We start from the raw sequence: 71,942 nt of genomic DNA, 5'->3' as shown, positions 1-71,942 counted from the left end.
TTTCTTTCAGTTCAATGGCCCTGAACAGGAAGGTCTGGGCTGATTATTTTGGATCTTGTGATACGTTAAGCAGCCGATGCAGCAGATCTGTGGTGTCCACTTTAAAGTGACCTCTGAGGATGATCCTAAGTGCGGGAAGTGTCAGTCCTCTCTTTATTTCGAGCATCTCTCTCAGATGCAGGCCTTGACTTACTGCACGGGTGACTGCCTCAATAATCTCTGCTTCACAATGTTGTTTCCGCTGCCCAGCATCTATCTGGTTGATAAGACTTGTATAGGACAGTTTGTCCTTCTGACCTGCCTCTCCAATCTGTCCATGGATCCGAAACTCTCGCCTCAGGGTCACTTCTGGCGGTTTGGTTAGTATTGGGGTGGTGGACGTGACATCTGCTGACAGTGTTTTTGTTTTGAGTCTTTCCTCCAACAGCCCAATTTCCCCCTCCAACTGTTGTCGGGTGTCATTCTGTTCCTGTTGTAGTGTCTTATACTTGGCTTTCAGGGTGTCTATTTCACTTGGCTCCTGATGTATCATATCTGATGTACTTGGGCTTGACTGCTTTAGGGAACCCACGAAAGGACAGAAGGTTCTGCAGAAACTGCTGAAACGACTCCAAGTCTTCGTCATCCTCGACTTCATCCAAGGTAGTCTCAGCCAATCTGATAAGGGCACGGCGAGCTGTGCCGTCAAACCCTCGAGATGGCTCACTACACTTTAGGTGTTCGCACACAGCGATGAGCTCCAACTTCTCCAACGTCAGTAGTGTTCTGCTTACTTCGTCCTGCAACTGTTCCATGGTTCCCTTCTCCTACTGTTGATCCAGGTTCGTCTCAGTCAGGTGGACCACAGGCTGGATCACCCTCCTGTCTAGCTCGCCAAAATATGTAGCGTGGCACAGAATGCAAACCCAAAGGCTCAGTCTGGTGCTACACATTTATTAGTTGGGTTTCTGCAAAATGCAAGAAAATGAACTTGTCAGTGACAATGACTAGACAGTACTTCAGTTGTACTCATCTGCAGGGAATCTCATTGTCTGACGTAATCAAAATAACAAAAATAAAAATGCATAAAAATAAATCCATAACATTATACACTGTAAAAAAATTCTGTGAAATAAACAGTAAAAACCTGTGAAATCATGACATAAAAAAACTGTAAATAGTAAAACAATAAAGCTGTGTTTACAAAACTGTTAATATTAAAGTAAAAATATGTTCAAATAATAATATTTACTTGTAAAATTAACTGATTACTGTAGTTTAAACACAAAAAAACAGAAATACATATAGCAATACAATTTTGTCAAATTTACAACATGTAACTGTAAAAATAATGACTTTTGCCAGTTTTTTCTTAAACAGCAGAAAACCATAGGCGTTGTCAAATTTACGGATAAAAACAGTAAAACAATGTTAATAGGAATTGTCTAAAAAATTACGGGTTATTTTTCTAGATGATATTTGGTATGGCTCTTCTAGACCGGGATGCATATTCCCAGACATGTGACTTGCTTCGTATCCTGAGGAAGAGCCACTGGGTGTGGGTAGCCTACTGAATTTTTTTAAATAAAAAAATAGAACACATCAAAATGAAACCGGTGCCTACTGCATTGCAGTTCTGGGCTTTGGTGTGTAACACTGCTAAAATTGGACGACAGCATCTGTCAATCAAATCCCCTGAGCAAATTGGATGCAGTCAGCAGTCACCAGGCATATACCCCCTTTCCCCAGGTGAACTAAATCACCTAATCAAGGAGTCAGTCAAAAGGCAGCAAGACAGTCATTTTAAAAAACCATTCAAGAACTTTTGAGGGAGGAACATCTGTTTTCAACCCTGGACACAAAACCATACCTTTCCTGAGACTTCAAGCCCCCTATCACTATCATGACATTGGTGAACACACACACACACGCACGCACGCACGCACACACACACACACACACACACACACACACACACACACACACACACACAGTCTCACTCCGAGAACGTCAAATACCGACTGTTGGCAAGGGCACGTTAGCGTCGGTCGCTGACGGGAAAGGTACCCTTTGGCGTCGTCTGCAGACGGAAAGGGATTCAAATCACTACAATGTAATGCCATCTCCGGCGTTGTTTGACGTTCAGAGCGGGTGCTCCAGTAGCCCATTCACTCCTGTATTAACCTGACAACGTCTCTAATAGACGCTGTGAGCATCTTTCCTATTGGATAGTTTAGGATATTTTTCTGTGAAAATGGCGGGCAAACTTTTTATTCTGGGTGAAAAATATGATATTTTAGTACAGTTACGCCATTAAAAGTGTTTATGTAAACATTTTTAGCGAGAAATGCGCATGTTACTTCCATAATCTTCGCTCAGTGAATGTGAAGGATGTTTGGTTTGATAGTTATGACGAACAATAGTTCAGGTCTCGACAGAAATATAATAACATGGTCGCTATGATGGTTGCTATGGAAGCTGAAACCAGCAGCTTGCGTGCCGTTTAAATCATGGCTATAAAACCATTGTCTTTGCTGATTATGCTATTTTATGTAACCGTGTAATGATGTTATTTTATTTAACAACTTTAAAAAAAACTTTTAGCCCTGATGGAAAAGGTAATTCACCGCGGGAAGTCGGGAAGGCCCATGCAAGTGAACGGAGCGTTCCACAGCATTGGGAAGAGCCGTGTAATAAATCAATAAATGTATTTATTGATTTATTATATACGGAGACCACCAGACTTCCTTGAAGCAACGAGAATGGTCTATTAAATTCAAGATGGGAGTATAGGCATATAGTGCCATACGTCAATATGAATGACGTATGGCCATTTCAATGGACTGATACAGATCTTGTTATAACGATAATTGAGTAAAAGCTATGGTCTACTAATAATATAACTAAATAATTGTATATTTATATATAATATATATATTAATATTTAATTAAATACAATAACGGCTTTAAATATGTGACATGCACGTGACTCTCATGGTTGCTATGGTGGTTGCCAGCCCCCTCTGCGCCTTACATGGTTTCAAACCACTTGGGCGGCAACGGTGCTGCCGTAAATTGTGTTATTTTTGTCGTAAACGTTAGCTTTTACCCGCTGGTAAGGAAATAGACAGATATTTCAAGGTTTCCTTCAAAAGGCACCTTGAAATATGTTTCCATTTTCCGCAGTTTACACTTGTAATTAATAAGTTACTTTTTAAATGAACTTGACTCGTTTTTTTAATCGCTGTCTGTTGGCTTATTACGTCACTCTGAGAGACGCGCATGGATCGATTTTATAGTGACACAGCAAGCTCATTGATTTAACGAGGCAGGGTTATTTGAAACAATTAATTAAATATGTGTGAGAATGATCTCTCAGTGAGAGGTGTTGCGTTCTTCTTCAAGGAAAGTAGTCTAATCAGGATCGCTTTGAACTCACTTTATTTACTTAAGTATTTCGGTATGGTAACTACGAAGCAGAAGGAGGGGAATTGTATTACGCACGTGCGGAGCGACAAACAGCAATCCTCTCTACCTATCTCTCTCTCTATGGCTTGCCGGATGTTTCACACCTTCCTCGGGCTTCAATTCTTGCTTTTATACTGTGTATGCATGGCCTATAAAACGCACCGGTTTCGCTATTCTCACCTTTCTAAAGGTGCTGCCCTCTATGGCTGAAATAGTTATTGCAGCTTATGTGTCCTGCCCCTTGTGGCTATGTATAGTAATTACAGCTTATGTGTTCTGCCCCCTGTGTCTATGTATAGTAATTACAGCTTATGTGTTTAAAATACGTAACAGAGGTCATTCCTCCTCCTGAGTGTGCTTCCTATGTCTAGTGTACACCCCTACTGTCCACAAGCACCCCCCCCCCCCCCCCCCCCCATCCCAAGATTTTGGCCTGAAGTTCTCCCCAGACCTACGCCCTAGCCATCCAATATGCAGAATGAGAATCAGGCCTCACTTTAATAATGACAAAAAGTTATGTTAGAAATGCACATTAACTTTTTGTTATCTCAAAAAGCGGCGTGTTGCCGGCTCCTTTTGACCCCAGAATTCAAAAACTTGTCCACAGGCCAGCTGTGTCTACACACCTTAAGCCACACATGTACACCCACAAAAAATGGGGACTAGAAACTAACCTATGTCTTATGTACATTTACTCTACTGTTGAAGGTTACGCCTCTTTTCCCACCTTTTCGAGATAGCTAGAGATGCCAAAAGGTATACGCACATTTCCCGGGGTCCCGAGAACGACATCTCCGAGATTTAGATTTCTAGCCCTTAGAGAAAAAAAGTTTTCCCAAATGGACTGTTATTTGGAAAAAGCCTCTCAGAAGTGTTGCCTGCAAGACCTAGTGGTTCAGAATGTGGTGGAAAGACCGTTTTTGAGATAGGAAGGTCCTACTGGCCTGAAACTTGAATACCTTATTCTAGGGCATAACTGGGACCCCCATACCGAAACTTGGCCCCATCGGACCCCGAGGACAGGGAGGGGGGGGGGGGTCTGAGGTTTCAGGTTAGGGTTTGGGCCGGCTTTTTCCCAGAGACCCACAATTTTCACAGAGTAATCCCAAGATGCACCCTGGTTGAAGGTCTAATGGACAAATTTCTATCGCTTGTCAACTAATTTAGATTAATTTCTAGCAACGGCTTGTTTCCAATGCATTTCAATGGAGCATTTGCTGATGCTGTGTGAGCCTTTCCTGTAGGGCTGGAGACCCCAGCTTGTGGACAGTAGGGGTGTACACTAGACACAGGAAGCACACTCCGGAGGAGTTATTAACCGATGTAAGTCGCTTTGGATAAAAGCGTCTGCTAAATGCCCTAAATGTAAATGTAAATGAATGACCTCTCACACTTATTTAATTTTTGTTTCAAATAACCCTGCCTCGTTGTACCGATTTAGGTCCGAAGTAGATCAGGTAAAGGTGTTTACATGCATTTTAAAAGTCTGGTTGAGGTCTTATTCGATTCTTTATCCGATAATGACTGCATGTAAACACACTACAAAGAGAGCCTACATATTATTCTCTATTATAAAGTTAAATTAAACGTAGAAATGTGGGAATATAGGGCTGTAGGAGTGGGAACAGAGATGTTGGAACATATGGATGACCCTTAGGCTATAGAAAATAGGCTATAGATAAAATAATCAGTAAGGAATAGTAGCCAAAAGAAAAATATTAAAATATAACCATTTAACGTTCCCGCACAAAAAACGGCTGTGTTTGAATTTAAACTTTTTGAAATCTTCCTCAACAACTCACAGTGCACTAGACTGGTTTTCTGCACTTTCATTGGATTACAAATTATCGCGCGAGCAGCCGTTTTGACAAGTTCACGTCTCGATCCCCGCGCACCAAGCTTCTTGTGAACACGTCTCAGGTCCATGACACAGCTTCTCGGAGAACTACCCTCTGAATCGCTGGTAACAATTCATTTTCTTAAAACTTGAAAACATGAAAGTTGGTTAACAGAAAGATACTAGCTTCTGTATTTAGTCAAGGATATACAAAACTCAGAGTAATAACTCAGACGGACGGAGGGTTAACTAGTCCACGGTGTGTTCATGCCGTCTGCTGCTGAACTCATTTAGCTCACTTGTTTTTTATTGTTGTTCAGTAAAGGCGTTTTTTTTCACAATCATCCGAGCCAAGCAAACCAGGCGCTAATGTTTATTAGTTAAAAATGATTGTCTGCCCGTTTTGTAGTCAAACACTGGAGACATTGAGAGGGTTTGTGTTGCATTGTAGAGTTCACAGAAATGAACCGCGTTGTTTTTCAAATGTGTTGGCGCTGACTGCAAGCGGGCATTTTCGACCTACGCAGCATTTAAAGCTCACTTCTATCGGGCTCACAATTTGCCTGTACCCTCTGTTACTGCTACGGCCACTGTAGCAAATTTAAAATGTGCAATTTCTCTGTGTGAGCGCCAATTTCACACAGTGAACGAACTTATATCCCACCTAAAAGAGCATTTACTGGAGGGGCGACATGTGGCATGTCCAGTAACTGGGTGTGAAAACAGGTTCACTGTGAAGTCGTCATTTACTGCTCATATGTCCAGGAAACATAGAGCATTTTCTGTGGATAGTGTAAGAGATATGTACAGAGAAACTATATCCCAGGCTTCTGCTGTCAGTGCATGTGAGGATGCCCCTCAGAACACATATGCGGAAACAAATGAAAGCATTGAATATCCACAGAATTTCAATGACACTTACCTAAGGAATGTATGTTTATTCTACCTAAAGTTGCAAGGACGGCTCCTCCTTCCAAACTCAACAATCCAGACAATTGTTGAAGAAATGCAAAATGTGCATACATTAGGACAGGAGTACACTTTAAGTAAACTTCATTCACATTTGAAAAAGGACATGCGTCTTCCAGATGATGCTATTGCTAGCATATGTGGTTTTGTGAAGGATTCAGATCTGTTCTCTCTGTCATCAGGGACCACTGAGAACAACATACGCAAGAGCTCAAACATTCAAGAAGATGTTTAAATACATAGAGCCAAAAAGACTAACATTAGGAAATGATGAAAATATGACAGAAAAGTGTGCCTATTACATACCTGTGAAACAAACAGTAAATTGTTTGTTGGAATCTGAATTTTGGAAGAATTCAGTGTCCCAGCAGTCTCAGTCGTGAAACAGACTCTGAAACTTTTGGTGACTTAAGTGATGGACAGAACTTTAAATCCAACCAGTTCTTCATTGACAATCCAGGATGCCTGAAGCTAATTCTGTACCCGGATGCCTTTGAAATTGTCAATCCCCTAGGCTCTGCCAGGAAAAAACACAAAGTACTTGCAGTCTACCTTTCTGTGGCAAACTTACCTGCTCATGTGCGGTCCATACTGATCACGTCCCTCATCTTACTGTGTTTTGAGTCTGACCTAAAACAATTTGGAAATGCGAAAGTTTTCTCAGAGATGCTAATGGATTTGAAAGATTTGGAGGAAAATGGAATTACTGTACAGGGTGAAACAGTCAAAGGGGCTCTGTATTGTATTGCTGGTGATAATTTGGGATCACACAGCATCGGTGGGTTTACTGAAAACTTTAGTCGTTCTGAGTACTTTTGCAGGAACTGTGAAATTACACGCAGTGAGTTTCAGAGTGACAATCCAAATGTATGTGCTCCGCAGCGCAGCCCTGAAAGCTACGATTCTGCTGTTGGTGACCTTCAAGCTGGAGACAGTCAACACATCAAAGGGATAAAGTTAAACTCTGTTTTCTATGATCTGAAATCTTTTCATGTTTGCAATCCCGGTCTCCCTCCTTGCTTAGGATATGACATATTTGAGGGTGTCTTATCCTATGATGTTGCACTGTACTTGAAGTACTTCATAAAGAAAAAGAAATGGCTTACATATCCACTTTTGAACCGACGCATCAAACAGTTCCAGTACAAAGGATCTGATGCTCTCACAAAGCCGTGTGCTGTCAACTCGGAAGTGTCCAAGCTTTCGGGTCAAGCTATTCAGAACTGGAATTTGTTAAGGTTGCTCTCTGTATTGATTGGTGACAAAGTGCAAAATCCAGAAGACGATGTATGGCAGTTAACTCTTCAGCTTAAAGATATTGTCGATATGATTTGTGCGCAAAAGATTTCGTTGTCCCAGGTAGCCTATCTTGACATTCTTATCCAAGAATATTTAGAGTCAAGAAAGTGTTTATTTCCTGAGACTACACTCAAACCAAAACACCACTTCATGCGGCACTATCCGGCACTAATCTTGAAATTTGGCCCTTTAATCAGAGTATGGACGATGCGTTTTGAAAGTAAACACAGCTACTTCAAAAGATGTGCCAGGCATTTGAAAAACTTCAAAAACATCTGTCTGACTTTAGCTGAAAGACATCAGCTGTTTCAGGCATATCTTGCAGTTGGGCCAGGATGCAGTCAGCTCCTGCAAGTCAAAGACAGCTGTATTTTTTACCCCAACCTCTACAGTGACGCAATTAAACATGCAGTCGGAGCTTTGAGCTTTGATGAAAACAATACTACTGTTTCCACCAACATACAGTATAAAGGCACATCATATAAAAAAGGGAATTTCCTTGTGTCAAAAAATGATGAGTTCATGGAGTTTGGAGAACTTGTCATCATTTTGATTAAAAGGGAAGCAGCTGTGTATTTTGTCATTGATGTACATGAAGCTGACTATCATTCTGAATACCATATGAACTCAGTGACAAAACAGAGTACAAGGATGCAATGTCTTAACATTAATGACTTGGTAGATTTCTACCCATTACCATCATACATTGTGAACAGGGCACAATTTCTTCCCCTAAAACACAGTGTGCTGTCGAAATAAACATGATCCTGGCCAGTGAGATTGAGAAACTATTCTAAAAATAGTATGCTTGGTAAAAATTCAAAAACACCATTTAAAAAGCTTATTAAAAGTGATCTTAGTTTTCCTTTTAAGATGCATAAATAAAATGTCTAAATCATCACTCGCATAACACTTTGCAATCAAGTAGAGTTTCAGCTTAAGTGTATGTGTTGAATAACTTGCTTATTTATTTCTCTTCAGTTGTCATTCTTCTTTGATTATAGATATGACTGACTTGGAGCAATTGTTTCTACGCTCCGCGATCACTGAGGTCTTGCCTGACCTTCCAGAGATGACAAAGGATGTTTTAGAAGAGCACTTACAATCCCTTGGGGTAGAGACCTATGATGATTTCCAGTTTATTGAGGCAGCTGACTTGCTGTCTGCACTGAGGCCAATTCAAGGACGAAAATTCATTGCTGTCTTGAAACAGAGATGGAAGTCAAGTATTACAACCAGCAGCTCATCTGTTGATGCTTCGCCAGGACCTCCTCCGTCCTTACAGTCTCTTTCACCAGGAAGTTAACCCCAACCTCTTCAAACAGCAGCCAAAGCCCTTATGTCGACTGGGTGGATACCTTTGTGATTCCGTGGGATAAGTTCCCAGAGGAACTGACACAGACTTTGGAGAGAGAAAAGTGAACAAGTCCACGAATGAGAAGGGAGATGGTCCGACTTGTGGTTCATGAGATGACACAAAAAAGTTCCTGCATAAGTAGAAGGAGCTCTATTGAAGTTGCAAAAAAGATGGTATCAAAATATCCCAAATCTTTGCAAGACGTCATAGAAGGAGACGTGATTGGGCAAGGGTATCACTCTCTTGTCAAGCAATTTCAAAACCGAATCGAGAATGTGAAGCGATCAACAACCCCAAAAATAAGAAAGCGAAGGTATCGCACTGATGATTCTGACACCTATGAAGTCCCCCCAGAAAAGAGAGCAGCGATCCAGGACACTTATGGGTGCATAACCTGGGATCCAAAATTCCTTCCTCTTGGAGAGACCCCAGAGAGCCAGAAGGAAAAGAGAGAAAAAATGAAGAGACCAGACGTTAATTCAGAGGAGCTCAAAAGCCTAATGAGGAACACTTTCTACTCCCAGCGTAAAGAAGTTAACCTGGGGAAAAACATCAAGCATCTCCTGCAACAGTGGCCCTTTTTCTTTGAGGAACTTGGCATGGCAGTCCACTTCAGGGAACTCACCGGAATTGGGCTTCAAGAAACGTTCTCGAGGAATCTGGATATGAAAGGGAAACGACTCCTGAACTACCTGAACACTGTTGCTGTCCACAAGAACAAAAGGTTCCTACAGGCTTTAACAAAGTTAAAAGCGATGAGAGGAGAGCTGTGTGGTCTCTCTGAAGACGTCAAAGAGATGGTGCTTCTTCTGCTGTCATACTTCAATGAAAAAGAAGAAGCGATGTTCTGTTATGTGGAGGACACGTGTCTGGCCGAGGAAATACAGATGGAAAAAGTCCACTTGACCCCTACCATTGTTGTGTGTGGTAAGTATATTTTTTCAGTAATTTAGTCAAATTTGCCTTAAAAGGCTCTACATTTCACTCTCAACCTGTATACAACACACTGTATCTATGTTAAGCAATTTAACTGACCTTTGAAACTGTTGAAAAGAAAAGTGCTTACTTTTTTTGTTAAATGTTTCAGGAAGACACGCCTTTTAATGTTTTTATGTTTTTTTCCTCTTTAGGACAATCCTGCTTTTCTTCAAGGCGCACCATGCTGAGTGTGGATTGAAATATCATTAACGACCACATCCCCTCATTCATTTCTGCCCTGTGCTTGATGTTTGGGAGCTTCTATTGTTTCAACATTCATTACCCGTCAGAGCTGGCATCAACGCTGGAGTTTCTGCAAAGGTGTGTCTTTTGTGCTTGGCTTTTACCAACATTGTCGCTATTGATCTGAAACTAATCTAAAGTAGCTGCTTTTTCCGGATAGGAGACATTTTAATTTTATAGGTGCCATTTCGACATAATAGCTTGAAAATAAATTATGAGTGTTTCACAGTAGATGACGCATTTTTATTGATACAGTCTTCTGTTGTTCTTTTTCTCTCTCTGAGGTGTTTTTTCTCCATCAATCCAGAGAAGGGCACTAAAGTGGAGAAGACCAACACATCCCGTCTTCACGTGAACCCAAGGGTCCTCAACTTGATCCAGGATCTTTCGGATCATAAATGGTGTGAGGTCTGAACATGGACTTAGTAAGACTCAGTAAGATGTATGGCATGCCACTCACAGCTTGAAGGTTTATATCAGCCCATTATGTTCTTTGTATTTCAGGCTTAAACAGTGAGTAAAAGTTTCAGACAAATTGTTACAGAATTTGTATGCAATTGTGAAGTTTTGTTTGCTTTCTGTTTCCTCATTTAGATGTCTGTACCATAATAGCTTGTTTTAAGAAAGTGGCCATTTTGTATATAATTTCTAATTGTAGCTATTCTAAAAATGCACAATTAGTAAAAATACCAGTTGAAAAGGTGAACGTGACCTTAATTTTTCTTTTTTTTTTTTTTTACACTCAAAGTTCATCTTATCTTTATATATACATAGTGTTACTTGAATAACTGGCTAATGTATTTCATGATGACCACAAGCCAATAGTAATATGTGCTGCCTTCCTGGCAGGCACATAATAAGGAGATTAAGTAGTCATTAAAGGTGGAGTCAGCAATTCTGAAGAAGACTGGATGTCGACATCATATTTTTTTTTTCCAAGTGAGTGAATATCTCCACTTGATTTGCTTCCTGTTTTCACTGTGTGCATGTAAAATAATCCAGTGGCAATACAGTCTAGGCTCTGTAATCTGGCATGTTGCTAGCTACAGTGGGCCCCCCTTTTTTTTCTTACATACCCTTTATCTACATACAAATTTACAGAGCCTAGGCTTTGTATTAACACCAGATTTATTTTTCGGTGCACACACAGTACGGACAGATAGCAGATCGTGAGGAGATATTCAATGATTTCGACAAACAGTATTCTCCAGAATTGCTGACTCCATCTTTGAAGGGTGTTAAGAATTCTACTTGTCGGAAAGTCTGTCTTTATCGTTCCTCTTTCAGTACCAACAAGATGGCAACTAATTGTTCAAAGTCATTTATTTTGCTTGTGAAGCACATATTATGAGTATGTTTGGAAATGTTACCTTCTGTGAGATTAATAAATTCCTGGAAAGGCAAGTTATTTGATTAATTTGCTATTTAAGTGCACTAACTTAGACATTTTGAATGCCTAATCTGTTAACACTGTTTTCCAAATTCTTTGTAAAGGGCAAACATTTACAAAAGATGGCACTGCAGTTTAAAAGAAAATTGTCTGAAATATTATTCAATCCGCCTGTAATGTATAGAAAAGTTAGTATTCTGCTGAGATCTTATCCTAGCAAGTGGTGAAAAATATTTTTTAGGCAGTTTTACTGTGAGATTAATACTCGGTTGGAGTTATAAAACTAGTTTTTACGCCCTTTGTAATAAATACATTTGCAGTATTTAGGTGTTCATTTTACTGTAAAACGTTGTCATTAATACTACATAAGACACTATTAAAAATGTCAATGAAATTTGGTTAAAACAACTGCTTTATAATGAGACTTTTACAGTCAAAAAGTGTTATTAGGTTGATATTTTTTAGTCTAATTGAATGGGCATAAACGTACAATATGCAACAATTGCATGTAAATATCAGAGAAATAATTTGTTTTAACAGCAGCTTTGGCATGTTAATTCAGCAGAAAAGAGCTGTTGTATATGCAACAATTGCATGTAAATATCAAAAATATTTTGTTTTAACAGCAGCTTCGGCATGTTAATTCAGCAGAAAAGAGCTGTTATATTTACGGGTGTAATGTAAATTACTACAGTTTTAAACTGTAAAATGTACAGCTTGTTCTGTAAAGTTGTTAACATTTGCACTGTATTTTCTACAAAATTATTCTGGCAACCACAGCTGCCAAGTTTTTTTTGTAAAAACAATGGGATTTTTTTTACAGTGTACTATTGCCCACAAAATCAATACTGTAGCGTCACAGGGTTTGGGAGAAAGGGGCGGGCCTTCTGAGTGGGGGGTCCCGGGGGTTTCCTTCCGTGTGGGTGTGTCCGGTTGTTTTAGTGTTCCGGTTGAGCTGCGCCTGTCTGCCCCTTTCGAGGAATCTAATAAAGCTCCTATGGACTTACTTCGCTCACTACCTCGCCTGTGGTCATTACATTGGTGTCAGAAGTGAACAAACGAGGGGAGTGGGTGGAGAGTTGTGCGTCCAAGCGGAGGGCTACTTTGGATTTACGTCGCGGTCGGGCAACAGCGTTAGTTTCAGTGTGTCGGTTAGTTCGCGTCGGTCATGTCTTTTCCGAAAGTGAAAGAGGAGGAGGTGGAGCAGGAGACTGGTGCGTTCGGATGGACAGAGGACGCGTATGGGGAGTTTCGCAGAGCTTCCCAAGAGGCCAGAGAGGGGTTGAGAGAAGCTGCAAGGAAGCTGGCGGCCGACGCAGGGTTGTCTTCTCTTCCCGCGCGCCCGGAGCGGGAGCCCGCGGCTCGGGAGGTAAACAGACATGGCGGCGCCCATGTTCCAGTTGCCGCACCCCATGTCCCAGTTGCCGCCGTTTTGGTTAAGACGCCTAAGTACTCCGGTAGGTCTGACTGGGAGGCGTTTCATGCTCAATTTGAACTGCTGGCTGATGCTGGGGGATGGACAGTAGAGGCTAAAGCATTGCAGCTGGCTTTGTGCCTCACAGATGACGCGTTGTCGTGCCTGCTGCTGCTTTCGACGGGGGAGAGACGGGATTACGGAGCTTTAGTGGGGGCCTTGCAGAGGCGGTTTGGACAATGTGTGAAGCCGGAGCTCCTTCGTAATGAGCTTGGTAACCGCTGCAGGTAGCCGGGGGAGTCGCTGAGGGTGTTGGCTAATGACATTGAGAGCCTGGCACGTAGGGCATATGCACACATGCCCCCCAGAGTGCAGAGCGAGTTGGCACGGGACCAGTTCATCAGAGCCCTCCTTCCTCTGGAGCTGCGGGTTCAAGTGCAATTACAGCACCCAATTTCTCTTCAGTCGGCTTTGGAGATGGCCGTGGAGAGAGAAATCGTGTGGGGCGCGGTCACTGAGGGGGGCCCGAGAGGGAGTTATCCGGCAGGGGGGGCAGCCCGGGGCCCGGTGGCGGAGGAAAAGCCGGCGTGGGCGACAGAAATTACGGAACTGATAAGGGCCGTATCACTGCAGCCGTCACGCATTCGACAGCGTCCCGACCAAAGAGCCTGTTGGGGGTGTTGCCAACCCGGACATTTGGTCAGAGATTGCCCCACACGCGCGGGTCCGGGAAACGCCACAGGGCCCGCACAGGGGGGGATGTGCGGACCTTAAACAGTTCTTCCCCCGCTCCCCCCGCCCCAGCTGTTCCAGAAATGGAGGGGCCACGTCAGCACAGGCGGGGGAGCCAAGACCCACTTCCCCCAGAAGCAGACGTCATCGAAGCTTCAAGGACGGCGATGGTGGTGGGTCGACTCGGTGACGGGGATTCATGCTATGTTCCTGTGGCCGTGGAGGGGGTGCCGTGTTCGGCCCTGGTGGATACCGGTTCATCAGTGACGGTGCTCAGACCAGACGTGTGCCCGGAGTGGATTCGGTTGGAGCCCACTGACGTGCAGCTGTGCACGGCCACAGGGGGGCTGGCCCCGATGAAAGGTACGGGGCTACTTACATTGACTGTGGGGGGAAAGGACGTATGTCACCCAGTGTGGGTAGCAGCGGTGCAGGACCCATGTATTCTGGGCTGTGACTTTTTGAAGGCCACAGGTTGCCGACTCGATCTGGACGGGGGCACGGTGAGCTTCCGAGGGGGGCCTGTGATCGCTTTGTTGCCCACTGGCTCAGGTTCGGGGCCGCCCGTGGGGTCCATCTCGCCGGCAGTGTGTGCAGTAGAGCCCGAAGTCAGCGATCCCCTGCCCGTGGCGTCATTAACCTTTCCCAGGACTTATGTGCCCCAAGCAGCCCAGGCCCAGTCATGACGACTGAAGGGGGGGGCGTCGCCGCCGACCGTGAGGGAGATATGGCTAAAGAACCGGGAGGGGCTGGACGACCAGCAGCAGGAGTGGTTGTGGCAGTTGCTGCTGGAGTTCCAGGACAGTTTTGCTATGGGGGAGGATGACGTGGGCCGGACTCCCTTGGTGCTTCACGAGATCGACACTGGGGAGGCCAGGCCTATCAAGTGTCGGCCGCGTCGTCTCCCTTTGGCACGTCAGGAGGCGTGTGACCAAGCGGTGGAGGACATGCTGCAGGCAGGCGTAATTGAGCCTTGTGACAGTCCTTGGGCTTCCGCTGTCGTCATGGTCCCCAAAAAGAACGGCACCTGGCGGCTCTGCCCGGACTACAGGCCGGTGAATGGGGTGACCAAAAAAGATTCGTACCCGCTACCGCGCATCGACGAGTCCCTGGACTTAGTCTCGGGATCGTCCTGGTTCTCTGCCTTGGACCTCCGCAGTGGGTACTACCAGGTGCCCCTCTCCCCAGAAGCAAGACCCAAGACAGCGTTCTGCACAGGCCAGGGTTTGTGGCAGTTCCAAGTCCTTAGTTTTGGACTGTGTAACGCTCCAGCCACCTTCGCCCGCCTGATGGACCGGGTTTTGTCAGGCATCCCCCGCCAACAGTGCCTGGTATACCTGGACGATATCTTGGCGCATGGCAGTGCCTTTGACACCGCCCTCGAGTCCCTGCGCCGGGTGCTGGAACGGATCCGTGCAGCGGGCCTGAAGCTGCATCCAGATATGTGTCACTTCATGCGCAGAGAGTTACAGTTCTTGTGGCACACAGTGGGGGGGAGGGTATCCGCACAATGGAAGCGAAAGCGCAGGCGGTTGCAGACTGGCCCACCCCGGCTAATCAGAGGCAGCTCAAGAGCTTCCTGGGCCTGGCTTCCTATTACCGGAAGCTTGTGCGGGGTTTTTCATGCTTGGCTGCTCCTCTTTACAGGCTGCTACAAAAGGACAGTGTTTTCCTGTGGACTGAGCAGTGCCAGGGGGCATTCACCAGCCTTCAGCGTGCCCTGAGCGAGTCCCCCGTGCTGGCCCCAGCTGACCCCTCGCTGCCGTTCATGCTGGACACCGATGCTAGTGGCGTCGGGGTGGGAGGGGTGCTCTCCCAAGTGGGGCCCGATGGAGAGAGTGGTGGCGTACTTTAGCCGGGCCTTTAACAAGGCGGAGCGGTGTTACTGCGTTACCCGCAGAGAGCTCTTGGCCGTAGTGCTCTCCATCCGTCACTTCAGGTACTACCTCTGCGGCCTGCCTTTTACAGTGAGGAATGACCACTCTGCTCTCCAGTGGCTAATGACCTTTAAAGAGCCGGAAGGGCAGGTGGCCAGGTGGTTGGAGGAACTCCAGGCCTACGTCTTCCGAGTGGAACACCGGGCTGGAGCCCGACACACCAACGCCAACGCACTCTCTCGGCGGCCCTGCGCTGCCGAGGGGTGTCGCTGCTGCGAGAGGAAGGAGGCCCGCGAGAGAGAGCTGCGGGCAGAGGAGGAGGGATGCGCCGCGGTGCAGCAGTTGGAGGTCATCTGCCGAGGGTTGGAGACCATAGATGGAGGCGATTGGAGAAAGCAGCAGGAGCAGGATACCGACCTTCAGCCGATGTTGCAGTGGGTGGAGGTGCAGCGAAAACCACCGTGGGAGGAGGTGGCCGCCCTCTCCAGAGATGTCAAGGGACTGTGGACCAAGTTCGGGGCTCTGCGCCTCTGCCGGGGCGTGCTGCAGCAGGCCTGGAAGGAGCCGGCCACGGGCGAAGAGAGGTGGCAGGTTGTGGTTCCAAAGGGCCTACAGGGGGCTGTGCTCGAGGCCATGCATGGAGCCGCAGGGTCGGGGCACTTTGGGGTTGCTAAGACACTCCGACGCCTACGCCAGGGTTTTTACTGGGGCCGGTCCCGGAGGGATGTCGTGGACTTTTTCCGTCGGTGTGACCCCTGCACCGCACGGAAGGGCCCCACCGGGCGCTCACATGCTCCCCTTCAGCAGTTTCTGGTGGGCGCGCCTATGGAGAGGGTGGCGGTGGATGTGGTGGGGCCGCTGCCCCGCTCAGACCGTGGCAACCGCTTCGTTCTCACTGCCGTCGACTACTTCTCCAAGTGGCCCGAAGCCTATGCCATCCCCGATCAGGAAGCTGAGACCGTGGCCGACGCCCTGTTGGAAGGTATGTTCAGCCGTTTTGGGGTGCCAGAGACATTGCATAGCGACCAGGGGAGAAATTTTGAGTCCCGGGTGTTCTCCGCTATGTGTGAGCGCCTGGGCATCCATAAGACCCGCACCACTCCCCAGAGGCCGCAGAGTGATGGACTGGTGGAGCGCTTCCACCGCACCATGGGCCAACAGCTGGCCATCCTCACCTCCCAGCACCAGAGAGACTGGGATAACCACCTTCCCCTGGTTCTCATGGCTTGCCGCACCGCCGTGCAGGAGTCTACGTCATGCACGCCTTCCCTTCTCATGCTGGGAAGGGAGCTTCGTACCCCGGCGGAGTTGGCATTCGGTCGTCCACCGGATGCCCCAGACTGTTCCCCTGGCCCTGAGTATGCCAGGAGACTCCAAGATCGCCTGGAGTCGGCCCACCTATTTGCCCAGGAGCAACAGCAGAGGGCAGGGGTGAGGCAGAAAAGGAATTACGACCTAAAAAGCAAAGGCCGGCATTTCCAGGCGGGAGAGCTAGTTTGGGTGTTCAATCCCCAAAGGAAGAAGGGGAGATGCCCTAAACTGGACAGTCCTTGGGTGGGCCCCTGTCGAGTTCTGGAGAGGCTGGCTGAGGAGGTGTACCGGTTGCACCTACCACCTAAAGGAAGAAGGGTGGCACTGCACAGAGACAGACTGGCTCCGTACAAAGGGGGTGCCTCCCCACTGGCCCAGGGGGGTCCCGTTACCCCTCGCTGCCGCCCTGCCGCCTCAAAGCCCACCCCCCCGGCGACACCAGCGGGGCCTCGGTCGGACACCTTTACCCCAGCTGGCGGGGATAACCGGCCCTCCCCTGGATCCGATACCCTTTGCCCCCCGCCCCCCCGCCCCCTCCCAGGTGCTGAAGACCCCGTTCCCTTTGTACCGGAGGCCCGGGGAGGGGGTTCTCGACGGCCCAGGGGGCCACCAGGGCACTTAAAGGACTTTGTTTGCTATCGGTAGGATGAGTTTAGTAATTTTGTTCAGCGTTGTGCCTGTGGTTATGTGGGGGGGCACGTCATGTTAAAGAGAAGCTACGTTTATTCTGGGGGCTGTTTTTTTCTGTGATTCCTCGGGGCGAGGAACTTTGGGAAGGGGGGGTAATGTAGCGTCACAGGGTTTGGGAGGAAGGGGCTTCCTCCCAAACCTTCTGAGTGGGGGGTCCCGGGGGTTTCCTTCCGTGTGGGTGTGTCCGGTTGTTTTAGTGTTCCGGTTGAGCTGCGCCTGTCTGCCCCTTTTGAGGAATCTAATAAAGCTCCTATGGACTTACTTCGCTCACTACCTCGCCTGTGGTCATTACAATACAATAGGACACAATGGTGAAATGCAGTTTAGACCCCTTCGTATTTACAGACAGATATTATAACAGTAAAACACCAGTTTCTTAATGAACCTTCATAAACGGCCATAACAGTTCCCAGAATCATAACATGAGCAGCGGGCTCCCTCGTAAGGGCTCATTGTCAAGGCATCCGCCACGTGCCCGTACTACCATCCTAACATGGCGGCCGCAACACCACATTAGCTGCTTACTGGCTAATCAAGACGGTGGTGCGGTGAGCCACTCATAAACACCTTATAACATAACAGTATTATCATCATACAGTGCAACCATTCTCTCCACTCCCCGTTCTAGCCTAATATCACCATCTTACCTGCAAAATGCAAGAAAATGAACTTGTCAGAGACAATGACTAGACAGTACTTCAGTTGTACTCATCTGCAGGGAATCTCATTGTCTGACGTAATCACGCGAGATTTTCACCCTGTTACTTTCCAGCAACTGCTGCTACTGTAGCGCATTTGCCACCTACTGGCGATTTATGGGTAGTACACCTTCACAATTACACTAACAAATATGAATACTGTACACTGTATTTGAACTCAAAATAATGACTCTCTATCCGTAAACACATATGAACATGTGGACAATTTATACACACATTGAATTAAAGAGATACTCATTTAATGAGCGTCAACAGACTTATTGCGCCACATTAACACTGTTTGAAGGCTTTCCTATAGGGTCACCTGTTTTTATGAGAGAAGGACCTCAAACTCCCAATAAACAGACTCATCCCCCTGGACTCACTCTTTCCACAATGTTTGCACTATTGCACACTTTAATTGATCGCTAATTTATCTGTTTATAGAATATACTGTCGTTTTTGTAATATCGTTTACTTTTTATAGTATGAGAGAGAGAGAGAGAGAGAGAGAGAGAGAGAGAGAGAGAGAGAGAGAGAGAGAGAGAGAGAGAGAGAGATATGCTTTCATTCACCGCGTCTCTCTCCTCTGATCGCTAAAACGGGTCTTTGGGCTCACTTGATATTACGGTAATCTCCGGCCTCCACCCTGGAACGAGCATTTTTTTTTAAAGTGGAATCAAAATTTAAGAGAAACCGGATCTGCGAATGTGGGGCTGCAATGCATGTGGGGCTAACTTCAGCGTCGTGTTGTAAAAGGACTCTAACTTCTGGGCTACAGCCCGGAATGTTTTAAATAGCTAGCGACGCACCTGGTTAGCGACTTCGATTAAATGCCCCCCTTGTGTATCATGTTAGTAGGATGAATTCCGCTGATCCATGCTCCACACGGCAGCTCTTCCTCCGCCACGTCTTAGCTCTCTCCAGGGTACAGGGCGGGGCTTCGTGGCTGTACCAACGCTAATTGGTGGATAACTTCAATGAAATTCCACCCATAAGCCCGCCCACCATGTTTTCCTGAGCCCCTCTATGGCGGATTGTCCCGTCACTCAGGCCGTGGTTACCAGGGAGTTCAGCCTGGCCTGCTGGTTTCTAAGAGAGAACGACGTGTATATCGGGATAGATTCAGAACCGATCTGTGCGCCTAATCGAGGAGAACATTATCTCCACTTCCACCGTGAAGCTACGCGGTTAGCCTCAGCAGTTAGCCTAAACAGATACCCTCAATATTAGCCCCATTGGTCCAAGACGGTTGTCGCGCATCTGCAGACGCATCGGGAAGCTACGAACAAATGGCCCAGAAAAAGAACCCCAAAACCCGGGCCAAAAAGGGTGAGTGCCCTCACTGGCTGCTAGCCTGTCTAACGTCCACCGTAGGGGGTTATGTACCCTACACACACACACACACACACACACACACACACACACACACACACACACACACGTGTGTGTGTGTGTGTCCACTAAGTCAAGCTGCGGCTGAGTCCTGCTGCTGGGTTGATGCCTTGGGGCTGGGCTGAGCCCTGATGCTGGGTTGATGACCTGCTGAGCCGTGATCCTGGGCTGATGCTCTGATAGTGGGCCTCTACTGAACCGGAGGAGCAGTGTTCAGCTACAGCAGGAGTAGACCCTAGCTAACGGGGGCCTAACGTGTTGTAACTAGGCTGTCTCATAGGACCGAGATGTTAGACAAGTCCTCCTGATTCCCTTTGCTCCGTGATCTCCGAAGTGGAGGTGTGTGTGTGTGTGTGTGTGTCGCCAGACTAGGTCGATGTGACCTAATGCATGTCAAAGTTTATTTATGTATTGTATATCTCCGAGGAAAGCAGTACAAAGTGTAAAGGAAAAATAGTCCCAGTAGTTCAAAACAGAGTAATTGGTGTACTCGCATGCTTTTGTCGAGTCTTACTGTATGTTTCAACCTTGAAATGTTGGAAAGTAAAGCTGTCGCCCTCGCTCTCTTTTCAACACCCCACTCACTCGGCCGATCTGTTGTCCATAGTTTTGTCAGCTCTAAGAATAGACAGGATCGGGTTCTGGCTGACCTAACAATGTACGCCCACAGAGGAGGGCTGTGTCTGCTCCGGTCTCTCAGTGTCACGGGCCATTCTCATCTGCTCGGTCATTGTTACATGCTTCTGGTTATTACTATTTCAACATTGGCTCCACTGTCTCTTTCTTTCAGTTGATTGGCTCATCTCTCTCGTTCTGAACGGCAAGGACCAAGTGTCAGCCTAGGGTCGGTTTAGCCATCCAGCCAACCGGTTCCACAGGGGGCGGGCTTTGGTGAAGAACCATTTGAGCGGGACCAGGGTTCTTGCTCTCAGCTGCTTTCGGTCAGGTTGGATTGGATTACTTCCGGTTCTGTTCTGAACACGTTGGGTTCAGAGGCCAGTTGGGGTTTCTGATGGAGACATGCAGACCCCCAGACTCCTCCTCCACTGCTTCTGGAAAGGAGGTGTACATGGAGGAGGAGGAGGAGGAGGAGGAGGAGGTGATGTATGAGGAGGATCTGTGTGATGATGATGAGGAGGAGGTGGCATCCGCTGTACAGGACATAGGTAGGACTGGTGTTCTAAACAAGTGTTTCTCCTGGTGCGCTGTGTGTCTGTTTGTGGTAACTCTCGGCTTGATTCCCATTGGCTCCCTGTTAGGTGGTCTTAACGAGGCAGAGAAGCCGCTGGTTCGAGCAGAGGTTTGTCCCTACCTACGGGACTCAGGTAGGACTGGACCGGCATCCCCTGGTGTCTTGGTTTGACTGACTCTAGCTGTTGGAAAGCTGCATGCTGTGCTCCAATGTTAGAATGATCCCACAACAAGCCCCGGTGATGATGACTGCTGGTTTGCCCTACTATGTAGGTTGGTAGTGCAAATGGAGGTCTCCTAGATGTCTGGTTAGGTCTTGGCTGCTGCATGGCATGGTTTGATGTGGTTGGTCCTGACATGAGTGTTTGTATGACACAGTGTCTCTGCTTTGATGCTAATGCCTAACTGAACCCCTATGTTTAAATAGCAGTATGGGGATACAGGGTTTGGTTTTGTGGTGCTATGACTTGATGTGGCACGTGTTGTTGTTCTTTGAGATCGTATTGAATATTGGTTGTTGGTAACATATGGACAGACGTGAAGCATTGGGGTTCTGTGGTTTGGTAGCACCATGCTCTGGTGAACTTCAACATAGTCTCTAAGCGTTGTTGTGCAATCCAGCCTTCGCCCTCTAAGCAGAGGTTAAAGGTGCGGTTCGTAACGTTCTTGAAGCCCAGTGCGCGCACTCAGTTTGCAGAGATAAAGTTGTGTGACACTGGCCAAAGGGCCATCTGAACCGTAGGACCATGGTCTGCCCTGACCAAGTGCACTTTATTAGGCATTCAAACATATTGTTTGAAGGTCAGTTATCAATTATTGTCAGGCGTATGGATCTAATAGGTACTATGTAGGGGTAGGTATAGGTTGCATTTGAGAGGACAGTTTGTGTTTGAGCAGCAATCACGAATGGTTGTTTTAAGAATAGCCTGGCATGCAAAAGTGTATGGTGTCACCGTAGTTCCAGCCACCTGTTAGCCATTCATTTACCCCTGCTAGGAGTAGGCGCTAGCTCCTATTAACTACATTACATCTATTGGCTGCAGGCTACTGTGAAGAGAGTTTGAAAGCACCGATGTTTGTTGTTGTAAATAGTCAACCCTCCATCAGTAGTGGAGGAGCGGAGCCTATGTGTTATGGATGTATTGGCTGGTACAACTTTAGGTCACTGATGGCGTCCTTTTGAAGGTATTGATCGATATACTATCCATTTCCATTCCAAATTGGAATATTTTAGGGTCAAATATGTGGATACACCTCTAACTTGGATCTATTGTGTAAAACATAAAGAAAATCAATTCACAACATCATACATTTTCAGATGTTCAGTTCTGTCTAATCACTATTTTTCGTTGTTTGTTCCGTGTCTTTATAAATCTTTATTATTTCCCTCCCGCGAGTCCATGCGAAGCGCCCTCCATCCCGCGAGTCCACGCGAAGCGCCCTCCAGCGAGTCCACGCGGACCGCTCGCCCACGCAAAGCGCCCTCCATCCCGCGAGTCCACACCAACCGCCTGGCCACTCTAAAGAACCAACCAACCCATCACGCGAAACACCCACCCTTCCGCCGACCCACGCGAACCGCCTGCCCGAGCCACCCACGCCAACCGCCTGCCCACCCGTCCGTCCGACCGACTCACCCACGGAAACCGACGCCCGCCCCCCAGAACCGCCCGCCCACACCGCCCGCCAACGCGAACCACCCATGCATATTGTCCGTCCTGCCAACGCCCTCCCGTCCTCGTGAACGGCCCTACCTTAAGGCTTATGCCATCACTTATCAAACCTCTCCCAATTGTGACCCTGTAAAATTATCTTCCTCCATCAGATGGAAAGCCAACGGCGGACAGCAAAAATGGGCTCAAGTCAGACGGAGGGGCAGCAGCAGCAGCAGCAACAGCAGCAGGAGCAGCAGCAGCAGCAGGAGGAGGAGTAGGGCCCAAGACCACCATGTTTACTTGGTTCGTGGTCCTGGCTCTCCTGGGGGTCTGGAGCTCTGTGGCGGTGGTCTACTTCGACGTTGTTGACTATGACAGTGTCATCGGTGAGTAGCGCCCGGCAGCAACAAGCAACCTTTCGTGGTATTTCATGGTAACTGCCAGGGCAAAGGTCAAGGCCAAATTCTTGCTATGACCATTTTGGTTGGCCAAAAAAAGGATCCGCACGCATAAGTCCCCTTGTGTTTTTAATATGCTTTACTTGCACTCTGCATGGTGAGTTGTGTTCAAGAAACTGCCCGGCTTGAGTGTAAAAAAGCGTTGATGATACTGATATAGGTTGTGTGTGTGTGTGTGTGTTTGTCCCTCCCTACCGATGTATTCAGATTTAATAATATTAAAATGTTACCAATATTAATATTTGACCTTTCAGGAAGAGAAGCGTTTCTCATTACAGTGCAGTTGACCTTGAGCTTCATTCAAGGTGTGTTCTTTTTAAAGTTGCTCAGTGTTGTAGACCTACCGAAGCGCTGGAGAGTGCTGTATATCCAACGAGGAGAATGCTTCTCACTGTGCGTTCACACCAAACGCGACAAATCGTTCGCGTTGTCGCCGAAGTTTTTTCGGGCCACAAATCCTGCAAAGGGAACGTAGAGACGCGAATCGGGCGAGAGAGAGATTATTTGCTAGAGAAAATCGGCGACAAGTTTTGATTTGTCGCGCCACACTTTCGCCTTGCACAGGCGAGCGCGTTTACGAGGATTTGTAGCGCGACAAATTCACTGGAGTTGAAATATTTCAACTTTGCCGCGACATTCGCGTGATGACAGCCAATCAGCGTTCAACAGCGTGGCCACTGAGTGACATCTGTAACGTAACAGCCAATCAGCGTTCAACCGGCCAACTGTTCCCTGCAGTGCAGTCCGGGGTGAACCGCAGCATGGAGGAGAAAATGATTGTTGCCGTTTTTCGACTCCCGGAGCTCTATATATAATGGTATATAATATAATATAATTGTATATATAATATCACGGCCAAAAGCTCTGTGTGCCTCCGGATGGCAGGAGGATGGCTGTAGGCAGCTCTCGTAGGGATTGGGCTTTGCAGGGTTTGTTTACCGGCGTTGCTATGGTTACCGGTTTTGTGTTCTAAGGGTTTATTAGGTAGGCCTATCTAATACTGCTGTCTAATCAATACATACAATTCATTCACTGCCTCATCCGTGGTCATTACAATATTATGAATCCGACGTCTCTCCCTCTTCCACAAAAGGTAAAGACATGCAATGGTTATCTGGTAATGGTTATCTCGGCCGTGGTTGAGAATGAATTGGCATGAAGCACCGTTGGCGGGCAAAAGATGTGGCGCTACAAATTCGCCTGACAAAACTTGCACAGCGACAGATTATGATTTGTCGCGCGACAACGCAAACGGGCGACAATTGACGCGTTTGGTGTGAACGCACGTTAACAGCTTAATCATGACAATTCGTATGACTTAAAGATGACAGAATCACTGTGGAACACAGGATCTCTGAATCGCTGAATCATCTGGATTGAATCTGAACAGGATTCTATAGCATTCTATAACTAATATAAAAACCTGATTTGTTTCATTTTTAAATGATCAACAAATTGATTAATTCCTAACACAACATTTGTATTTATATTAAATTATTGGTCTACTTTATTATTTCATTCCAAACAGATATAGAACCAAGCTGTGTGCCCTGTGACTGCATGTCTTCCCACACAGCTTGTCTAATATGTGTCTAACATGCGTCTAACACAGACACACATTATGCTTCGAAACACAATGGCCCAAGCATCATCATTTGCAGCAAGTGATGTCATTGATGGCCAAAAAGGGTGTGTGTGTGTGTGCGTGCGCAACATTCTGGATGATATCAACTATATTAATGCATCATCTAATCTCTAGTCTCAATATGTTCTGAGCAGTTCTTGTTTACCCTGAGGCAGACCAGATTAATACTGTATAATATCCAGAATCCCTTGCTGTGGCTCCTCTCTGCTCCCACGTCTAATGCTTTCTGCTGATCTCCTCTCCCCCTGCCCTCTCTCTTCCCTCCTCACTTTTTGTGCTCCATCTCCCCTTGCACTCTCTCTTGACCTCTCCCTTTCTTTACTATACTTTCTCACTTCCTTGCTCTCTATTTCCCTCTCCCTACCCCTATCGCTCTCTTTCCCTCCTTTGTGTTTGTCTATCCCTTTCTTTCTCTTCGTCTCTCTGTTTCTCTTTGTCTGTCTCTTTCGCGCTCTGTCTCTTCTCTCTTTTTCTCTCTTTCTCTGTCTCTTCGTCTGTCTCTAAGTCTCTTTGTCTCTTTCTCTCTTTCTGTCTCTGTTTCTCTTCATTTCGGTCTGTATCTGTTTCTCTCTTTTCTTTGTCTCTTGCTTTCTCTATCTCACTTTCTCTTTGTCTCCGTCTTTCTGTATGACCCTTCTCTTCGTCTCTCTCTGTTTCTTTTCTGTCTCTCTCTCTCTCTGTCTCTGTGTCTCTCTCTGTCTCTGTGTCTCTCTCTGTGTCTGTCTGTGTGTGTCTCTGTTTATCTGTGTTTAAGTCTGTCTCTGTGTGTGTGTGTGTGTGTGTGTGTGTGTGTGTGTGTGTGTGTGTGTGTGTGTGTGTGTGTGTGTGTGTGTGTGTGTGTGTGTGTGTGTGTGTGTGTGTGTGTGTGTGTCTGTCTGTCTGTCTAAATACAGCGAGGGCTAAGGAGTTCCGTGTGAATTTCTCTGAGGTTCTACAAGGTAAACGGATGTTCTGCTGATTTCTTATCAATGCTCGTCTTTCCTGTTCTCACAAATCACATTCTTAATCATAACACTATACACATTTTATTTGTCTTAAAATATGTATATTTTAATGTTTATCATTTTAAGTTTTATACATATTATGTTATGTGTGTATTTTGTTGATTGAAAAGGTCTTGTTTTTTTACTTCAACATTCATGTGGGTTAGTGTTCGAAGTGAACAATTATCATATTTACCAATTGTCCATGTTTCTTTGTCCTTTTGGAGTTTGACCACACAGAACAGTAATATGAGGGTTGAGAGAGCACCTGCTGACCCTGAGGGTCATGTGAACCAAGGCTGTGGATATAACCTCATTTACATCTGAGCATAGGAAGCCGGCGTGCGTGTGTCTCATCACAAACCACATTCTAGCACAGCAGACTAGTATTTCTAGACGCAGTGTCACATACAAAACATGAATTTAGTCATATCCATTAACCCAAATCGTCACGAGATCCATTTGACTTCTTCAGGGGCTTGGACAGGGAAATCCGGATGTGACATGGTAAAGCAATAGAAATAGGCAAGGAATGGGACCCACATCCATTGCACATTGACCCTTGTTGAATATATTCTTTGTTTAAAATCCAGTCTGCATGTGGCTGACTCATCTCTCTTCTCCTCAAGGTAAACTGATGGCGTACGATAGAGACGGAGATGGAGACTTCGACATGGAAGATGCTAAAGTTCTGCTTGGCAAGTTTCCTTAAAACAACATTTCTTTATCTCTACTCCCTCTTCATGTCTCTGTTGTTCCTGTCTTTTCTCACTGTGGCTCACTCTCTTTCTATCGACATGCCTCTCTTTCTAATGCATGTTTACCGTTGTGTGTTTTAATACTCCAACCTGGGTCCATAATACCTGCCTCCTCCGAAGGGTGGATGAATACATATTACACACGTACATATTTAGGGGTTACATATTCCGGAGGCTGATTAATGCATTAATCAGCCTAGGTTCTAGGTTCTTAATTGACGGACCGAACTTAGAACCTAGACCTATTAAAGCCCTCAATGCCTTTCACCTGAACCCCGGTATACTGATAGCCTGATCACCAACAGACTGTGTAAAGTTATTACTGACCTGGGACATGCCGTACCTTGATCACCAACAGACTGTGTACAATTAATACTGACCTGGGACAAGGCTATACCCTGATCACCTACAGACTGTGTACAGCAGTAGAGGCTTCTCTAGTGAGTAGAGGGAGGAAGATCCTCCTTAACATTGTTGAGAATAAAAAATGTAGATTGCCCCGACTACTGTAATGAATTAATGCCGTTAAATATTACTACTTTAATGCCTTTGTATATGTAATGTTTGTTTCCCTGGGTAAAGGGGCATTAGCACCACCTGTCGCCTATTGACGATTACTTCAGGGAGGACGTTCCTCCCTCTCCGTCATTGACTTCCATTCATTTCCCCGAAAGTGTTGGCGGCCAGTGAATAACATGGGGTTCAATGGGAGAGTGAAGGAAAGTCCTCCTCTGAGTGGGTGTGACTAGCTAAGAGATCTGGATCGCGTCAACGTCTATTCACGAATAGGCTAGAGCCCTGGCTGTGGTATGAACCAATATGCAGGAGCCCTGGTTGTAGAGCAGCCTGAAGGGGGTTTATCCCTTCGAGTCTAGGCTACGATGACCAACGAACCTGGCACTCACTGCTCAGTCGTATGCCTTGTTTCCACCGAGCGGTGCGCTACTGTTCGTTGCGGTACAGTGCGGCTCTGTTCGCTTATATTTGAGTTCCCGCCGAGCGGTGCGGTTTGGTGCGGCTCCGTTCGCTTATGCCCCTTTTCCACCTGCGGGTATGCTTCGGACCAAGCACGCCTCAGCCTAGTAGTGAGGGTGCAGTATAGCCGAACTCAGTTATGGCTCGCGTTTCCACCGCCGACAGTACCCTTATGGTAGGGCGGCCATTAAGCCATATGGCGATAGCCGTGGCAGCTACGTAAACATTGTGACCTCATAGCAGCCTAACACAGCGAAGCCTGCAAATAAATCTAATGAAAAAGAACGCGCACAATGAACAAAGAGCAACGTTTTAGGACGTCCAAGAAGGACGTTAAACTTTTGCGCAAAACCTTCTTTAATAAACGAAGCTTTCGCCGTTGTCCAGAAACACCTCGCGGATAATGTGTTTGTTTGTTATTATCCCCCTGTTGCACGGAAGTGTGATTCTGTTGACCAATCAACGGACGGCGTGTGTAGCTCGAACTTGCCGGCACCCTTTCAGGCGTCTCAGTACCCCAACGGAGGAGGACTGTGAGACGAGTACGGCTCAATACGGCTCAGTCCGGGTCACGCCCACTTTTGGCGGTGGAACGCGATCCGTGCCGCACCTTTGCGGACTTTGCACCTTCCAGTGAAATGCGCCATTATGCCCCTTTTCCACCGGCGGGTACGCTTCGGACCCAGCACGCCTCATCCCAGTAATGAGGGTGCGGTATAGCTTAGCTCAGTTACGGCTCGCATTTCCACCACCGCCTTATGGTAGGGCATGGTTTAAGGCGTATGATGATAACCGCGACGAATACGTCTCAATACGGCTCAATCCGGATTACGCCCACTTTCGGCGGTAGAAATGCGACCCGTTCTGCACCTTTGCAGACCGACCTGCACCCTCCGGTGGAAATGCGCCATTATATTGCCGTTTCCACCGTCAAAAGTTGGGCAAAGTCTGAAAGGGCGGCAAAATTGGTGGAGCTACACACGCCGTTATTTGGAAATCACTTTAAAAATAGGTCACTGATATCTTTGCAACTCAAACAGCGAGGAGGATTGACTTGATCTATAAATTAAGTACCTCAAGCTTAATTGGTTTAACACCATGACCAACATTCTGAAACATCAATTAACATCCACATTTGCCTCAAACAATTTAGGCTTTCAGCCTATGTAAATAGTTGTGAAATAATGTTCTTGTTGTTCTTTTAATTGTTTGTTACTCTGACCATTCTGTTTGATATTGTGGAAAGGATGTTAGTAATTGATTCAGAGCATGATGTATTTTAAATGGCATCACTTTTGGTCTTGTTTCTTAATTTTTCTTCAAACAATTGTAGCTGAAAATAAACATAGCCAAATTAGTCATTGAGGGAAAAAATAGGCCCAATGGTAGGCCCAGATTTTTTTTATAGTTTTGCAAATCAAGAATAGGCCTGATTTGACATGCTGCCCACCCACTGGTGGGCATTACTGCCACTGGTGGATTTGTATCATTTGTATTCACATAATTATCCCTCCCTGCTATTTTGTAGTTCACCAAAACACCCTGAAACAACTTGAGTCTCACATACCACCATATGCCACCATACGCCACTAACAGTGCAAGCAGGCCAATGGCAACCAAGCGCGCAGTCCTTCCTCCCTCACTTTAAAAACCACCAGCCGCTACTGGTGTACAGTTCATACTGACCTGGGACAGGGGCTTTTGTGCATGTCATGATGTTCAGTACATTTATTTTTGTGCTACTGTTAATAATGAGGGTTAGGGTTAGTGAGTTGTAGGCCTTGGACAAGATGGCGGAGGCTTCACTTTGGCAGGAGAGGACAACAGATACCAGTTATTGTGGTGGCACTGGTTTTTGATAGATGATGGTTTGTCTGGAAGTCCTTAACCTCACAATCTGCTTTCTCTTTCTGCATCATTACCCTTCATTTGACCCCTTTGTGTTATCATCTTGTCCCTTTCTTCTTCTCTTTGTTTGATTTCTCTTTCTACCTCCTCCCCACCCCCATCTCCTGCCCACTGTGGACCAACGGCAATCCTCCAAGCTCCTCCATTGTTTAGCTTCCTTTCTGCCCTTCCTGCTTCCTATCTCCCTCTGTCCTCTCCTTCTTAACTCCCTTCTGTCTTCCTTTGCCTACTTACTTTTACCCTCCACCTTCTACACAATGGTTTATTTTCTTCCTTCATCCCCTCCCCTCATTCCTCCACCGGACCTTTCCAACTCCACCCCTCCTCCATGGTATCCTCCTCTTTCTCCACCTCTCCTTCTTTCTCTCTCTCTCGTCAGGCCTGACCAAAGATGGCGACGATAGTGAGAACGCTGATTCACTAGAGGAAGTGCTTGATATTTTAGCCCAGGAGGGATCCGATTGGTTCTATGGCTTCTTCACCTTCCTCCATGATGTAGTTACCTCGCCCGTAAACAGAGGGGTGATGGAGGAAGAGGAGCAGGAGGAGGATGAGGAGGAGGGAGATGAAGACAGGCAGGCAGCGAGCCAACGGGAGGGCGGAGCGGCCTCGGATGACATGGTTGAAGGTGTCATACTTGACCTCCTGAACCAATAGGAACGAGGGATACAAAAGCCATATCCAATAGAAAGGCTCCTTGGTTCCCATCCAATGGAAATGGTACAGGAAGTGTTTGGTCCTGCTTGATAAGCAAAGGTGTGTTTAGGACACTTTCCCAGATCTGTTGCCAGGTCAAATCAGGGAAAGAAGGATTTCACAACAATTACTGTTATGGCATAGCGCTAAGAAAATGCTAATTCATTCTTTCTGAACTTTTGTGTCCAAATTATACCATGCTTATTCACATTTAGGGAATTGAGTGCAATGTTTGTGTGCTTAAGTTGTTCCAATCTGGTGTTATCATGCTGCACATCTGATCTGCTGAGTCTTGCTCTGGCTCCTAGTGCCACTGCAGTGGATAGGTGGTCTGATCAAGAAGCACCTTCTACATTTAGAACCTGCTTTCTAAGCACTTGATTACCGCCAGATATTTTCAAAATAAAACTGAGGTTGTTTCAACTGTACCATTGTGTTTAAATCCAGATAAAGCCCCTTGAGTGTGCACTCTTGCTGTGCGCATTAAGCTTGCGGTGGTCACATGATGTCCACAGCGTCAGCTGGATGAGATGTTGTAACGGAGCAGAGAGGCTAGAGGTCGGGACCGTTCATTCAACTTAAGCTTCATCTGCCATTGGTTCTGCTTCAGAGTGATAACCATTATTAGTGTCACTGTTGCAGTTGATCAAGTGAACTTCTACCTACCTTTTCTTTTGCCTTCATATAACAAATAATTTTATTACTCGGTATTAACATAGAAATCACACTACCCAAATATTTAACCTCTCCTTTTTAACGTATCTATAGGATACATGTGTATTGATTAACTATCACATGCTTGTGCACCTGCAGTTCTCAGGGTAACCCCTAGGGGGATGGTCATTTTAACGCAATCCTTTTTAAAGAGTAACCAAACATTACACTGCTCATTGACTGAAGCGTCCTTGGGATGTTGCCATAGCAGCCAGGGACATCCCTGGGGTTCCGGGAAATGTTTAATGCTATAAGTGTGGATAAGGGTATGGTTACTTTTTAAGATGTTGACAATAACGTATATGATGACATCAACCCATTTTAGTTCTCCATGACCTCACTTCTATGTTCTGCCTGATGTAACATCTGTAACAATAAAGTGATCGTCCTCTTTTTAAAAAGTTTTTTGGTAAATTATCAACATTAAATTGCCACTGGCAATGACATTTTCGACCTATCAACTGTATATTTGCCAATAAGACTGTTGATGTGCTGGATGGTCACCTGGCGGTAGACGGGAAGTAGACGCAGTGCGGGAAGCGCAGACACACGTTGAGCGCAGATACATGGGGATACAAGGGTAGTCTTGCTAGACAGGAAGGGCTGAAACACAGGGAACGCTGAAACACAGGGAACGCTGAAACACGGGAAGCATACACTGCGTTTACTTGGTCCAATCAGAAAGAAGAGACCCTTGATTCAGACAGGGCAGGGTCCCCGCCTCAGTGGCCCCCTGGACTGAGCCAACCCCCACATGAGGGCATCAGCTGGGGTGTGGGGAGACGTGTCCGCTCAGGGGTCCCTGGCGTTGGATTAGTCTGAGGATTCTTTGCATGGCCAGCAGCAAAGGGTTTGATGTTGAGCGGCATCCTCGGAGTTTAGCAGGTAGTAGTGTGTTTAGTACACTAAAACCTTTTGGAAATGATGAACCCGCCAAAGGGTTTGCCTAGGTGTTTTTACTGCATGAATTTTGATGATAACAGTTAAGTTAGTTTACATTTCTTTACACCAACCACTGCTGTGTGCATTTGCATGGTTTTACTTTGTGTTATTACTGATTATGAGGAAACGGTTTGGAATAAAAGATAAGGTTATAATACATCTTCATTTAGCAACAGCCATAGAAAAAAACACAAATGAATAAATACCAGAATAAACTTTGGTGCTTATAACTTGCTGTTCAATTTGAAAGATAGTGCCAGACAAGTATTTCTTACAATCAGCACCTTGGGTTATAAGTCTTTCAATTTCCAAAGTGTTGACGGTTCTTTAAAGTATATTTACTTCAAATAGGACCGTTGTCTGGGATTATAAATTGGGTTGATTTGGGATGACTTGTATAATTTTACCCTTGTTCACGTGTCACTGACTTGGTGTCATGTCCCTCTGATCAGATGACGAGAAGCTAACTGGTGCTACTGTCCCAAAGAAAGCACTGAAAACAGGTAACTGTGTGTCTGTCATAGTACATCTATAGATCTCTGTGCCACGGAGACCTCTTTTAAAACCCTTTATCAATTTCTGAAAACCTCACAGAGGAAACACAGGATGTGAAGAACATAGACCGGAGGAAAGGTAGTATAATTTGGTTTTCGTTCCATGCCTGAACCCCGACACTTGAAGTTGGCATGGCATTTAACACAAAAATGGTTGCCTGTTTGATTCCTCTCCACTTAAACGGTATTTAAATAAATGACGAAACCTCCAACGTTGAAATCGCTCTGTGTGTGTGTTGGTCAACATGTCTATGAGGAGAGCTATAGGTGTGTTTGTTTGTAACTGGAGTATCAAACATAATGCAGTGTACGTATCTAAGGGCCTTAGGGAAACAGACGCTCAAAAGTGCAGTTGTAATTGTGCCTGGGCCCGGTTTTACCTTTGAACTTTGTATTTGCATGTTGTATTTGTCCGATTTTTCATCAAATAAAGTGAGTGACCCTTTCAAAGTGTGTGTGTGTGTATGTGTGTGTGTGTGTGTGTGTGACTACACCAGAAAAGGTCATTGAGGTTCTTGTTCCAGACATTGAACTACCAAGAGGTAACAATCCGTTTTTGTCTTTTAGTGTGTGTCTTTTATGTATTTGTCTCCTATGTAAAGCCTTGTGACTAGTGGTGTTTTGGAGGCAGATGTACAACTTGCAGATATGGAAAGTAAAAGTTCCCTGCAGTCTGAGGCCACTGATCTGCTAACCAGCAGAACTGGAGAGTTTTGCTGGTGAGCAGTGGATGACTTTAGGTGGAAGCGCTGCAGCTCCTGTAGTTCATGAGGTCTGATACTCTCCTCTCTGCTCTCTCTCAGAGGGGAAGGTTCCTGGGTGGAACAGATCTGGAGGTACTAGCCCCCGTCAAGCATGAAGGAAGTATAGGCTGGGCCTGGCTCTAGCAGGGCTCTCTACTGTGTGCTCTATTGGGTTCTTTACTAGGTGCTCTATTGGGGTGCTCTATTAGGGTACTCTACTGGGGTGCTCTAATGTGGTGCTCTATTGTGGTGTTCTATAGGGGTGCTCTGTGAGTGAGGTGTTGCATGGCTTGAGTTTCTGTTGGTCTTCAAACAGACCTTTCTGATGTACTGTAAGAGTCTGGTGGTGAGGGGGACCAAAGGCCCGGCCAAGCCCTGGTATGAAACCTAACATTCCATGATTCTGACACTCAATTACTAACTGCACTACCTAAATAAACTACCAGTACTGAATGCTGGTGTTGATGCCTTCTTCCCGTTACATAAGTTGATGTTGGCTATTCCCCTCGGGTGGCTTGCCGTTGAGTGCCTTGCCCAAAGACATTGGCTTTGATGAGTCGTTGACCAACTGACCTCCATCCTGCATCTGAGACCGTCACATGTCTGCATGTTTGCCTGCTGTTCTGAGCCTTCTGCGGTACTCCACCATTAAATGTCTCTGGTGTTCTCAACCCCCACCATCACCACCACCACTACCGACACCCGCCCCAGATGAGCTGCCCAAGGGCCTGGGGTTGAAGGTGCGCTCGGCACTCCAGCAGCAGCTCAGGAGCCTCTACCAGAGGATGGAGGCAAAGAAGATCTCCCGGGTGGTGCTGGGGGAGGTCCGAGCCGTCCTGGAGGAGGAGGAGGAGGCCAGTGAGCTCGCCTGGGCCTTGAAGATGAAGAGGCTGGAGGCCGCGCACAAGGCTCACCACATCCTCAGAGAGGAGGAGCGGAGACGAGCCGAGGAGGAGGAGAACATCAGAAGAGTGGCAGAAAAGAGACGAGAGGAGGTGCGCAAGAAGGAGGCAGAGGAGGAAAAGAGGAGAGAGGAGGAACGCAAGAAGGAGGCACAAAGAGTAGCTGAGGAGAAGAGAAAGGAGGAGGAACGCAAGGAGGAGGCACAAAGAGTAGCGGAGGAGAAGAGAAAGGAGGAGGAACGCAAGAAGGATGCACAAAGAGTAGCTGAGGAGAAGAGAAAGGAGGAGGAACGCAAGGAGGCACAAAGAGTAGCTGAGGAGAAGAGAAAGGAGGAGGAACGCAAGGAGGCACAAAGAGTAGCTGAGGAGAAGAGAAAGGAGGAGGAACGCAAGGAGGCACAAAGAGTAGCTGAGGTGAAGAGAAAGGAGGAGGAACGCAAGGAGGCACAAAGAGTAGCTGAGGAGAAGAGAAAGGAGGAGGAACGCAAGAAGGAGGCACAAAGAGTAGCTGAGGAGAAGAGAAAGGAGGAGGAACGCACGAAGGAGGTACAAAGAGTAGCGGAGGAGAAGAGAAAGGAGGAGGAACGCAAGAAGGAGGCACAAAGAGTAGCGGAGGAGAAGAGAAAGGAGGAGGAACGCAAGAAGGAGGCACAAAGAGTAGCGGAGGAGAAGAGAAAGGAGGAAGAGCGCAAGGAGGCACAAAGAGTAGCGGAGGAGAAGAGAAAGGAGGAAGAGCGCAAGAAGGAGGCACAAAGAGTAGCGGAGGAGAAGAGAAAGGAGGAAGAGCGCAAGAAAAAAAAACAGGAGATAAAAAAGGAGGAAGAGCGCAAAAAGGAGGCAGAGCGATTAGCAAAGAAGAGAAAGGAGGAGGAACGCCAGAGAGAGGAGAAGTTGGCAGAGGAGAAGAGACGAGAAGAGGAGCGCAAGAAGGAGGCAGAGAGATTAGCAGAGGAGGAGAGAGAGGAGGACAAGCGCAGGAAAGTGGCAGAGAGGCTGGAAAAGGAGAGAATGGAGAAAGAGGAGAGGGAGCGTACGGCCAGGGTGAAGAAAGAGAGGCAGAGACTGGTGAAGGAGAAGGAGGCCCGGGAGGAGAGAGAACTCCAGGAGAAGGAGAGATTATCACAAGAAAAAGGGAAGGAAGAAAGAGAACTGAAAGAAAAAGAGAGACTCATCCGGGAGAGGGAGAGAGTGGAGAGGGAGAAATTGTTAGAACAGGCTGCTAAAGAGAAAGCAATGAGGGAACAGATGGAGAAAATACGCATTGCAAAAGAAAGAGAGAGTCTGGCCCTCGAGAAAGAAAAGATAGAAAGAGAGAGAGCAGAGAGGGAGAGACTAGCTAAAGAAAGAGAGAGACTGGCCTTGGAGAAAGCAAATATAGAGAAAGAGAGACTCTTGAAGGAGAGGGAGAGACTGGCCCTGGAGAAAGCAAAGATTGAAAGAGAGAGAGCAGAGAGAGAGAGACTCTTGAAGGAGAGGGAGAGACTGGCCCTGGAGAAAGCAAAGATGGAAAGAGAGAGACTAACAAAGGAGGGGGAGAGACTGGCCCTGGAGAAAGCAAAGATGGAAAGAGAGAGACTAGCAAAGGAGGGGGAGAGACTGGCCCTGGAGAAAGCAAAGATGGAAAGAGAGAGACTAGCAAAGGAGAGGGAGAGACTGGTCCTAGAGAAAGAAAAGATGGAAAGAGAGAGAGCAGAAAGAGAGAGACTAGCAAAGGAGAGGGAGAGACTGGTCCTAGAGAAAGAAAAGATGGAAAGAGAGAGAACAGAGAGGGAGAGGCTCTTGAAGGAGAGGGATAGACTGGCTCTTGCAAAAGCTAAGATAGAAAGAGAGATAGCTGAACAGGACCGACAGGAAAGAGAGAGACTTTCCCTGGAGAAGACAAGGGTGGTAAAAGAGAGAGCAGAGAGGGAGAGAGAGGAGAAAGAGAGGATGGGGCGAGAGAGAGCGGAACAAGAGAGACAAGCCCAGGAGAGTGAGAGAGCAGGGGGAGAGGAGGAAAAGAGGCAGCAGATGGAGATAGAGAGAATCGCCCGAGAGAGAGAAGGAATGGCCAAGCAGCAACAGCTGGTGGCGAGGGAGAGAGGCGAGAGGGAGAGAGCGGAAAGAGAGCGCAGCGCTAAAGAGTGCCAGAGAGTGGCCAAGGAGGGAGATGAAAATCTGGAGCGAGAGAGGACGGTTAGAGAGAAGCAGAGGATGGATGGAGAGCTGAGAGAGAGGCAGAGGATGGATGGAGAGCTGAGAGAGAGGCAGAGGATGGATGGAGAGCTGAGAGAGAGGCAGAGGATGGAGGGAGAGCTGAGAGAGAGGCAGAGGATGGAGGGAGAGCTGAGAGAGAGACAGAGGATGGATGGAGAGCTGAGAGAGAGGCAGAGGATGGATGGAGAGCTGAGAGAGAGGCAGAGGATGGATGGAGGGCTGAGAGAGAGGCAGAGGATGGATGGAGAGCTGAGAGAGAGGCAGAGGATGGATGGAGAGCTGAGAGAGAAGCAGAGGATGGAGGAGAAGCAGGCGTCCACGGAGAGGCAGCAGGTTGGGTTAGCCAGGGAAAGAGCTGTCAAGAACAAGGAGACAGAGAATGTTTCTGAAGGGAAGGGGAGAGAGAGGCTGGCCCCGGAGAGGAACACCAGGCATGGGGACCAGGCCAGGCCTCAGGTAGAGGCCTCCGTCAGGGGAGGCCCAAGGCCACCAGAGCAGGGGCTTACCAACATCGCAAAGACAAACTAGTGGCATCCGGCACACAATGATGATGTCACGACATTGCTCCCAGAGGAGCAGTCTCCCTGTGTTAACACTGCATGTTGTGCAGCACCATATTCTGTTTCATTTACCATGACCAAGTGGTGAGGTGCACCAGGCCGATGGTTCCATTATCCATTGAGTTGCAAGGTCTTGAATCCACCAAGGCTAGGCCAGGTTGATGCTGCACACACTGTACCAAAATAATATGGATGCTTTGTTACATACTCCATTCTGTTTCCATTCATGTCAATTACAGCAATCAGCGGTTTGTTACCATTTCTTGCGGTTCTATTTCATGTCAAAGGATTTTAACGTCATTGTTAATGTTGGAATTCTCTCTCTCTCTCTTTCTACCTCTCTCTCTCTCTCTCTCTCTCTCTCTCTCTCTCTCTCTCTCTCTCTCTCTCGTCGTTTTTGGGGGGAAGGTTCTTTCCTTTTTATTTTATTTGTTTCCTTTTCGTCACAGCTTAGTAGAAATGGGCCAGTCCTCTCTGAGGCAGTGTCTACGTCCTTGAGTTAGAGGCACAGAGAACAGAATGGGTGACTAGGACTGTCGAGCTTTACCTTGAAATCCCCTTGGCAGCAACTCACAGATCAGGAGAAAGAAGAGGCTCAGTTGAGACTTCAACAGAGCGCCTCACCTGGATCAGAGGAATGTGTACTGTATATGACACCTACATATGCAGTTGAAGGTCTTCTTACTGCATGTCGTAATGCCTAATATGTTAATGATTAATATTTTTTCTGTTTTGCAATGACAGAAATTTATTGTAGAAGTCGCTTGACTCTAGTCAAACAATGAATCATGAAATATCTGTGCAGTAGGATGGTGGTTAGGGGTGAATTCCCCTTGGTCCTGCGTTTGTGAGTGTGTTGTAAGGCATTTATAGCGGTGGGTTAGGCTAGTTCCTGATCTCTGAAGTCACCAACTCCTTCGAACTACCTGGAAATGTGTTTGCATTTGGGTTGTTAAACGCTTAAAGGTGTAGTTTCTTAATGACATGTCGTGTTTTGTAAATGAAAATACTGAAAGACCCTTGAATAGGATACCTTTTTAAACTGACTTGTTCTCAGCAGTTATTTATTCATTGCATGCATTTCTGCTTAGCATAAACACAATCTCTGCGTTTGCAACCCTATTATGAAGGGACGGGTTGAATGACTAGTAAATAAATGCTTCACATAAATTGTGTAAATTGAGTTTATTGTTGAACTGTTTTCTGCTAGACTGGGTACTCCCAGCCAATTCTGCCGGCAATTTGAATTCACCCTGCAGCAGGTGCTGGAGAGGCGCAATATTTTTCTTCCTGTTCCCGATCCGCTTTTACTGGAGCCAATCACCAAGCTGGCTTTTCCCCCTGGCGCGCTATTGGCTGGTTTAACACAACAGTAAAGCAGCGATTGCAAATTCGTTCCGATTTTCCCGACTCTTGCACGAACATCAACCCTATGCCTGCAAACCTGTCGGCGATGCTTATAGCCTTCTTAGCTTAAACAAAAATATCGCTTGAGTGACTGTATGTACCCTCCACTTTCATATTAATTTTGCACAACCTGCAAAAAAGGTTTGCTGCCATTGTCAACCCATTGTGTAACAAAACAATTTGTTGACACCTGGAGTTTTACCGTCACTCTGCATAGTATGTCATCCGGATCATTGATTGATTGAAGGACTATCCAATTGCATAAAGAGTCATTTAACTACACCCATTGATCATGCCTCTGTGCTAAAGAAAATGACAGCAGCCTCCCCAGACCAACGTGCCATCTACGATTGAGCTAGGTCTGGCAATAACCAGGCTAGTTTCTGCAGTAGTTTGGTTATGTTTGGACCTTGATATTAGAATGAGGCTGGTCAGCAGTTTTTTGTAACAATTAATTTCATTATATCAAATATATGAACTATATAAAGTTTCTTATTTTTGCATCTAAGTAGAGTCATGGAATCCTGCCTGTTGTTGCTATAGTAACAATCCTGTTCATCAACAATAGATTCAAATGGTCTATCGTCAATCTGTTTACTTGAATATTATAGTTATATTATAATATTTAGACTTAAGACTAATTCCTGTCTTGCCTTCGTTATAGTATGTCAGCTTATGTTATATCCTTTACTGATAGCAGGTCAGAGTATGTATTAGTCCCCAGGGCGGTCATTGCTCTTGAGAAAGTGCTTTCCTTTGAAACGTGGGAACAGGACCATGTGATTTTAGATTAGAGATTGGGATCCAGAGATAACTGTTCAACTCCTTATGATGGTTGGACCTCAGATAGACAGTAATAAAGATGCGTTGAAGTCGTTGAGTGGCTCTTTATTTCTAATGAACCTCTTTTAAACAGGTTTGAAAGACCCAGTGACATTTGAAGTGGGAGGACGGCCAGCTGAGGAACACGGTGAGAGAACACATGCTTAGCAATCATTCATGAACCCAGACCCTCACGGAGAGACCCCAGTCCCTCACGGAGAGACCCCAGTCCGCCCCCGTCTGGCCCAGTGGGCCCTCAGACTGTAGGAACATAGACCTGACCAAACACACTCATCTGTGCACTCTTTAGACACATCGCCAGTCTTTGTCTAAAGACTTGATATCGGATAACATGTCCCTCTATCAGTGTCTGATACTGATGTTGTTGTGAAACCTTGTCCAATGTGCAAACACAACTAATCAAGAGTTTTTGAGATTAAGAAGCAGAAAGGGGCAATATCAATATCATCATGGATATCAGTGTGTGTGTCGCCGTCTGAAAGAAATCAAATATGTCTCTGAAATAAATCAGATTTGTTTGTAGGCTATAATATCAAACTTAAGAGGCAACATAAGTGTTAGGATTGTTGTGTCATCACTCTAGACTCTAAGCGCTTCATGAGATAAAGACACACCTTCAAGCGAGAAGCCCGGTTGTAATGGAGATGCTAACCCAGAAGCGTATAAGCGTAGTATAATGAATTATTAGGCCCATGTCACTCCTAACACCCTCATCATACACTACATATCACTCCTAACACCCTCATCATACACTACATGGCTTTCCTAAATAACTTGTACACTAGAAGATTTTCTTGCTAGAATAACTACTCACACAGCTGTGTACACTTTATGTCTACCATCTCATGATCCCCGATCTCGCACACACACAGATACGGACACACACACACACACACACATGGACGCCCATAGTGGGAGTGCTCCAGGCTGGTTATTGTGCTCTACTTTAGACAAAAGCCAGGGGGTTCGGGTTACCAGTCTATTGTGGGGGGCCTATTGGGTGCGGTCCCTGAGTCAGAACAGAATCTGGGCTGAGGTGTAGTTGTTCTGGAAGACATGTTGAGCAGGAAGAGGCTCAGAGGCCCACATCCTGCAGCGTGGTGCTCTTTAGAACTCCTGATGTAGATACCGCTACATCTTTACACCATCACAAGTTGCTCAAACATGAAGGAATCAATGAGCAGACACCACTGGCCAATACAACCAATGAGCTGATTACAGCCTCCGAGGGCCGGGACCACATGCTGCAGTGATAGAATACAGGGACACTAAACCTGCACAAAGTCACTTACACTGCTCAATCATTTGTGGACCAAATATTGGACATCGAGTTTAACAATACCCAGCCATTTCTTTTGAAAACACAATGTTTACAAGGTAAATCTTGATATTCATACTGAAATAGGTCCCTAAAATAGAATTTAACATTGAAACATGCTGCACCATAGATGAGATCCAGACACCGCTAATGAGGATTGAACGGTTTGCTTGGAGTGTATTTCAATGAATTAATCTCACACCTTCATAAAGAGGAATCAGCAAAGTAATCCCTGTGTTCCTGTTCCCAGACCGGGCCCGCCCTGCTGACACCCAGGACCCAGACCGGGCCCGCCCTGCTGACACCCAGGACCCAGACCGGGCCCGCCCTGCTGACACCCAGGACCCAGACCGGGCCCGCCCTGCTGACACCCAGGACCCAGACCGGGCCCGCCCTGCTGACACCCAGGACCCAGACCGGGCCCGCCCTGCTGACACCCAGGACCCAGGTGAGCTGATTCCTTCTCCCTCCTCTTGTGAGCCGGAGCTCTGTGGTACTTTGTGGTGCTCTGTGTGTAGGCCTCTCTGTGTGTAGGGGCGCACTCACACTAGGCCATCTGTACCGTGCCCAAGTCCGTTTCACACCTGTACCGTGCTCAAGTACGATTGCCCCCCCCCCCCCCCCCCCCCCCCCCCCCCGCTGTGCGCTGGCCTGTTCTCAAACTAGGCAATCTCAACTGGGCCTGAGTACGGTTGCCTCTTGTACATACGTCATCACATCGTAATAGGTCACCACCAAGCGTCCGCTGCTTAGTAGAACAACACAGAGAACACAGTTGACACTTTGTTGCTTATTTAGAGCCGTTCTACTCAGATACAGCCCTCTCACTGAGCGTTTTTACACTGCCAAATAGTCTGTTTTATGCACGCCTTTTTCGCGGCATGGTCCGCGCCTTTACACTCTCCGTTGTAAATTGCCTGCTTGAGCTAGAACCCCAATTTATCCTACCGGACCCTGCACACATTGGTGGTTTATTGGGTTTCATTCTTTTGTAAATGCGACGGCACCGTGGTTCCAGGGGGGAGGGCTTGGGTAGTGGTGTTGCTGCGCTGTCTCCACAGAGACAAGGCAGCGATATGATCATGAGCAGTTGACTTCTAACTTGAGAGAAAGTGAAATCCGCGAGCTGCTGATCATGTGAGAGAAGGTGATGCAGTCGTATTAAACAAAGACGTTGAAAGACGGTGCGATCTACGAGAGAGACGCAGAGGAACTGTCCTTAGGAGGCTTTTGTCAGGATAAAAAACAAGTGGTCAGCAAAATAAAGAATATGTTGGCGTTTTTGCACTTGTGAATAGTAAGTCGCGTTTGTAGCCTACACTCAGACGTGAACTTATTTTTGCATGCGGGTGTCTTCATTCTTAAAAAAATGAAAACATTCGGGACTGTGCAAATTATTCTAAAGCGCTCTAGACTCCGTGCGCAGCCCCGCCTTCTCCAGTGAACAAAGAAAGCCTGCGCCGTGACAAACTTGTGTATTTATGATCATAAACTCAACTTCACTATCGCGCCAACGTGAACCGCTAGCCTTCATGTTTATTGTTTAATGGAAAAGAAGGGTCGCATGGACTATACGTCATCCAGCTCAGGTTGCGGAGCCGTGCGTGTGTCGGCTCATTAGCACCTACCGTGGCCTGAGCACACCTCTCCCAAGTGTGCTCAGGCCACGGAATTGAAGTGGACTTGAGTACGGTTGGCGTACTCACACTAGCCAAACGATCTAGACTTGAGCACGGTACAGGTGTGAAATGGACTTGGGCACGGTACAGATGGCCTAGTGTGAGTGCGCCCTAGGTCTCGCTCTCTCTTTCTCTGTGTAGGCCTCTCTCTCCCTCTGTTTAGGCCCCTCTCTCTCTGTTGGCCCCTCTCTGTGTGTAGACTCCTCTGTGTGTAGGCCTCTCTTTCTCTGTAGGCCTCTGTGTGTGTAGGCCTCTCTGTGTGTAGGCCTATTTGTTTGTGTAGGGGCGATCTGTACTGTACTCAAGAACGTTTGCCCCCTAAAGTCTAGATTGTTTGGCTATTGTGAGCACACCAGCCGTACTCAAATACAGTTCAATTCCGTGGCCTGAGTACACTTCAGAGAGGAGTGCTCAGGCCACGGTACAGATGCTAATGAGCCGACACGCGCATACGCACAGATACGCAACCTGAGCTGGATGACGTATAGTCCATGCGATTATTCTACCCCATAAACAATAAACATGGCGGCGAGTGGCTCACAAGTGGGTTCACGTTGGTGCGATGTTGAGTGTTTGATCAAAAGTCCCCCATTCAACACGGCGCAGGCTTTCTTGGTTCACTTGAAAAGGCGGGGCTGCGCACGGAGTCTAGACCTCTTTAGAATAATTTGCATACTCCCGAATGATTTTATTTTTTTAGGAATGAAGACACCCGCATGCAAGAATATTTTTGTTTAATACGACCGCGTCACCTTCTCACACATGATCAGCAGCTCGCTGATTTCACTTTCTCTCGAGTTAGAACTGCTCATGATGATATATCCCCCCCTGGAACCGCGGAGCTGTCGCATTTACATCAGAATGAAACCCAATATACCGCCAATTTGTGCAGGGTCCGGGAGGGTAAATTGGGGTGCTATTTCAAGCAGGCAATTCACCTCGGGTAGTGTAAAGGCGCAGACCTTGCCGCGAAAAAGGCATGCATAAAACGACAGTGTAAAAACGCTCAGTGAGAGAGCGCTGTATCTGAGTAGAACGGCTCCATAAGCAACAAAGTCAGTAAAGTGCTAATTGTGTTCTCTGTGTTGTTCTCCATTGTTGTTCTACTAAGCAGCGGACGCCTCGTGATGACGTATTACGATGAGATGACGTATGTACAAGGGGCAACCGTACTACCGGCCCAGTTGAGATTGCCTATGGGAGCACAGGCCAGTGGCACAGCGGGGGGGGGGGGCAATCGCACTTGAGTACGGTGTACAGGGCAACTTTGCCTAGTGTGAGTGCGCCCTAGGTCTCTCTTTGTGTGTAGGCCTGTTTGTAAGCCTCTCTGTGGGTGTGTAGGCCTCTCTGTGTTTATGCCTCACTCTGTGTGTTGGCCTCTCTCTGTGGGTGTAGGCCTCACTCTGTGTGTTGGCCTCTCTCTGTGGGTGTAGGCCTCTCTCTGTGTCTTGGCCTCTCTCTGTGGGTGTAGGCCTCTCTCTGTGTGTATGCTCCTCTCTGTGTGTGTAGGCCTCTCTGTGTGTAGGCCTATTTGTTTGTGTAGGGGCGATCTGTACTGTACTCAAGAACGTTTGCCCCCTAAAGTCTAGATTGTTTGGCTATTGTGAGCACACCAGCCGTACTCAAATACAGTTCAATTCCGTGGCCTGAGTACACTTCAGAGAGGAGTGCTCAGGCCACGGTACAGATGCTAATGAGCCGACACGCGCATACGCACAGATACGCAACCTGAGCTTGATGACGTATAGTCCATGCGATTATTCTACCCCATAAACAATAAACATGGCGGCGAGTGGCTCACAAGTGGGTTCACGTTGGTGCGATGTTGAGTGTTTGATCAAAAGTCCCCCATTCAACACGGCGCAGGCTTTCTTGGTTCACTTGAAAAGGCGGGGCTGCGCACGGAGTCTAGACCTCTTTAGAATAATTTGCATACTCCCGAATGATTTTATTTTTTTAGGAATGAAGACACCCGCATGCAAGAATATTTTTGTTTAATACGACCGCGTCACCTTCTCACACATGATCAGCAGCTCGCTGATGTCACTTTCTCTCGAGTTAGAACTGCTCATGATGATATATCCCCCCCTGGAACCGCGGAGCTGTCGCATTTACATCAGAATGAAACCCAATATACCGCCAATTTGTGCAGGGTCCGGGAGGGTAAATTGGGGTGCTATTTCAAGCAGGCAATTCACCTCGGGTAGTGTAAAGGCGCAGACCTTGCCGCGAAAAAGGCATGCATAAAACGACAGTGTAAAAACGCTCAGTGAGAGAGCGCTGTATCTGAGTAGAACGGCTCCATAAGCAACAAAGTCAGTAAAGTGCTAATTGTGTTCTCTGTGTTGTTCTCCATTGTTGTTCTACTAAGCAGCGGACGCCTCGTGATGACGTATTACGATGAGATGACGTATGTACAAGGGGCAACCGTACTACCGGCCCAGTTGAGATTGCCTATGGGAGCACAGGCCAGTGGCACAGCGGGGGGGGGGGGGCAATCGCACTTGAGTACGGTGTACAGGGCAACTTTGCCTAGTGTGAGTGCGCCCTAGGTCTCTCTTTGTGTGTAGGCCTGTTTGTAAGCCTCTCTGTGGGTGTGTAGGCCTCTCTGTGTTTATGCCTCACTCTGTGTGTTGGCCTCTCTCTGTGGGTGTAGGCCTCACTCTGTGTGTTGGCCTCTCTCTGTGGGTGTAGGCCTCACTCTGTGTGTTGGCCTCTCTCTGTGGGTGTAGGCCTCTCTCTGTGTCTTGGCCTCTCTCTGTGGGTGTAGGCCTCTCTCTGTGTGTATGCTCCTCTCTGTGTAGGTCTCTCTGTGTAGGCTTCTCTCTGTGTAGGCCTCTCTCTCTTTATGTGTAGGCCTCTCTCTGTGTGTAGGCCTCTCATTCTCTCTGTGTGTAGGCCTAACTGTGTGTGTGTTTGTGTGTGTGTGTGTGTGTGTGTGTGTGTGTGTGTAGGCCTCCCTGTGTGTTGGCCTCTCTCTCTCTCTCTCTCTCTCTCTCTGTGTAGGCCTCTCTCTCTCTCTCTCTCACTCGCTCTCTCTCTTTAGGCCTCTCTCTGTTTAGTCCTCTCTGTGTTTAGGTCTCTCTCTCTCTCTCTCTCTCTCTCTCTCTCTCTCTCTCTCTCTCTCTCTCTCTCTGTAGGCCTGTGTGTGGGTGTGTGTGTGTGTGTAGGCCTCTCTGTGTGTGTAGGCCTGCCTGTGTTTCGGGGTCTCTCTCTGTGGGAATGCCTCTCTTTGTGTAGGCCTCTCTCTGCGTGTAAGCCTCTCTGTGTGTAGGCCTCACTGTGTATAGGCCTTGCTCTGAGTGTGTGTGTGTGTGTGTGTGTGTGTGTGTGTGTGTGTGTGTGTGTGTGTGTAGGCCTCTCTTTCTCTGTCTCTCTTTCTCTCTTTCTCTCTCTAGGCTCCTCTCGTGTAGGCCTCTGTGTGTGGAGGCCTCTCTGTATGTAGGCCTCTCTTTCTCTCTGTGTAGGCTCTAGGGATGCAACGGATCACAAAACTCATGCTTCGGATCGTGTCACAGTTTTTGAGTCACGGGTCGGATCATTTTCGGATCAACAACAACAAAAAAGATAACAAGACAAATGTGACTTTAAATAAAATCTTCAAATGTGTAAAAACAAAATAAAGTGAAAAATTAGGTAATAATCCTGCTTCCTTTAAGCATAGTAAATATTTAAAAAAAATTGCTTGTGTCAACATAAAATAAAAACATATAAAAAATTATTTAAACAAAATAAAGTGCAATCTGAGGCATTATTCCTTCTGCTTTTTAACGGATGGATTTAATGGATAGTAAATAAAAAAAATAAAAAACTGTGCAAAGGAAGCAAAGACTACAACCAAACATAAACAGTCCATGTCCGGTTCCGGTTCCGGTCCGGTTTCCGTTTCAATGGGATTTACGAAACGCCAAATAAAACACAACAGAAACTGTATTTTGCTACGATACTTGATTAGGAACATCAACGAACACCACTAACCACTCAGTGAGTTGCACATTTCTGAAAAACAAAGTTTAGGGTTGTTTTAAGGACAGGTTTGTGAATGCCCAAAGCCAGCCATTCTGAAGCAGGCAGGGGCGAATCGAAATGAGCCAAATACCTGAGACAGGACCAATAGTCAACATTTCAGTGTGTCAACCACTATATTTCATCCTAGACAAACCACAAAGGGTTGTCTGTCTGTCTTCCTGCCTGTCTGTGGTCAACCAATTCTGTGTTGCAGCACCAAAGTAGTAGAGTGCTTGGGACGAATATTGTGCTCACGTTGGGTCTGCAGTTTGAGGCTCATTTCTAACATCCTGATGCCACATTGCCATACCATGACGTAACAGATTGTCTGTGTGTGTGTGTGTGTGTGTGTGTGTGTGTGTGTGTGTGTCTGAACGGATCATCTTGTGTTCCTCCAGCGGTCTGCCCCCAGGCCCCACTGGTGGAGGAGTTTGTTCCAGGTCGGTGCCTTCATCTAACATTGAACTTTAAAGATATTTCTAGGTTCAAATACAGATCTCTTTTGACCTACAATATACTGTTATTTATTGTATTAATGAATTAAAATGTTCTATCTTTTCTGTAGATGACCCCAGAGAAGACAGTGGACATCCATATGGTCTGCCAGACAAATTTATATATATATATATATATATATACCGTAATTTCCTGACTATTAAGCGCACCTGAATATAAGCCGCACCCACTGAATTTTTCAAAAATAATTATTTTGCACATAAATAAGCCGCACATGTCTATAAGCCGCAGGTGTCTACCGGTACATTGAAACAAATTCACTTTACACAGGCTTTAACGAAACACGGCTTGTAACAAAAATAAAAAAAATAGCGGTAAACAGCCTACCAAGAAAGTCATTGGTCACTATCTTCTTCCTCCTGCGCACTGAAACCACTGAAGTCATCTCCTTCGGTGGCGGAGTTGAATAGCCTCAGAATTGATCGTTTTCATTGTCGCTCTTGTCCCTTTCATCCGTAGGCAAATTCCCCGCTGAGCTAATGCTTACCTCTTCAACACTTGTCATCCAAGCCTCCCACTGAACACGGAGCGCCACCTTAAATGCACGATTTACACTGATGTTGAGTGGCTGCAAATACTTTGTTGTGCCCCCAGGAATCACAGCTGGCATTGAGTTTGTCCTCTTGATGGCTTCTTTCACAGAATCTGTTATGTGGGCCCTAATGCTGTCCAAAGCGAGCAATGCCTTGTTCTTGTGAAAGAATCTTCCCGGTCGCTTGCCATAACACTCCGTATGCCATTCATGCATTAGGCTTTCCGTCATCCATCCTTTCTTGTTTACTTTCAAGTTCTCTCGGGAATATTTATTTTGGCTTCGTTGTGTGTTTAAAAATCACCATTGATGGAAGCTTTTCCCCGATGCCGTGCAGCTCAGAACACAGGTGAAGTGCGTTTTTGCATGCCTAGTTGTTTTCAGCATGACGGATGATTCGCCTTTCCTGTTGACAGTCCGAGTGAGAGGCAGGTCAAACGTCAGAGGAACCTCATCCATATTTATGATGTTGTGCAGGCCGATAGAATGCTCCGCTATTTTTGCATCAGTGAATTTGCGGAAGTTTGAAACTTTTTCCTCGTAGTCGGGAAGGAGCTGCTGTCACAGACTCGTCCGTAACCTGATGGACAGGCCTTTACGTCTCATAAATCTGAGACACCACGATGGTCCACCTCTAAAATCCTCAAACTTCATTGCGGTGGCAATTGTTTTGGCTTTCAGTCTGATCTGCACAGTTGAAACACCTCAGCGGTCTGCTCTCTGTGTGTTGACCCAGTCTTCAAGCTCAATTTCTAGTTCAGGCCATCTGCTTTTCTTCCCTCTGAAAGCTTTTGTTGTCTTTCTGCACTGAGTCAGTTCCTCACGCTGCTGTTTTCAACGTCTTATTATCGACTCATTAAGGCAAAGCTCCCGTGCAGCAGCTCTATTTCCTTTTCCTTTTCTAACAGCCAGATCGATCGCCTTCAACTTGAAAGCTGCATCATATGCATTTCTCCCTGTCTTTGCCATGATGAGGGTGACAAAATGACTACCGTAATCAGAATGATGGGAAGTTTGAGCGCGCTCGACTTAATCTAAACAGCAAACTAAACAGTTACATTGTTTCACCTTAACCCGTTCGGCAATTTCATTGGTCTAATGAAAGCTTCATGGCGCCAAAAAAAAAAACTGTCACATGATGTGTTTTTTGCTCAGTTTTTTGGCGGCAGTACCAGTGTCTATATATATATATATATATATATATATGCAGGGTGCGATTTGTGAAAAAACCAGAGGGGGGGATAATTTTGAGAAACATTTTAAAATGTTTCAAAATGAAGACGGACCCTGTGTATTTTGGTTGTTAATTATTACGATGTAATGGTGAAAATACTTTGGGTGGGGAGGATAATTTTTATCCCCACCGAGGATAAAAATAATTCAGCAGAGGGTAGGACGTGTAAACCAGAGGGGGGGATAATCCCCACCATCCCCACCGGCAAATCGCACCCTGTATATATGTATATATATATATAGATGTAGATATGTCTTTATTTGTTTCTGATACCTCCTCTCTGCTTGGTTATTATCCTTCTGACCTTACTCATTGTTCTTGTTTGCAGAGGACAAGGTTGAGACCATAGACACCACTGGGGGTAAGAACACATGGATGGTAGCAGTTGTTGCAGTCGTAATAAGCTGGGACGTCGAGCTAGAGAGAGCTGGGACGTAGAGTTAGAGACAGCTGGGACGTAGAGTTAGAGAAAGCTGCAATGTAGAGCTAGAGACAGAAGAGACAAATCTAATAATTGAGTTTGTTTCTTGCTGAATGCAACAAATATTTGCAGCACAAATGAATGCTTCTTTTTGTAACATATGATGAAGAAAGGAGACCAACCCTAGCTAGGTAGCTGGCTTAATAAATCAGCAAATTAACTGTTCCACATATAGCTATAATCAGATTAAAATATAAAGTCCATTAACATATATTACATAGTTACACATCAAACTAGGTGTCAAATGTAACTAACACTTGTTTGATGTTGTTTGGAGTTCGTCTTTTCCGAGGTGAGAGTTGTCTTGAACACAGTACCAGTGAACACAGTACCAGTCTGAGTGAAGGTCACTTTCTGTGTCGTGCATCTTGTGACCTCTGTCTTGTTTCTATGGTTACAGTCTTGGTGGAGGAAGTAATGGCAGAGGACACTGTGGGTGAGAATATTTTTTTTTTTATTTCAAAAGATCTAGAAATCCTCTCTGCCTTATTGGCCATTCCTAGCTGGTTTATTGGTCCAGTATCAGTGTCTATATTGGTCCAGTACCAGTGTCTTTATTGGTCCAGTACCAGTTTCTATATTGGTCCAGTACCAGTGTCTATATGGTTCCCAGTACCAGTGTCTATATTGGTCCATTACCAGTGTTTATATTGGTCCATTATCAGTGTCTATATTGGTCCACCACTAGTGTAGTACGAGTACTAACCATTGTCCCCAGTATGTTTACTTTATGAAAGTTGTGGTAGAAAAAACACTTGACAATCCTGTTGTTTTTGCTGATGTCTTGGTTTTCTAGTTGAATCTGGGAAATATGTGACCAGCTCCAAAGTATCCCAGGAGACAGGTAGTGACCCAAGTTAAAACCTAACCTAAACAAACTAACCTGAAGACAGGTTGTGACCCAAGTTACAACCTAACCTAACCTAAACAAACTAACAAGAAGACAGGGAGTGACCCAAGTTAAAACCTAACCTAATTTAAACTAACTAACCAGAAGACAGGTATTTACCCAAGTTAGAGCCTAACCTTACCTAACTAACCAGGAGACAGGTAGTGACCCAAAACCTAACCTAACCTCACCTAATTCAACCTAACTAACCAGGAGACAGGTAGTGCCCTAAGTTAAAACCTAACATAATTTAACCTAACTAACCAGGAGACAGGTAGTGACCCAAGTTACAACCTAACTAACCAGGAGACAGATAGTGACCCAAGTTAAGACCTAACCTAGCGTAACTAACCAGGAGACAGGTATGACCCAAGACTTAACCTAACCTAACTAACCAGGAGAAAGGAAGTGACGAAACATTAATCCTAACCTAATTTGCCAGGAGACAGGTAGTGTCCCAAGTCAAGACCTAACCTAACCTTAGTTACCAGGGGAAAGGAAACGACCAAAGTTAAAACCTAACCTAACCTAACTAACCAGGAGACAGGTAGTGACCGAAGTTAAACCAAACCTAACCTCACTAACTAGGAAACAGCTAGGGACCAAAGTTAAAACCTAACCTCACCTAACCTAACTATCCGAGAGACAGGTAGTGCCCCTAGTCAAGACCTAACATAACTAACCAGGAGACGGGTAGTGACCCAGGTTAAAACAAACCTAACCTTACTAACCAGGAGAAAGGTAGTGACCAAAGTTGAAACCTAACCTAACTAACCAGGAGACAGGTAGTGACCCAAATTAAACCAAACCTACCTAACCTGGAAACAGGTAGTGACCCAAGTTAAAACCTAACCTTACCTAACCTAACTATCCAGGCGACAGGTAGTGACCTAAGTTAAAACCTAACCTAACCTAACTAACCAGGAGACAAGTAGTGCCCCAAGTTAAAACCTAGTCTAACCCCACCTAACTTAGCCTTACTAACCAAGAGACAGGTAGTGCCCCAAGTCAAGCCCTAACCTAACCTAACCTAATTAACCAGGAGACGGGTAGTGACCCAGGTCCAGACCTAACCTAACCTAACTAACCAGGAGACAGGTAGTGACCCTAGTCAACTGTAAACCTCTGGGTCTTGAGTGGAAGTAACCTAACCTAACCATCCTAGCCTAACTAACCTAACCTTAGCTAGCCTAACTAAACTAATCTAACATAGCCTATGTATCCCAACCTGACCTAACTAACTAACCAGGAGACAGGTAGTGCCCCAAGTTAAAACCTTACCTGACCCAACTAACCAGTAGACAGGGAGTGACCAAAGTCATCTTTAAACCTCAGGATCTTGAGTGGAAGTAACCTAACATAACCAACCTAGCCTAACGAACCTAACCTAACCTAGCCTAACTAACCTAATCTTACATAGCCTATATAACCTAACCTATATAACTATCCTAACTAACCTTACCTAACTATCTTAACTAACCTAACCTAGCCTAACTGAACTAACCTAACCAATCCTAACTAACCTAAACAAACCTAACTAACTAACCCTACCTAACCTAACTAACCTAACTTACCTAACCTAACCTTATCTTTTCTAAACATTGAATGGTATTGTATTTTGTGGAGCACCGGGGACCTCTGTTTTTTTACAGCGGTTGTTATCATTATTATTATATAATATTATAATATAATAATATATTAATAATATATAATAATAATATAATAATAATATAATAATAATATCATTATATAATAATATTATTATTATATAATGTGAACGTGTCCTTTTGTAACCATACTGCTACTCTACTGCTGCTCTCCTGCTACTCTACTGCTGCTCTACTGCTGCTCTACTGCTACTGCTGCTCTCCTGCTACTCTACTGCTTCTCTACTGCTTCTCTACTGATGCTCTACTGCTGCTCTACTGCTGCTCTACTGCTACTCTACTGCTACTCTACTGCTTCTCTACTGCTACTCTCCTGCTGCTCTACTGCTGCTCTACTGCTACTTTATTGCTGCTCTACTGATACTCTACTGCTACTCTACTGTTGCTCTCCTGCTACTCTACTGATACTCTACTGCTTCTCTACTGATACTCTACTGCTACTCTACTGCTGCTCTACTGCTGCTCTACTGCTACTCTCCTGCTGCTCTACTGCTACTCTACTGCTGCTCTCCTGCTGCTCTACTGCTGCTCCTCTCTACTTGGACTCTTGCTAATCTACTCTATCCTTATAGTGCCAGACTCCTTAGCTAATGTGTGTTCTTTAGATTTACGAGGGGCATTAGAAATGGGCGCAGAGGGCCTCTGGACGCAATGGATAGACCTTCAGCCGATCAGAGCAACAAGACTCGTGACACATCAGTGGCAGCCATCTTGGTTGTTTATGACAATGCCTCAGCTGCGCTCCCGCAAGGCTTTCCTGAGCCCTGCAGCCATCTATAAGACCCCATATCAGTTCATTCTGAGCCCCCTGCAGCATCAGACCCTCCTGACCTACAGTATCAGACCCTCCTATAGTATCAGACCCTCCTACAGTATCAGACCCTCCTGACTTACAGTATCAGACCCTCCTGACCTACAATATATGACCCTCCTATAGTATACGACCTTCCTGAACTACAGTATTAGACCCTCCTACAGTATCAGACCCTCCTGACCTACAGTATATGACCCTCCTACAGTATCAGACCCTCCTGACCTACAGTATCAGACCCTCCTACAGTATCAGACCCTCCTACAGTATCAGACCCTCCTGACCTACAGTATATGACCCTCCTACAGTATCAGACCCTCCTGACCTACAGTATTAGACCCTCCTACAGTATCAGACCCTCCTGACCTACAGTATATGACCTTCCTACAGTATCAGACCCTCCTGACCTACAGTATCAGACCCTCCTACAGTATCAGACCCTCCTACAGTATCAGACCCTCCTGACCTACAGTAGTAGACCCTCCTACAGTATCAAACCCTCCTACAGTATCAGACCCTCCTACAGTATCAGACCCTCCTGACCTACAGTAGTAGACCCTCCTACAGTATCAAACCCTCCTACAGTATCAGACCCTCCTGACCTACAGTATCAGACCCTCCTACAGTATCAGACCCTCCTACAGTATCAGACCCTCCTGACCTACAGTATCAGACCCTCCTGACCTACAGTATCAGACCCTCCTATAGTATCAGACCCTCCTGACCTACAGTATCAGACCCTCCTGACCTACAATATATGACCCTCCTATAGTATAAGACCCTCCTGACCTACAGTATCAGACCCTCCTGACCTACAGTATCAGACCCTCCTGACCTACAGTATTAGACCCTCCTACAGTATCAGACCCTCCTGACCTACAGTATTAGACCCTCCTACAGTATCAGACCCTCTTGACCTACAGTATCAGACCCTCCTGACCTACAGTATCAGACCCCCTTCAGGTCCTCTGTTGGGATTGCCTCAACTAGTCTAGTTCCCAGGGGAACCCGGTCTTCAGCCTTACTCTACTTTGTCCTATTCTAGGGACCATTCTACTCTAGCTCTACTCCTCCTCCAACGTACCTCTGTCTATATCATACGTTATCTCCCTAGACCGGGACCCCATAAAACCAGAGGTCCACCCTTGGTCAGACCCCCTGGCAGAACCCTCCGGTCTCTCAGAGGGTCAGGACCCGGCTGCTGTTGACCCAGGCCCAACAGAGAGTCCTGCAGCTCTTGGTCAGAACTAACCTCGTACCCTGGGACAATAATCCAGATGAGTTAGGGTTAGGATTAGGTCAAACCCTGTACCCTTGGACAGTGGGACATGGATCCATATTAGTTAGGGTTAGGGCCAACACTGTACCCTGGGACATGAATCAAGATGTTCAGAATTAGTGTTAGGGCCAACATCAGCACCCTGGGACATTAATCCAGAAGATTTAGGGCTAGGGCCAACACCATATTGGACATGTATCCAGATGTTAAGAGTTAGGGTAAGGGCAAGCATAGCACCCTGGGACATGGATCCAGATGTTAAGAGTTAGGGTTAGGGCCAACAGCAGTACCCTGGGACATGGATCCAGATGTTAAGAGTTAGGGTTAGGGCCAAGTGCAATATCCATGTCAGGCGCTGCAAAGGGGACGTGTTTCAATGTGTACCAGCATTATGAATTAAGCACTTTTAAGAACTGAAGTGCTCAGAGTGACAAGTGTCATTCTCCACATTAAAGAAAAAAATCTTTTTTGAAATAGAATGCTACTCTCCTGCTACTCTACTGATACTCTACTGCTTCTCTACTGATACTCTACTGCTACTCTACTGCTGCTCTACTGCTGCTCTACTGCTACTCTCCTGCTGCTCTACTGCTACTCTACTGCTGCTCTCCTGCTGCTCTACTGCTGCTCCTCTCTACTTGGACTCTTGCTAATCTACTCTATCCTTATAGTGCCAGACTCCTTAGCTAATGTGTGTTCTTTAGATTTACGAGGGGCATTAGAAATGGGCGCAGAGGGCCTCTGGACGCAATGGATAGACCTTCAGCCGATCAGAGCAACAAGACTCGTGACACATCAGTGGCAGCCATCTTGGTTGTTTATGGCAATGCCTCAGCTGCGCTCCCGCAAGGCTTTCCTGAGCCCTGCAGCCATCTATAAGACCCCATATCAGTTCATTCTGAGCCCCCTGCAGCATCAGACCCTCCTGACCTACAGTATCAGACCCTCCTATAGTATCAGACCCTCCTACAGTATCAGACCCTCCTGACTTACAGTATCAGACCCTCCTGACCTACAATATATGACCCTCCTATAGTATACGACCTTCCTGAACTACAGTATTAGACCCTCCTACAGTATCAGACCCTCCTGACCTACAGTATATGACCCTCCTACAGTATCAGACCCTCCTGACCTACAGTATCAGACCCTCCTACAGTATCAGACCCTCCTACAGTATCAGACCCTCCTGACCTACAGTATATGACCCTCCTACAGTATCAGACCCTCCTGACCTACAGTATTAGACCCTCCTACAGTATCAGACCCTCCTGACCTACAGTATATGACCTTCCTACAGTATCAGACCCTCCTGACCTACAGTATCAGACCCTCCTACAGTATCAGACCCTCCTACAGTATCAGACCCTCCTGACCTACAGTAGTAGACCCTCCTACAGTATCAAACCCTCCTACAGTATCAGACCCTCCTGACCTACAGTATCAGACCCTCCTACAGTATCAGACCCTCCTACAGTATCAGACCCTCCTGACCTACAGTATCAGACCCTCCTGACCTACAGTATCAGACCCTCCTATAGTATCAGACCCTCCTGACCTACAGTATCAGACCCTCCTGACCTACAATATATGACCCTCCTATAGTATAAGACCCTCCTGACCTACAGTATCAGACCCTCCTGACCTACAGTATCAGACCCTCCTGACCTACAGTATTAGACCCTCCTACAGTATCAGACCCTCCTGACCTACAGTATTAGACCCTCCTACAGTATCAGACCCTCTTGACCTACAGTATCAGACCCTCCTGACCTACAGTATCAGACCCCCTTCAGGTCCTCTGTTGGGATTGCCTCAACTAGTCTAGTTCCCAGGGGAACCCGGTCTTCAGCCTTACTCTACTTTGTCCTATTCTAGGGACCATTCTACTCTAGCTCTACTCCTCCTCCAACGTACCTCTGTCTATATCATACGTTATCTCCCTAGACCGGGACCCCATAAAACCAGAGGTCCACCCTTGGTCAGACCCCCTGGCAGAACCCTCCGGTCTCTCAGAGGGTCAGGACCCGGCTGCTGTTGACCCAGGCCCAACAGAGAGTCCTGCAGCTCTTGGTCAGAACTAACCTCGTACCCTGGGACAATAATCCAGATGAGTTAGGGTTAGGATTAGGTCAAACCCTATACCCTTGGACAGTGGGACATGGATCCATATTAGTTAGGGTTAGGGCCAACACTGTACCCTGGGACATGAATCAAGATGTTCAGAAATAGTGTTAGGGCCAACATCAGCACCCTGGGACATTAATCCAGAAGATTTAGGGCTAGGGCCAACACCATATTGGACATGTATCCAGATGTTAAGAGTTAGGGTAAGGGCAAGCATAGCACCCTGGGACATGGATCCAGATGTTAAGAGTTAGGGTTAGGGCCAACAGCAGTACCCTGGGACATGGATCCAGATGTTAAGAGTTAGGGTTAGGGCCAAGTGCAATATCCATGTCAGGCGCTGCAAAGGGGACGTGTTTCAATGTGTACCAGCATTATGAATTAAGCACTTTTAAGAACTGAAGTGCTCAGAGTGACAAGTGTCATTCTCCACATTAAAGAAAAAAATCTTTTTTGAAATAGAATGCCTCCCTCTAGTGGTGGAGAGAGGTAAATTATATATTGCATGTCTTTCACCCAGTGAATATAGAGGTTAGCCTGGTAGAAGTGGATGAGTACATTGTAATGAGACATCTGTTTTCTTGCACAGAGAGCCGGTCGGACCAGAAGGTAAAAGAGAAAAGTAAGAGACTAATTTATAATGCAAGCACTCAAAGATGGATTCAAAATCATTTCAGTTTAAACTGAACTGCAATTTCTCTCTCTCTCTCTCTCTCTCTCTCTCTCTCTCTCGCTACCTCTACCTCTCTCTCTGTCTTTCTCTCCCGCTCTCTCTCTGTCTCTCTCCCTGTCTCTTGATCTCTACCTCTCTCTCTTTTTCTCTCTCCCTCTGTCTTCTCACTCTCTCAGCTAAGAAGAGTAAGCCCAAGCTGCTGAATAAGTTAGATAAGACCATCAAGGTGGAGATCGACGCCGCAGAGAAGTTACGCAAAAAGGTAACATGGTGCACCCTCTCTCTCCCCGTCTCACTCCACCCTGTGTGTCTCTGCCCGACTCACCCGTCCCGTGTGGGTCTGTCTCGTCGTCCCGTGTGGGGGTCTGTCTCGACGTCCCGTGTGGCGGTCTATCTCGACGTCCCGTTAGGGGGTCTGTCTCGACGTCCCGTGTGGGGGTCTGTCTCAACGTCCCGTGTGGGTCTGTCTCACCCGTCCCATGTGGGTCTGTCTCACCCGTCCCGTGTGGGGGTCTGTCTCGTCGTCCTGTGTGGCGGTCTGTCTCGACGTCCTGTGTGGGGGTCTGTCTCGACGTCCCGTGTGGGGGTCTGTCTCGACGTCCCGTGTGGGGGTCTGTCTCGATGTCCCGTGTGGGGGTCTGTCTCACCCGCCCCGTGTGGGGGTCTGTCTCGATGTCCCGTGTGGGGGTCTGTCTCGACGTCCGGTGTGGGGGTCTGTCTCGATGTCCGGTGTGGGGGTCTGTCTCGACGTCCCGTGTGGGGGTCTGTCTCAACGTCCCGTGTGGTGGTCTGTCTCGACGTCCTGTGTGGGGGTCTGTCTCGACGTCCGGTGTGGGGGTCTGTCTCACCTGTCCGATGTTGGGTCCCCAGGGGAAGGTAGAGGAGGCTCTGAAGAGCTTCGAGGCCCTGGTCCAGAGGTTCCCCCAGAGCCCGCGGGCGCGCTACGGGAAGGCTCAGGTATGGCCCTCTGTCTGTCACATACTGTCCAACGTCTGTCTGTCCTCCACATTCATTGAAATGTTGTTCTTACTTTTTGTGCTTGTATGCTTGCTTGTGTGTGTCTATATGTGTGTGTGCGTGTGTTTCTATGTATTGGTGTGTGTCTCTATGGGTTGGTATGTGTGTGTGTCTCTGTGTGAATGTGTTTGTGTGTGTGTGTGCGTATGTGTGTGTGTGTCTGTGCTTGTCTCTGTGTGCTTGTGTGTTTATGTGTGCATGTGCGTGTCTCTGTGTGTGTGTGTGTTTATGTGTGTGCATGTCTCTGTGTGTGCGTGTGTGTCTGTGTGTGTGCATGTGCGTGTGTGTGTGTGTGTGTGCGTTTCTCTGTGTGTGTACATGTCTCTGTGTGTGTGTGTGCATGTGCGTGTCTCTGTGTGTGTGTGCGTTTCTCTGTGTGTATATGTGTCTCTGTGTGTGTGCGTGTCTTTGTGTGTGTGTGTGTGTTTCTCTGTGTGTGTATACGTGTTTCTGTGTGTGTGCGTGTCTTTGTGTGTGTGTGTGTTTCTGTGTGTGTGTGTGTACGTGTCTCTGTGTGTGTGTGTGTGTGTGTTTATGTGTGTGAATGTCTCTGTGTGTGCGTGCGTGTCTGTGTGTGCGTCCGTGTGTGTGCATGTGCGTGTCTGTGTGTGTGTGTGTGTGCGTTTCTCTGTGTGTGTACATGTCTCTGTGTGTGCGTGTGCGTGTCTCTGTGTGTGTTTGCGTTTCTCTGTGTGTATACGTGTCTCTGTGTGTGTGCGTGTCTTTGTGTGTGTGTGTGTGTGTGTGTTTGTTTGTGTGTATACGTGTCTGTGTGTGTGCGTGTCTTTGTGTGTGTGTGTGTGTGTGTTTGTTTCTCTGTGTGTAAACGTGTTTCTGTGTGTGTGTGCGTGTCTTTGTGTGTGTGTGTGTGTTTCTGTGTGTGTGTGTGTACGTGTCTCTGTGTGTGTGTGTGTGTGTGTGTGCAGGCGGAGGACGACGTGGCAGAGAAGCAGCGCAGCAACGATCTGCTCCAGAGAGCCATCAACAGCTACAGAGAGGCCTCGGAGCTGCCCTCTGCGACCCCTGACCTCATCAGGGTCACGCTGAAGAGGCGGGCGGAGAGGCAGCAGTTCCTCGGTAGTGGGGTGGGGGGGGCATGAAGCTAACGTAAACCAGTGGCGGCTGGTGATCAAAAATGTTGGTGGGGCACAGTAATAGACAGGGGGTCTGGGTTCACCCCCCATAAAGAAAATTGAATTTAGTAGATTTGATTTCCTGTACTCTGGTGCATTTTGGGGATGCCCACTACCTACTTAACTACTATTCATTCAGATTCATAGCCTACATCCTGGCTTGCAGGGCCTGGACAAGCTTACACTGCTATATATATATATATAGAGACCTACTTTATGGCCATTCCACCAGCCATGCTATTTGACCCATTGTTGTTATTCTGATATTGAGACAAATCACGATCACTGTCCTATAGCGTCCATTTTTTGTGAGTCTCAATGTCTACTTCAAATGCAGTTAGAACTATGGGACAGTTGCTTCATTTTGTTTATATGCCACAGGCCGAAAGACTAAATTAATATGTGACTTACTTGCTCCTTTTAAGTATAACATTGCTTGGGGAGTCCAATTCCTCCACTGAAAAGGGTGGAAAGTGCTTACTACTCTCTGCTAGTTAGCGATTTATCTCTTATCTACATGAAGTCGTGTTGCACAAATGCTGCTGAGGGAGGTAGCCTATTTGATTGATTCGCTGAATTGTCCAATCATGTGGTGATAACAAAAAAGAAAAGCGATACCATTGGCCTGGGGCGCACACTGGTGCGACCCAAGGGCGAATTTTCTTGCGCCAATGAAAAGCTGTCTCTGCTTGATAGACAGCAAAATGGTTAGCGAGCTTACATTGACTTCAACGTGGCCGGCGCCCCTGACTTAGAGGAGGGCTTTATTTCGAATGACCAATAACTAGCCAAGCCCAAATCATTGACGTTCAGACGCATTTAAATGATTGCTGGCAGTGACAAGAATATCGCACAATTAAACGAGGATAAACGCTATGTATTTTTGTTGATTTATTTCGTATTGATAATAGTTGATTAATAGTTGGCAGATAATTCAAGTGAATATTTCACGGAGGGGCGGCGCCCTAGCGCCCTCTATTGACCCACCGCCACTTACTTCAACCAACTCAATATGTCGTTTTCAAATGGTTCCCACATTCTCAGATGTCTTCTGCTCTTTCTATTCTGTCTTTAACTTATTCTTTATTCCCAATTCTGTCTCGCCCCCTCCCTTCCTTCCTCTTCCCTCCCTGCCCCCTCCTCCCTCCTGCCTCCCTCTCCCCTCCCCCCCCTGTCTCCCTCCCCCTTCCTGCCTCCCTCCCTCCCCTCTGTCTCCCTCCCTCCTCCATCCCCTCCCTTCTTCCTGTCTCCTCCAACCAGGCAGGAACCGGGGTGCTCTCCTGACCCTGGAGAGGCTGGTGGAGGTGTTCCCGGAGGACCTGGGTCTGAAGAACGACCTGGGAGTGGCCCACCTTCTGATTGGGGACAACAAGGGGGCCAAGAGAGTATATGAGGAGGTCTGACCCCTGATCAGTGTTAATTATAAAAGAGTTTAAAGGGTTACTACTGAGAGCTGCTGTCGAATGATCCGCTCCCTCATCTGCCCCCACCAGGTCCTGGCTGTTGCCCCCAGCGACGGCTTCGCCATGGTTCACTACGGCTTCATCCTCAAGTCGGAGAACCAGATCGCAGAGAGCATCCCGTACCTGAAGGTTCACGTTTCTTTCTAACACCAAAGAAGAAACATTGAGACATATTTTATCCATCATGCCTCCCTCTCTCTCTCTCTCTCTCTCTCTCTCTCTCTCTCTATATATATATATTTCTTTATCCCTCTCTCTTTCTCTCTCTCTCTCTCTCTCGCTCTCTCTCTCAATATATATATATATATATGTCTTTATCCCTCTCTCTCTCTCCCTCTCACTCTGTCCCATTCTCTCTCTCTCTCTCTCTCTCTCTCTCTCTCTCTATATATGTCTTTATCCCTCTCTCTCTCTCCCTCTCACTCTGTCCCATTCTCTCTCTCTCTCTCTCTCTCTCTCTCTCTCTCTCTCTGTCTCTCTCTTCTTCTTCTTCTTCTTCTTCTTCTTCTTCTTCTTCTTCTTCTTCTCCTATTCCTCCTCCTCTAGGGAGGGTTGGAGTCCGGAGCTCCAGGAACAGATGACGGACGCTTTTACTTCCACCTTGGGGACGCCTTGCAGAGAGTAGGAGACGACAGTGTAGGTCACAAACACACACACACCGACACACACACACACCTCCTCCTTCAGCAGATTGTCTCAGAGTTGCTCTGCTCCACAGAGCTTTAGGCCAGAGTGCTCCCATTGTGAGGTGGGCTGCTTTATGGACACTCTCCATTCTCTCATACCCTGTCTTTTCATTCCATACTCCTCTCTCCCTTAGTCTCTCATTCTTGCCATGGGCAACATACATGCTTTCTCTCATTTCCAAATGCTTTACTGGTATGAAAAGCATACAACAACACAATTATAGTCACCTAGATCCTGGAGCGTGTGACCAGTGTGGGCCACTTATGACCCGTCTCTCTGCAGGCTTACCACTGGTATGAATTGGGACACCAGCGGGGGCATTTTGCATCTGTGTGGCAGAGGTCTCTCTACAACGTGGACGGACTGCAGGCCCAGCCCTGGTGGACCCCCCAAGAGACCGGCTACACAGACCTGGTCAAGGTATTCTTTCTGTGTCTCTCTGTCTCTCTCTCTTTCTGTCTTAGTGAGATGTTTGTGTTAGTGAAAGTGTATGTATGTAAGTGTATATGTTACGGTGTCCAAGATACATTTATCAGCAGATTTGGACAACCCAACATAAAGACTTAGACGACAGGGTTTGCTGGGAAAAGCATTGTTTTTACTGGTTGGAACAGTGATCTTACAGTTTCACGCAAGTGAAACAAGTAACAGCAAAAACTCTCAGCAGAAAAAGCCAAGGTGGTTGCCACTGCCACATGACAGTAAAGGAAAATTATAAAGGAAAAACCTCACGCTGACTAGCTGGGAGGTGCAGCTTCCCTCACTGCCGGGCCCGACACACAACTAGCGAAGCGGACAAATAAAACAGTGCGTCTTCCGGGGAAGCTATATGGCTACCTTACTGATCCTAACCTTAAGGTGCAGAAAGAAACCAGCACGGTAAAAACAAATCTAACGTATTTAACAATGTTAACAAATAGGTAACAGAAGGTACAGGTGTGCCACTGTCTGTTCTCAAGATGAGAGGGAGAGAGAGAGAGAGAGAGAGAGAAAGAGAGTTAGCCGCCATCTTCCACTCAGCTTTATATGAGTGGGGGCGGCGCCAACAATCAGGGAGAGCCAGTCAGCAACTCTCAGCCACGATGCTCCACCTCCAGGAGGTGTTTGAGATGGTTGGGTGCAGGAGCAAGGTAAGAACAAGACATTAGTGCAAAACACACAAAGGCAGCACAATACCAAGTGCACATAGCACTATCACGTATTGGTATAGAAGTGTATATCATGTGTATGTAGTGTATAATGCTGGTTTCATGGCCCTCCTGTCCGTCTGATGTCTCACATCTACCAACTGTTTTTTTGTGGGAAATGGTGCTGGTTGTGTACTGGGAGGGCGTTCAGACTCAGCTCTTCTCCAGCGTGGAGGTGAGGGTGGGGCAGGCCTGTGTGGAGTGTGTTTAGACGTGTGTGTGTGTGTGTGTGTGTCAGGCTCTGGAGCGCGGCTGGAAGGCCATCCGGGAGGAGGTGCTGGCGGTGATGGACCTGAAGACCGGCCTGTTCATGCCGGAGGAGGAGAACCTGCGGGAGAGAGGAGATTGGGGCCAGTACACTCTGTGGCAGCAAGGTGCACGCACACACACACTCATTCAGACACACACACATGCACGCACATACACACACAACCACACACGCACACACATTCAGACACACACAGACGCACACACACAACACGCAAACATTCAGACGCACACACACGCACACCCACGCTCACACGCACACACACACATTTGCACACACATACACGCACATTCAGACCCACATACACTCACTCACTCAGACGCACACACAAGCATGCACCTTCAGACACACGCACACACACATGCACATTAGGACACACAAGCACACACACACACATGCACGCACTCAGACACACACACACACACACAAACACTCACACGCACATGCAGACACACACACATGCTAACACACAAAGACACGCACACACACTCAGACGCAGACTCAGACTCTCTATCTCACTCTCTCTCACTCTCAATCTCAGTCTCACTCTTACTCTCTCACACACACACACACCAAACACGCGCATTTATTCAGACACACACGCACGCATTCAGATACACACACACACACACCAAACACGCACACGCATTCAGACACACACACACACACACTCACGCACATTCAGATACACACACACAAACAAATTCGCACACACGCACATTCAGACGTACACGTACACACTCACTCACTGAGACGCACACTCACACGCCCTCACACATTCAGACACAAACACACGCACGCACCTAGACACACACACTCAGACACACACGCATGCACACACACAAAGACACACACACACTCAGACACACACCCCCATTCTGTTATTTTCCTCCTATCATCTCTCTCTATCTCACTCTCACTCTATATCACTCTGCCCTCTCTCTCTCTCTCTCTCGCTCTGCCTCTGTCTCGCTCTGCCTCTCTCTCTCTCTCTCTCTCTCTCTCTCTCGCTCTGCGTGTGGTGTTAAAGTCTACATAAATACGTACAGAGTCAACCTATCCAATGATACGCATACACACACACAATGCACGTGTGTGTGCTTCTGTATCAATGTAAGGAGTGTGTGTGCAGGGAGGAAGGCTGGAGACGCATGCCGCAGTGTCCCCAAAACCTGCTCCTTGTTGGAGCGATTCCCTGAAGCTACAAACTGCAAGAGAGGACAGGTACACACACACACACACACACATATACACACTCACTGCACAAAATAAACTGTAATACACTGTAAATACTGTCCAAACTGTTAAAGATTAAAAAGTAATCCAAACTTATAACAATTAGGCTGGTTATTTGAGTAGTAAACATACAAAAGCATAAACCAAACTGAATAATCCGAGGCCTCAGATGGGAGTTCGCCCCACTTCTCTCTATTAGCTTCGCAAGGAGAAGTCCAATGCATTGGCAAAAGCAAGGACTTCTTTTACAGTGGCACAGGTCTCAGAAATGCTGAAAACAGCTCTGCTCCACACATGATGTGTGATGGAAAAATTCATATGTTGTTTCCCCTGCATCATGTTATCTCTGTCTCCTATTCCTTGCACTGTCTGGCCACCCTGTTCCTAGCGTTATATAACATTATATAACGTTATATAATGATGACCTTTGTGCCTGGGGTATACCGTTCACGAGGGAGCAGAGATCCCCTCATGCATTCTTCTACCTGAATTCAGGAAACTCATTCATTTAAGTACATTATTTGATTTGATCATTGACAAATGCAGTGTGGGGAGACGTAACAGTGACTTCTCAGTTGATCCTTTTACCCTTGACCGACCCAAGGGTGTCAGCAAAATGGCACAATCAACAAAGTGCAGTTACAGAAACAGAATGTGAAAATGTAATTTTTCCCATTACATTTCCACCTTTTGATAATTATACAAATAATCATCACATTCAAATCATCTGTTAAAAAAACGTTCCACTGTCATAAATGCGAAAAACAAACAAAACAATGCTACTTTTTGAAACAGTGCAATGTCTTTACACCTGGTTGATAACAGAACTATAAAAGGCTTCTTCTCTTTCCCCGGTCCTTCATGATGACTCTGTGGGACCGTCTTTATGGGGTGTGTTATCTAAAATGAAGGGCTGTGTTGCTCTGGTCTTAAAGGGCTTGTCGTTGGGCTTCCTTCCAGGGGTCCCTTTGGGGGCTTCTCTGGTAGCTCTGATGCTCGTTTGCAGTGATTGGTGGATTTGGACCAATCAGGATTTGGAATGCTTTTGACCACCTGGGTGTATTCCACGCCTATCTTTTGTGCTCAAATCCATCATTCAGTGATGAAATGGAGCATTTGGTTGCGAATGGGCTGTTTGTGTCTGCGCGCCTCGGCCAGTGGTACACTGAGCACATACTGCGCACCTTGAACTTTTTTTTGCATTTATTTGGATTACTTTAGTAAACCAATGTTGTTGTAGTGTGCACTGCGTCCTCCTATTTGACACATGGACTCTCCCATGTGTCAACTTAGCATTATAGGGGAAAAACCAGGCCAGTAAGCATGGCTTGTCGTCAGGAGCGCACCAAACACCTTGTTCTTTAGTGCATTCCGCACGCATTCATGCTGGATACCCAGGGCCTCGGCCCTCTAGGAGGTCCTCTTCATGTGGCTGGTCCACACCTTCAGATCGCTGATGTTCTGGACCTGCATGTTAGTGCACAGGGCACCGGCAAACCCAATTCTTCCCATTCTGCAATTTACCTTGTTGCGTTTTTTTTAGGCGACTCACTTCTGTTCTGACCGTAACCCATAATCACAATTTGCTTTACCTTACCCTGAGTGTTTTTTCTCACCATGTTAAATAGTGAGTGGATTGCCCACTCTCCCGGAGTCCCTCTCGTGCCCCACCGTCTCCTGTCTGTAACCTGCAGGGATGATCAGTCACTCGACGTGTGGCTCCGAGGTCCTCGAGGAGAGCAGCGATTCCACTTCTGACACTAAGTGTGTGGTGGGAATTTAGACCACGTCAATCATTTCTGTCAAACTGTGCGTGTGCATGCTTGTGTGCGTGTGGGTGTGGGTGTGGGTGTGTGTGTGTGGGGGTGCAGATCAAGTTCTCGGTGATGCAGCCTGGGACCCACGTGTGGCCCCACACCGGGCCCACCAACTGCAGGCTGAGGATGCACCTTGGGCTGGTGGTCCCTGAGGAGGGCTGCAGGATCCGCTGCACCAACCAGACCAGGTACCGTGTTCCTCTCTCCTCCCCTCTCATCTCTTCATCTCTCTTCATCTTCTCTCACCTGATCTTCCCCTCTCTTCATCTCCTTTCTCCTCATCTCCTCCTCTCTCATCTCTCTCCTCATCTCCTCCTCTATCCTCTTCTCCTTCTCTCTTCATCTCCTCTCTCCTCGTTTCCTCCTCTCTCGTATCCTCCTCTCTCTTCATCTCCTCTCCTAATCTCTGCCTCTCTCTTCCTCTCTTCATCTCCTCACTCCTCATCTCCTCTCTCTTCTTCTCTCGTCATCTACTCTCTCTTCATCTCCTCTCTCCTCGTCTCCTCCTCTCAACTTATCTCCTCCTCCTTTCTCATCTTCGTCTTCCACTCTTTTTCTTTCCTGTTTTTTCCACTTCTCCTTTTGTGCTCCTTTAAGCTCCTCCTCCTGTCCAACTGTGCCCTCCCCTCTATCTGCACTCTTCTGTACGTCACACACCCTGACCTCCTTTCCCTCCTGCTTCCTCCTGTCCTTTCTTTCCTTCATGGTCTCCACCTCCGCTCATTCACTGTCCCCTTTCCTATTCCCTCCTGTCCCTTGTCCAACTCCAGCTGTTCCTCTCCTCCATCCAGCCGTATTGTCTCTCCCTCCATATCAACAGCCTCTCTCTCCCCCTCTCCCTCCCCCTTTCTCCATCCCAGGGCGTGGGAGGAGGGCAGGGTGCTTATCTTTGACGACTCCTTTGAGCACGAGGTGTGGCAAGAGGCTGCCAGCTACCGCCTGATCCTCATCGTGGACGTGTGGCACCCGGCCCTCAGCGCCCATCAGCGCCAGACCCTGTCCCCCATCTAGACCGGGTCAGGAGGCCAGACCCTGTCCCCCATCTAGACCGGGTCAGGAGGCCAGACCCTTTCCCCCATCTGAGACATCTTGTTCTGTTGCCTCCTGGACAGACAGACAGACAAACCACGTTGTGCCAAGTTTGGCAGAGACGGACACCAAGCGACGGAGTGCCAACCTGACTCTGAAGTGATGAGGGGGCCGATACACTGACCAGCCTCTCGGCATTGACTTTAATATTATTATTTTGCTATGAATGACTAATTGAATGTGTTTTCAACAGAGACGTTATAAACTTGCCTTAGGAAACATCCCAAGCCTCATGCTTGTGTTTTTCACCTGGTGGATGCACCTGTCCTCGTTAAGCCTTGTTAAGCCTCGTTAGCCCTGTCTTAAGTCTCAATCAATGAATACCCTTGCCCTGGCTGTGAGCAGTAGGACTCGTGCTCTCCCCTCTGGCTCACAAGTCTGGGCAGTGTTTTCAGTGTGCAGAGGGGATTGTGTCTTTCAGTGTGTGGATAAACACTGTGATATTTGAATGAAAGTATACGTTCACCTGTGAGCATTCAGAAAAACTGACAAACAACATCATATACCATTTGAACTTGCCAGATCAATATAAATCACACAATGGATCATTGCTCTTATGATACTGTTATGAAAATGTTTAAAGCTAAATGTAATTAGAAGTAAGACGGGCGGTCGTCAGCCAACCCTCTAGGGAATGGCCAGAATGAAGCTACAGCCCAGTGTGACAACACATCCCTGACTACGCTAAACTCAACGGCTGGTTTAGGACAGACCTGATCAGTGGCTCAGTGGCTGTCTTGTGGAGTTCTGTGTGGCCTGCTGTAGGAGTATTCACTGTATATCGCAGCGTTGAAGTGAATCATCATTGTTTGTTTGATAGCATGCACAGAAACAGGAATAACTACACCTTCGTCAAATAGATAAAGAATCAAATATGTAACAAAATCAACAAAAAAACAAAATCTTTCTACTATTTTATTTTTTTAACAAAAATAGAATATTTTTGTATGCTGATGATCAAGTACATCTTGTAAATGTGTCTTTTTACTATGTGTTTCAAAAAGCACATTCAAAAGAAGGTCCTGTTCTCTACTGCTCTTTGTAGTTTTTTAACACGCCTCCACATCCTACAATTGCTGAATAAAACAAATAGGTAACTTGCTTCTTGGAATGTCTATGTTGTATTTGGTTAATAATTTTAAATATGTTTGCTAGTGCATGCCTGTTTGGTCGAGTTTAATACATGTCTGCTTCTTTGCTTCTGCCCACACACTCCTATAGTCATCAGTATTCTACTGTAGGTCTGTAGTCATTAGTTTCCTACTGTAGGTCTCTCCTTTAGTCATTTGAATCCTTGTGTAGGTCTCTCCTGTAGTCATTAGTATCCTACTGTAGTTCTCTCCTGTAGTCATCAGTATTGTACTGTAGGTCTGTAGTCATTAGTCTCCTACTGTAGGTCTCTCCTATAGTCATTAGTATCCTACTGTAGTTCTCTCCTGTAGTCATCAGTATTCTACTGTAGGTCTGAAGTCCTTAGTATCCTACTGTAGGTCTCCTGTAGCATTACAAGGTACAAGGTATCTTTATTATCCCGAGAGGCAATTTGATGCACAGCCAGCATTGAAAAAGAAACAGCAAACACATAACGTAAGGCAACAAATAACACAAAACAGTTCACACTTGTTACATGTGATCATTGACCAGACTGATTAGTATCCTACTGTTGCTCTCTCCTGTAGTCATTAGTATCCTACTGTAGGTCTCTTCAGTTATGTTTATCATGAGATCAAAACTGGTTTAGTGAAATGTGAGGTCCAGCCTGAGAGCTCCGTAGTGACAGGCTGAAGACCCTTGCTGACGGACCACTTCTGATTGACTGACCGCTGACTGACTGACCGATGCTGACTGACCGCTGACAGACCGATGCTGACTGACCTATGTTGACTGACTGATGCTGACTAACTGACCGCTGACTGACTGACCGATGCTGACTGACCACTGCTGACTGACCGCTAACTGACTGACTGCTGCTGACTGACTGCTGCTGACTGACCGCTGACTGACTGACTGCTGCTGACTGACCGCTGACTGACTGACTGCTGCTGACTGACCACTGTTGACTGACACCTCTCGACTCACCGCTGTTGACTGACTGCTGCTGACTGACCACTGCCATACGTTCACACAGTACTGCATCATGTGACTCCACCACAAATATATCTTGTCAACTTGTAATGGAAAATGTGTGAATCATTTATTGAAGGAAATTAAAATGTGTTTTATTTAACTACTGGGAATGTGTCATACATGTGTGGGAAGGTCAGGACACATTTTGGAAAGTCCCTCCTGCATGTTAGACGGTTTGAGTCACGTCTTCTTTGTACGCTCCGTTGGTTGAGACCACATACTGGTTTGCCAAATCCACAAGCAGTTTACCTTATTGCGTTGTTTCTATTGAACCTGTACCCTGGAGACCAATAAACAGCTAGCAATCAGGCCTTGTCATAAGGTTTTGTATTTTTTTATTGAAGTCTTTAATTTTGTCCTGGAGATATTAAATAGCACATCATTTGAATACTATATACTGCATTTCAAAAATACATCATGTCTGACACAAGTGCAGGTACACAGTGCTGGAATAACACAGACAGATTGGTGTAAATGTTTACTTCTATACATTCATTGAAAGAAAATACATTACAGTCGTGTGGAGATCTGATCACTGGTCAGTGTAGCCCTAAGGAGGGTCTACACTGCACAAAACCAAGGTGGACCGCAGCTGGTCCATCTGATCGCTTTTAAGATACGCCAGGTTGGTATGAAGGTTACTCTCACTGAAATCATATTTACAATAGATACAACTTCAATGGTTTCCAATGGTTAATTAGGACGCTGGTCTTTTTTAGCTTGGTTTCCCTGTAGATTTTCAAAAGCAGGCTTACAGAGAGTTATTTAAACTTTAAATAGCTCGTCCTGTTCAATCTGAATTAACAAAAGGAACAAACCTCCGCAATCCTCCATTTTGTGCAGTGTAGTAATAATAATAACAGGTCATATTAACAATATACAATCATAAATAAAATACTTTCATTTCCAAGTGGTAGATTGGCATTCTGAGTCCGGTTCTTAATATGCAGGGCTTCCAGCTAAATACACTGCAACACAAGAGACTTGAAGCCATATTCCACTTTGGTAGAATATCTGATCAATTTTTCATGCTGCTGCACCATAATAACAAAAAAGATAACTTAAAAGAAACACTGCCTAGTAAAATTGATATACTTCTCTTGTAAATCACACAGCAGTGATCATTAGTGTTTGTAGATGAGATATAAAATAAATAACATTCAAAGTACAAAAAAAGAAAAAAAATATTCTACCAAAGTAAAGTATCTCTAAATATTCAACCTTTTGATACTGACATTTATTTTGTCGGCATGTTTAAGTTAGAAGATACATCATTGGAGACAGAGCCATAACTGTGATGCATTCTTCCTGTTACCGTTAGCATTAGCTTCACAAAAACATTTCTCTACACTGACATTAAGCTAGTTTTAGAACAGACCAACTATACTTATTGCTCAGAAAACTCTCATCGCACTAGTTTTCCTGTTATGTCCTGCTTGGATTTCTGTGATCATGTGATGTCTGAGTCTGAGCCGGTACCCCCGTTCTGGGGGAACCAGTGGTGTCAGGGAGGACTAGGGGTCCTTCCTCTTGCTCTTTCAGAGGAACCCATCATGTGGGAGGTATGAGACTTGTTCAGCTGGAAACAGACAGTGGTTTGTTCCAACTGGCACATAAAAGTGTTGCTTTAGACGCATGTTGTTGGATGAAAGGAAGTATGGGGCAGTGGATCAGTTTTTGCCTTTTGAACAACTTCCTGCTTCGGATGAAATTAAATAGATTTAAATGGATTAGATTTTTAAACACATCAACTGTGTGTGTGTGTGTGTGTGTGTGTGTGTGTGTGTGTGTGTGTGTGTGTGTGAGACCGTGTGACCTTTTCATTCAACCAAAGACTTTGATTATGCCAAAAATTGCCATCTGTTCTCCAGAGAGAGAGAGCTGTGATGACCTTCCACACACGGCTTGGCTATGGAACATCATGTCTAAGATTGGATTTTTAATACGAAGCAAGATTGGAAAAGGGATGGAGTACCACTCCAAGATATTGAAGCTATATTGGCGGGACTGGTCAGCCCAGTGAAGGCTCTCAACAAACCAAGTCCATCACCACCCAAGGGCAGTTTGTCTGTCCTGGTCGGCTGTTTGGTTGACAGCTAAAGGTTCTAGGTTCCAACCCCCAATTTGAATCCCCTTGAGCAAGAGGCGTGACCTCTACCTTCTCATAAATCACTTGTATGTGAATTCAATTCGAAGGTTCCACTAAAAGAGAAAATAATTGAATAACCAATCAGGAAGCAAATAAAGCCAGCTCTTTAACACACTAAAACAGGATGTGTCTTTAAAACACGTGCATATTTTGTGGAGAATTCACACACACATATCTTGGACATAACAATAACACACACATGAAAACAATGCAATGTCTTTTACATGCTGTAAAACAAAAGTGTGACACAAATACGGTGGTTTTGGGTGACTAGAGTTGTGTGTTCAATTGATAATAAATAAATAAATAATATACACCCTTACATTATGGACTTGTGAACACCAAGGGACAAAGTTTTATGAGTGTGTGTTGAGAATGGCAGAGCTATCCGAGAGGAGTGTTGTGTGTGTTTCTGAGTGTGTGCTCGCTGTATGTGCATGTGTTCACACAATCACTGAAGCTGCTTGGCAATTGTTGGCAAATCAATGCCTGACTGTGACAGTTCAAGTCCAGAGTTCATAACGACGCAAACGTGAATCCCATAGTGTGTGTGTGTGTGTGTGTGTGTGTGTGTGTGTGTGTGTGTGTGTGTGTGTGTGTGTGTGTGTGTGTGTGTGTGTGTGTGTGTGTTTGATTGTGGGAGCGTGTGTGTTTGTGTGTGTGTGTTTGTGTGTGTTTGAGTATTTTTGTGAGTGGGTCTCTCAGTCTAGAGCCAGTAGCGGCTGTGTACTGGTTTCTCTGTCTGTGTGTCTCAAGGTTCCTGGTTCCACTGCAGACTGAGACCTGAAGAAGAAAAAGAAGAGGGAAAATACACCTTGATCAGGAGTTCACATTGGACACCTTCTTTTTCTTTCCTACGTCCTCTCTCTCTCTCTCTCTCTCTCTTTATACATATATATATCCCATATATATATATATATATATATATATATACACATTTTCTCTAGGTATATAAATCTCTCTTTTTATCACTTTCTCTCGCTCACAATATGCAATTGTAGTCTATTGTATATGTTACATTTATTCTGCCACCTGGTGTCAGTACAGGGCCTCTGATGGGGGGTCGATGAGGGGGTGTGTGTGTAATTGGCCGTCAGACTGACCAATAAGGAGGGTGGGGGGGCTGCCTGGTAACTACAACCCACACTCTGTGACTGATTGAGCCGTCAGCGAGGTGGAGCCGGGACTTTGGTCTGTGAGGTGATCACACACACACACACACACGCACACACACACACACACGCCCACACACGCACACATACGCACGCACACACACACGCACACACATGCGCACACACATGCACACACACACACACACACACACACACACACAAAACACACACGCACACACAGATGCATGCACGCAAACGCATACACATGCATACACATGCACACAAACATGCGCCAATGCACACACATGCACCAGCCTCGCCAAAGTCTTGCGACAGAAGCTACACACAGAACTCTGTTAGCAAGACTCCCCATCACCCACGCCATCACACACACACACACACCACCACACATACACACACCATCACACACACACACACGCACCATCACACACACATCACTCACACACACACACACCATCACACACACACACAAACACACACATCATCAAACACACATGCACACACTAACACACACACATGCCACCACACACACACACACACACACACATAATCACACACACACACAGACACACACACACACACATACAAAAACACACACACCCTGTCGCTCCTCCCACCTCTTCATCATCTCCTTGTCCCCCCCTGCTCCTCCACA

General features: G+C 46.5%; 2 protein-coding genes across 5 annotated transcripts in view; one reads left to right on the top strand and one right to left on the bottom strand.

The window, feature by feature from the left end:
- Positions 1-19,312: 19,312 nt before the first annotated feature.
- On the top strand, positions 19,313-66,979 carry unm_hu7910 (un-named hu7910). 4 transcript variants are annotated; one of them, XM_079754403.1, is made up of 24 exons: positions 20,615-20,803; positions 20,897-20,962; positions 22,654-22,869; positions 25,480-25,524; positions 26,199-26,267; positions 38,841-38,894; positions 40,336-40,533; positions 46,171-46,212; positions 46,338-46,370; positions 48,383-48,415; positions 48,936-48,971; positions 49,332-49,379; positions 55,898-55,930; positions 56,158-56,243; positions 56,852-56,938; positions 57,925-58,075; positions 59,392-59,528; positions 59,625-59,723; positions 60,141-60,230; positions 60,564-60,701; positions 61,707-61,842; positions 62,869-62,960; positions 64,844-64,977; positions 65,650-66,979. In XM_079754403.1, exons 1-24 carry the CDS (start codon positions 20,650-20,652, stop codon positions 65,798-65,800), a joined length of 2,328 nt encoding a protein of 775 aa, XP_079610529.1. In that variant the 5' UTR covers positions 20,615-20,649; the 3' UTR covers positions 65,801-66,979. The 4 variants fall into 4 exon arrangements, with proteins under 4 accessions (XP_079610532.1, XP_079610529.1, XP_079610530.1 ...); XM_079754406.1 differs by lacking the exons at positions 20,615-20,803; positions 20,897-20,962 and adding an exon at positions 19,313-19,574; XM_079754404.1 differs by lacking the exon at positions 25,480-25,524.
- A 3,876-nt stretch (positions 66,980-70,855) lies between these two features.
- Positions 70,856-71,942, bottom strand: part of LOC307088953 (clavesin-1-like) — a gene marked incomplete at both ends in the record, with an annotated part of 6,528 nt that continues 5,441 nt past the window's right edge. The window contains 2 exons of the mRNA XM_079755032.1: positions 70,856-70,937; positions 71,905-71,942. The exon at positions 71,905-71,942 is cut by the window's right edge and continues 189 nt beyond it. Of these exons, the coding sequence (XP_079611158.1) occupies positions 70,856-70,937; positions 71,905-71,942 (120 nt within the window). The remainder of the gene's footprint in view (positions 70,938-71,904) is intronic.

The sequence above is a fragment of the Pollachius pollachius genome, assembly GCF_949987615.1.
Source record: "Pollachius pollachius genome assembly, chromosome: 17".
Classification (NCBI taxonomy): Eukaryota; Metazoa; Chordata; class Actinopteri; order Gadiformes; family Gadidae; genus Pollachius; species Pollachius pollachius.
The sequence above is the reverse complement of the archived record's forward strand: the minus strand, read 5'-3'. Positions and strand labels throughout refer to the sequence as shown.

Excerpts from the sequence above, each read along its gene's own strand:
- unm_hu7910 (XM_079754403.1), top strand. The coding sequence starts at position 20,650 with ATGGAGACATGCAGACCCCCAGACTCCTCCTCCACTGCTTCTGGAAAG. Across the intron at positions 46,371-48,382 it reads AGACAGTGGACATCCATATG|AGGACAAGGTTGAGACCATA; the intron begins GTCTGCCAGACA and ends TCTTGTTTGCAG. Across the intron at positions 58,076-59,391 it reads GGAGAGGCAGCAGTTCCTCG|GCAGGAACCGGGGTGCTCTC; the intron begins GTAGTGGGGTGG and ends TCCTCCAACCAG.